At 42.7% G+C, this 72,089-nt stretch overlaps 3 protein-coding genes and 6 pseudogenes across 3 annotated transcripts; 5 read left to right on the top strand and 4 right to left on the bottom strand.

The window, feature by feature from the left end:
• The first annotated feature begins 27,852 nt into the window (after window positions 1-27,852).
• Window positions 27,853-28,504, top strand: LOC147004857 (ubiquitin-conjugating enzyme E2 E3-like; annotated as a pseudogene).
• A 3,188-nt stretch (window positions 28,505-31,692) lies between these two features.
• Window positions 31,693-32,250, bottom strand: LOC147004856 (putative ribosome biogenesis protein RLP24 pseudogene; annotated as a pseudogene).
• Window positions 32,251-33,605: 1,355 nt separating this feature from the next.
• Window positions 33,606-34,136, top strand: LOC147004855 (ferritin heavy polypeptide-like 17E). Its single transcript, XM_085837793.1, has one exon. It carries the CDS (start codon window positions 33,606-33,608, stop codon window positions 34,134-34,136), a length of 531 nt encoding a protein of 176 aa, XP_085693919.1.
• Window positions 34,137-37,230: 3,094 nt separating this feature from the next.
• On the bottom strand, window positions 37,231-38,580 carry LOC147004854 (zinc finger and BTB domain-containing protein 14 pseudogene; annotated as a pseudogene).
• A 3,073-nt stretch (window positions 38,581-41,653) lies between these two features.
• LOC147004853 (ubiquitin-conjugating enzyme E2 E3-like) lies at window positions 41,654-42,310 on the top strand (annotated as a pseudogene).
• A 2,821-nt stretch (window positions 42,311-45,131) lies between these two features.
• On the bottom strand, window positions 45,132-46,039 carry LOC147004852 (putative ribosome biogenesis protein RLP24 pseudogene; annotated as a pseudogene).
• A 1,010-nt stretch (window positions 46,040-47,049) lies between these two features.
• On the top strand, window positions 47,050-47,580 carry LOC147004851 (ferritin heavy polypeptide-like 17E). Its single transcript, XM_085837791.1, has one exon. The coding sequence runs from the start codon at window positions 47,050-47,052 to the stop codon at window positions 47,578-47,580; it is 531 nt and encodes a 176-aa protein (XP_085693917.1).
• Window positions 47,581-50,729: 3,149 nt separating this feature from the next.
• Window positions 50,730-52,087, bottom strand: LOC110287056 (zinc finger and BTB domain-containing protein 14 pseudogene; annotated as a pseudogene).
• An 11,850-nt stretch (window positions 52,088-63,937) lies between these two features.
• On the top strand, window positions 63,938-65,527 carry LOC110287302 (protein FAM47E-like). Its single transcript, XM_021153959.2, has one exon. It carries the CDS (start codon window positions 63,938-63,940, stop codon window positions 65,201-65,203), a length of 1,266 nt encoding a protein of 421 aa, XP_021009618.1. The 3' UTR covers window positions 65,204-65,527.
• Window positions 65,528-72,089: the final 6,562 nt, after the last annotated feature.

Below are 72,089 nucleotides of genomic sequence, written 5' to 3'. Positions count from 1 at the left end.
ACGGGGCAGTGCTTGCTTCTCAGTAAGCTCTACCTAGGAAAGAAAGTTCTGCTTAGTAAAAGTAGCATAATTTATTGGTGTCCTTGAATATCTCAGTCCACTTAGGGGCGTGGATATTTCTGTGCTTAACCAAGCAACATCAGACTTGCACAAGGATTCTCTCAAGCAGTTTGTAAACAGAGCTTAGATATTGCTTCAGCAGCAACACATTGCTTTTTGCAACTATGCCATTGTTTGGCGTTTGCGTCATATGTACTCGAGTTCTCCAAGGACGCCTCTTTGCCCCACTTCAGTTACTGATGCTCTTGCTGTGCCCTCCCATTCCGTTCTTATCATTCAGGCAGTGCTCTTGTGCAGCTGTGCTACAAATGTTAGGTCCAGGGTCTGTGACTTTGTACATCAGCTGCCACTTCTGATACAGTACATGTCTGTGACAGCCACCATTATACCATAGATTTCCCTGCTGTGCTGTACTGCTCAATGTGACTGGTAACAGTCACTCTCCACTCTGGAACCTGTGCATTGCTGGTCTCTGGCAAACAACTGCAGTGTAGTCCAAGTACTCTCGTGTGCTTTGTTGCAAATCTCATTTATATACCGCTGCAGTAGTAGCACATGAGCATGGGTAAACATGCCCTTGGTTGGCATTTTCATATCACATGCATGTGTTTTCCTAAAGTGTCATTGAGGGCTGCTTCAGGTATGGAAGTGAATCCTGTGCTCCTCTCTGCCATTCCTGTCCACCCAGTGTCCTGTTTTAGTGTTCCAATAATCTGCCTTTTAATGCTTTCCTGTCTATCCATCCCAACTCGTGGTATATATAGTACTTGTCCATTTTAACATCCACTGTTTAAGGAGGTTCATGCTGTTGTTAAAGTGCTTCCATTTTCACTGTGTTTCTCACAATCCCCTTCTGCTACAAACAAATTCTCTGCTATTCTGTAGCAAGCAACTTCAAAATTGTATGAGGAATCTGGTAAGGTTTGCAGTTATGGAGGTTAGATGTTGCCTCATAGTTGTGTGAGCAATCTCATGCACTTTGTTGTGGATGGCATTGAGATATCACTGTAGTAGTAGTACAGTGGTATATGCAAGTATGCACTTGTGTAGCCCTTTAAAAATCACATGGCTGTGATTCCCAATGGTGCCACTGTGCACTGCTTGAGACTTGGACACATATGCTGTGCTCTCCTATCCCTTTCTTGTTCAGTCAGCATCCTGCAGCAATGCTACAGGAGTGGTCTCTGCCTTTCTGCAAATCTATGCTGACTTGTGTGACGGGACTTCTCTGTTGTGAAGTCCATTGGTATAACAAAGCTCTTGCCGTTTTAAAAGTGCTTCCATTTTCACTGTTTTCTTACAATCCTGGTCTAGTGAGGAACACAGGTGCTGCTGTGCTGAAGCAAGCAACTTGGGAGTTCTAGGAGTTCGCTTGCATCCTTGTAAAGGGAGTTTATATACTACCGCAGTAGTAGTACCCAGGTATAGGCCAGTGTTTCCAAAATACCTGTGTGTGCAGCTTCAGCCATAGAAGCTCATGCTGTGCTCTCTTCTTCCCTTTTGATCAATCAGTGTCCTGGTGCAGTGATAAAACAATAATATGATCTCTGCATTTCTCTAGATCAAACTCCCTTTGTAACAGTATGCCTCGGTTGTAACAGTCATTGGTAAAACAAAGTCCTTGCTATTATAAACTTTCCTACCATTTTCTCTGTGCTCTTAACAATTTTATTGTACTTGGGAATGCACCTCTTCTGAAGCAAACAAATTCTGTTTTAGGAGCAATCCCACGTGCTTTCTTTTTCTTTTTTTGGTCTTTGTTTTTGTTTCTTGTTCTTGTTTTTCGAGACAGGGTTTCTCTGTGTAGCCCTGGCTGTCCTGGAACTCACTCTGTAGACCAGGCTGTCCTCGAACTCAGAAATCCACCTGCCTCTGCCTCCCAAGTGCTGGAAATAAAGGCCTCTGCCACCACGTGCTTTCTTATTACACAATATAAGTATAACTGCAGTACTAGTACATTGGGTTTTGCAAGTGCCCTGCTTTAGTTTTAGAGGGTATATATGCTGTGCTTTTCTTTTACGTTCTTGTGCAGTCATAGATGTATATGGGTCTAGATGATGATATCTGGTTCTGGCTCTGTTGGGTGAATGTTTTTTCCTTGGTTTGCTTCTTCCCTGGACTTTAGGAGAGTGTGGTGGCTGTGTGCTGTCTGATATGAAGTTTTTTGTGAACCTATTACCCTGGCCTGCACAGCCGGTATGTTCCCAGGGAACAGCCTGCTGGTGAGAGAGGCTGAGCCAAGGACTTCTCCTGGCATTCCTGCTGGTCCCTCCTGCTGACTAGTGCCGAGGCTGAGGCCTGGCTGTCTCTGCTAGGTACTGCCACCATTGCTGATTTCCTATCCCAACTCTATTCAACTTGACTGCTGGTATATCCGTGAAGTGGATTGAGATACTGCCGCTAACCTTTAAATTGAACTGTCGATTTCCCGACAACACAGATGGGATGCTCCTATGAACCTTTTCTAAACTGGTCCACTTCCCCTGTATCCTTTCTTTTCCACTACTTCTGGTGGGTGGTGGGCTAAAAGGGGGGGTTAACGTGTTTAAGGACCATCATTAAAAAATAAAGGTTAAAATAATTAAAGTTACACATGAGTATAAAAGTTTTTTTTTGTTGTTGTTGTTTTGTTTTGTTGTTGTTTCGGTTTTTTTTTTTTTTTTTTTTGAGACAGGGTTTCTCTGTATAGCTCTGGCTGTCCTGGAACTCACTTTGTAGACCAGGCTGGCCCCGATCTCAGAAATCCACCTGCCTCTGCCTCCCAAGTGCTGGGATTAAAGGCATGTGCCACCATTGCCCGACCCAAGAGTTTTGATAGCATATATGTATTTAAACCACATGCATCACTGGTGTCAGAAGAGGTCAAAGAGAGGTATTGGTTCCCCAGGAATGACAGTTAAGAATGATTGTAAGCCACTTAGTGGGTGAATGATTGTACATGTGGAACCATCTCTCCTGCTCCTCTCTCTGCCTTTTATTATCAATCTATGGTAACTTTGCTGTTCCTGTACTACTGTGTGAGAGACCAACCACTGAAGTGTGGCCTCGTGTATGATGTTTTTATTGTAGCTATCTCACACTATAATATCCTTTCCACTCACATTCCTCCTGACCCCTTTACATTTCCAATATAGTATAGCTTCAACGTTCTTGTCTTTTGGGTGTGTGGCGTCAAGCGGTGAGTTTAATTATAATTACTTAAAATAGCATGAGTAGAGGAGTTGTTTAACAGAAGAATGAGCACAATTCTGAAGTAAACCTCTCTTCTGACCCTAGGTAGAAGAGTGCGATCTCATGAAGTCCTTCTCCAGCAACAGTCAATGGCCTACAAGTCTTCATGGAGCGGAGGGGCCTCCTGAACTTCTAACCCTTCCTTGAAAGAATGGTCTGAAGCCAATTGTACATAGAATCATAATTACTAAGATTTCAGGATTGCAATTACTATACCACAATCTGAAGACTATGACCGTAGGAAGTTCTTCTTTCTCCAGCTTATACATTTTTATGTATACTCCCTCTTGAACGTTTCTTGACTCCTGGAGTATGCGATATATGTCCCATTTAATGCTGAACACTCACTAGTAACTTATTCTCAACACCTTGGCCAGTTCAGAGTCTCTGCACTAACTGTTGCTTAATGCAAAAAGATAAATTTCTAACCCAAACTGAAAGAAGCCTTATCTTATGAACATAAACATAAATGTTTAGAAGACAAGTGGACTACACTTAGTGACATATTCTTATTTCAGCAATGGGCTTACTTTTTATATGCAAGTTTTTCCTTTTAATGTATAACTCTTTTAGTACATTTTACTGAAAAGTCTACAGAAAATTGAACACAGAAACCATTTCACAAGACTTTTCACTACAGATTTTCCCTCTTTTATCAGTGAATGGTTAGTATTTTGATTCCCATTCAAAATGGTTATTCCTGCTCTCCTCTCTCAGGACATTTGGACTTTCTTGTCACAATTGGTGTGAGATATACTTACTGAATAGTGGGGATAGGGCTCAGTGACACTTCTAGACCTCCAATAGTGCCCAGAACAGCTCTCACTAAAAGAATGATCCACGTAACACCAGCCATTATTTATTAGAAGCAGATGCACAGTCAAATTTTTCACAATGCATAACTTAGTCAGAGTCCAGTGTGAGCAGATGTAGCAGAGCAAGGATAGTTTTAAATTTCACCTTTCAACAAATCCTCTACTAGCTCCAACTTTTGCTTTGTGTTTGGAAACACTCCAGGAGACTCTTGGCCTTCAGTCACCATCATTGCAAGACAAAATAATCTTGACACGATAAATTACATATCTTCTTAATGCTACTAAGCCCGTGAAGATAAGTGAAATTGAGATATCAAATCCAATCCCCTATCTCAAAAGATGTTTCTGGGGAAAGAGCTGGGCCAGACATTTTAAGAATAAGAGGAGGGGTGGAAATCATTTCAAATGAGCTGCTGAAAGTAGGAGAGCTAAGAACCCAATTGACCAGCATCCAGAGCTGAAACAATTCCTCTAGCATTGACCCTACCCTTCACTTCCACGTACCAGCAGCTTTTTCAACATATGCCACCTGAATTTTGAGCTGACGGCATAGAGTTGGCTTCTGAACCTATGGAAGAATGGATATATTAAGAGGATGGTTGTTTTGTACCCTATAAGAAAATCTTCACTCAGCTGGTTCATCAAGCACAGTACCCTTGAAGGCTGGCCCCCATGTTCCATATCTAAATGTCCTTTTAGGTGGATCTAGATCTACATAGTGCCTCCACATTGGAACATTCAGGTGTTAGTGTTCATCAAACCTCAAATAATTTGATATACAAATTCATGGTCCTCCTACCCAGAAGTTCCAATTGTCCTATTGGCCTTTGGATCAAGTAAGTCATACTAGTTGGGAAATCAGTGCATTTATTTGCCACTCAGCATGTTCAAGGCACTTGATATATATATCCTTTCAGGTACATATTGGGCCCTGGGTATCATTATTCCATTCTAAAGACTATAATGCAACCTGATTTAGGCAATATTTCTTGAAACATAGGTCATGGAGTCCTTCCAGGCAGCTTTTGATTAAACTGCTGTAACTGATGTAGCCTAGAATCTGTATATCCAGAGACAAACAGTTGGACCAAATGACCTGCTTGGGCACAGACACTAGAGGAATTGGATGCTATTGTCCAGTACTAATTGTGCTAGCTATTCATCCTTTCTGCATGCTCTGATGACGTAGCAGCTGTTACTAAGAAGATTCTGTGTTTTCTAATCCCCCATAGTCTGTCTTACCCTGTAGAAAAGATGGAAGGCACTGGGTTCAGTCCTGCTACCACAACTGCTATAAACTCTTACATGTCCCCATGTATTATTGGGAAAATTCTGTTTCTTTGGCATAATCCACTACCCTCTTTTCTCACCCTCTTCCTTAAATATCCTTGAAACTTGTTGGGGAAGGGGGACTAGGAACATGTGTGTCACATTAGGGACTAAGCATTACAAAATCTCTTATGCTCTCCACAATAAACAGCTAAGGATTTCCTTTAATTGCCATTCACTTCAGGTTTCTCTGAAGAAGGTCAAGAGATACTCTAATCTATGACTACATCAATAAGTTATTAGGAGTCACGTTAATGCTATGTTTGTTTAGCAGAATAATAGTAGTGGGTTGTCCCCTTGTGTCTACAGCTTATCAAGCTTAGCCCCTTTAACAGATCCAGATGTGTATGCAAAATCATGTAGTGAGCTGTCCTGGAACTCACTCTGTAGACCAGGCTAGCCTCAAACTCAGAAATCTGCCTGCCTCTGTCTCCCAAGTGCTAGTATCAAACGTGTGCGTCACCACTACTTGGCTGTGTAATGAGCTTTACAGCCAATCAGAGAGTAGTTGACTACTCTTGTAATATTACTGCCACTACTGATCCAGTGCACATATCATATCAGGCTAGGTATTGTAGTTTGGAGGATTCACAGTTAGTGAGACAAACGATTACATTTTCACTCTGGTACCATGCATGCATGGCACCATGAAAAGCTCACTTCAAGGTGGCTCCCATTTTAATGTCTCCATATTCTATGACACAATTTTATTTTTTTTAAATTCACAAATATGCTATTTTTTATTTCCCAATTCTAATTATCTAAAACACACATTGCAAACATACAAATATCTATTCTTTCCACATGTCAGCGCCCATTCATTGTTTTGGAAATGGGTAGAATAGATTCCCCTTAAATTGCAAGCCAGTGGGTGTTTCTTTACAGTTAAGTTTAGCAAAATTCATACAAAATAATAATTAGCAATGATCTTCTTGTTAACTCACAAGGAAACACCTTCAAAACTGCATTTTGTTAAAGTTTCTGTACTAAAATGTAGAAAAACTGTACTACACAAAATTTGAAAAGTTAAAAATTCCTTAATTTTTTATTCCTTGTACCATTACCACAATTTATAGGGCAATATACCTGATGTAATGAAAAGAAAAAGACAAAGCTACAACAGATAAAAGACCTCAGGAATGTACATCTAATTGACACTACATTGCATTAATCTATAGCTGCACTTTTTGCAAACTGTGGCTATGACAGTCCTGAACAAGAAGGGTTTCCTGTTTAAGCTGCAGTAACTTTTCTGACTATGGATCATCGTTCCTTCTGTGGCAGATTTTTACAGTTCCTCTAATGCATTTGGGACGACTGTCTCAAAGTAACCTGCAGCTTTCCTGACAACCCCTCTCTCTCTCTCCTGCTAAGAACTGTAGCCATTTCTGTTTTATTTTAAAACCTTCTGCTACCATATCCACCGCTTCTACCTCCAGATTCATAGCCACCACCATAGGGACTGCCTGAGCTTCTTCCACCAAAACTGCTCCCCCTTCATGGGTCCATAATGTGACTGTTACTGTCCACTATAATTTCCGAAGTCATTATAGTTTCCACCACCACCATAGTTACCTCCACCAAAATTTCCTCCTTCATCGTAACCATTATATCCTCCTCCTCCACCACCACATCCACCACCCTGGTTTCCATAGCCCGGTCCACCACCTCCATAACCTCCTCTACTGCTGTAACCAGGACCACCGCCATAGTTGCCACCATCACCTCCAAATCCATTATATCCACCATCACCACCTCTATAACTACCTCTGCTGCCACCACCTCCACCACCATTGCCACCTCTTCACCAAAGTTTCCTCCACGATCAAAGTTTCCTCCACCACCTCCAAAGTTTCCTCCACAACCCATAAAGTTGCCAGATCCACCTCCATGACCTCTCTGTGAACCAGGAAACTGCATCTCTTGTTTAGAAAGGGCCTTTTTCACTTCACAATTATGTACACTAATAGTTTGGTATTTCTGAACAACAATTTTATCAACTGTGTCATGATCATCAAAAGTTACAAAAGCAAATCCTTTTCAAGGTAGTCTCTCAGGTTATATTCTTCCGTATCCTCTTTAATATCACCAACAAAATTTTTCTTCACCATTAAATAGGCACCAGGCTTTACAGAATCCTCTCTAGAAACAGCTCTCTTTGGTTCCACCACACGCCCATCAACCTTGTGTGGCAGAGCACACATTGCAGCATACACCTCTTCAACACAAGAGTAGGTCACAAAACCAAAGCCTCTGGAACATTTTGTTTGGGGATCTCTCATTACCACACAGTCTGTAAGTGTGCCCCATTTCTCAAAATGTTCTCTTAAGCTATCATCTGTGGTTTCAAAGCTCAGACCACCAATAAACAGCTTCCTCAGCTGCTCTGCTTCCTTTGGATCATGGCCCTCCTACCTTCCTCCCCCCTCCCCCGGCCCCGGCCCCCCTGCGGCAGCAGCATCAGTGGCAGCAATGGCCAGAGACAGGCTGGGGGAGACCAGGCAGTGATTTTACCTCCATTTTGAGACCAGACTTGCCTCTTCCAACTCGAGTTCAATATGGGACCCCACAATTTTATTTTTAAGGGATATATATATATATATATATATATATATATATATATATATATATATCTTGGAGAGAAGAAAGGGAAGACAGGAAATGTTGTAATTAAATTATAATCTTTAAAAGTAAAATGGATGATTTCTAAGAAACTGGTGTTTTGTATAGCATATGCAGAGTCTCTTGGGTTTGATGGCTACAGAGATCAGGAAGTCTGTAATGTACAGGATGAGGCACAGACTAGCAGCTCAAGAAATAACAGATGGCAGCTAGGAGCAGAAGGTGTTTAGCTTATAGACCTAGGAAGAGCTGATGCTGTGAATGAGGTCTTCAGGGAATCTGTATGTTGACAACAGCTTCCATTTCCCTGCTTCAGATCAGATTCAACCTTGTAACTCTAAAACCAATAAGATAGCCTGTAGGTCAGAGAGCTAGGTAGATAATATGGTTTGGGGGGTGCTTGACACAGAGTCAGACCAGTAGGAACAGAGTGTTTGAAACATAGCATGAAAAGAAATGTTAACAGAATGCATGTCACTCCGTAAGAATAAAGCACACCACCTCACACCAGTCAGAATGGCTAAGATCAAAAATTCAGGTGACAGCAGATGCTGGCGAGGATGTGGAGAAAGAGGAACACTCCTCCATTGTTGGTGGGATTGCAAGCTTGTACAACCACTCTGGAAATCAGTCTGGCGGTTCCTCAGAAAATTGGACATAGTACTACCGGAGGATCCAGCAATACCTCTCCTGGGCATATATCCAGAAGATGTCCCAACCGGTAAAAAGGACACATGCTCCACTATGTTCATAGCAGCCCTATTTATAATAGCCAGAAGCTGGAAAGAACCCAGATGTCCCTCAACAGAGGAATGGATACAGAAATTATGGTACATTTACACAATGGAGTACTACTCAGCTATTAAAAAGAATGAATTTATGAAATTCCTAGCCAAATGGATGGACCTGGAGGGCATCATCTTGAGTGAAGTAACACAATCACAAAAGAACTCACACAATATGTATTCACTGATAAGTGGATATTAGCCCAAAACTTAGGATACCCAAGATATAAGATACAATTTGCTAAACGCATGAAACTCAAGAAGAATGAAGACCAAAGTGTGGACACTGTGCACCTTCTTAGAATTGGGAACAAAACACCCAGGGAAGGAGTTACAGAGACAAAGTTCGTAGCTGTGATGAAAGGATGGACCATTTAGAGACTGCCGTATCCAGGGATCCATCCCATAATCAGCTTCTAAACGCTGACACCATTGCATACACTAGCAAGATTTTGCTGAAAGGACCCAAATATAGCTGTCTCTTGTGAGACGATGCCGGGGCCTAGCAAACACAGGAGTGGATGTTCACAGTCAGCTATTGGATGTATCACAGGGCTCCCAATGGAGAAGCTAGAGAAAGTACCCAAGGAGCTAAAGGGATCTGCAACCCTATTGTTGGAACAACATTATGAACTAACCAGTACCCTGGAGCTCTTGTCTCTAGCTGCATATGTATCGAAAGATGACCTAGTCGGCCATCAGTGGAAAGAGAGGCCCATTGGACTTGCAAACTTTATATGCCCCAATACAGGGGAATGCCAGGGCCAAAAGAATGGGAATGGGTGGGTAGGGAAGGGGGGATATGGGGGACTTTTGGGATAGCATTGGAAATGTAATTGAGGAAAATATGTAATAAAAATATTAAAAATTAAAAAAAATTTTGTTCTTCTAACAAAAAAAAAAGAATAAAGCACATAGGAAGTGCTCCACATCTGGTGAGAACAATGCCTGCAATGTAGCACACAATGAGAACAATGGTAACACCATGTTTGCAACAAGAAAGAACAGCACTAACACATTTTTCACATTGTCAGAGCCAGGAGTGAAGAAGCTGCAGAGCTGTCTCAGCAGTGTAAAGTGCTTTCTGCTTTCCCAGAGGACCTATGTGGGGAACCCGTCATCCACATTAGACAGCTCACAACCAGCTGTAGCTCCATCATCTCCTAGGAATCCAGTGCTGTCTTTTGGCCTCTGTAGCCCCCACCCCCACTGCACATGCACTTACACAGTCCCTAAACATCCATGGGTCAACACACACATATCGGTAAAAGAAAATTGATAAGACTTAAGAAAACAGAGAAGAAGGTTTGGGAACACAGACACTGGGCCCTTCACTGTGAGAAATATTCATCTCACTTATTTGTAAGTTGATATTCAAGATTCTAGTGTATTGCCTGTGCTCCAGAGTGACTGCTATATTCTCATCATCAACTTTTCCTTCTGTCTGGGGCTGAGAAAGCGAGAGAAAGAAAAGAAATGTTAGTGAGTTCCCACCGCTGCTCACCCACCCAGCAACTCTTCCTGCTGGCCTGCAAGTACTTCTCATTCTCTTTCTACTCCATATCATAGGCAGCACCCTAAGCAAACCTTCTGCTCAGGCCACAGAGACAGCCTCATCTGGTTTCTATGCTGTCTGCACATTGAGAGCTGACCATAAGTTTGAGAGGCCAAAGCACTCTGGGTAAGGAAGGCCCTTAGTATCCAGAACATGAGTATAGAAAATCATGAGATATTTTATTGAGCCTCAATTCTGTACTTCAATGGATTTGAATAAGTCATTAATTTGGTGATTGAATAAGTTGATCACTATGACATAAGAAAAAGGTACATTTCTCTCTTTATTTTTTGTCTTTTTTCTTTATTAATTTATTTTTATACTCCATTTTTTATTCCCCCATCCACCCTATGACTACTCCACATCCCATACCTCCTCCCCACCCCCTGTCTCCACTTGGATGTCCCCACCCCAACTGACCTCTAAACTCCCTGGGACCTCCAGTCTCTTGAGGGTTATGCGCATCATCTCTGAATGAACACAGACCCGGAAGTCCTCTACTGTATGTGTGTTGGGGCCTCATATCAGCTAGTGTATGCTGCCTGTTTGGTGGTCCAGTGTTTGAGAGATCTCATGGGTCCAGATTAATTGAGACTGCCTGTCCTCCTACAGGATCACACTTCTCCTCAGCTTCTTTCAGCCTTCCCTAATTCAACAACAGGAATCAGCTGCTTCTGTCCATTGGTTGGGTGCAAATATCTGCATCTGACTCTTTCAGCTGCTTGGGTCTTTTGGAGGGCAGTTATGATAGGTCCCTTTTTGTGAGCACTCCATAGCCTCAGTAATAGTGTCAGGCCTTGGGACCTCCCCTTTAGCTGGATCCCACTTTGGGCCTGTCACTGGATCGTCTTTTCCTCAGGCTCCTCTCCATTTCCATCCCTGTAATTCTTTCAGACAGAAACAGTTATGAGTCAGAAGTGTGACTGTGGGATGGCAACTCCATCCCACACTTGATGTCCTGTCTTCCTGCTGCAAGTGAGCTCTACAAGTTCCCTCTCCCCACTATTGGACATTTAATCTAAGGTCCCTTCCTTTGAGTCCTGTGAGTCTCTCACCTTCTAGATCTCTGGTGCATTTTGGAGGGTCCCCCCGACCTCCTATTTCCCAAGGCTGCGTATGTTTTCTCTTAAGGGTTGCTGAGAGATGTTGAGGCTTCACTTACAGATTTAGTCATTTTCTTCAGGTTTTTTTTGCACCATTAAAATGTCAGGAGATGCTTTCTGTTTGCAGCCTGTGATTCTTGGTACTCTCATGTCTCTTCTTGATGCCTGGTTCAGGAAAGAAGTGTTAATCCCCATTTCATCAGAAAAGCAGGGAACTGGTTCCATACACGGGGCCATGGACCTTCTCCCTGCTCTAGTCTGATATATCTGGCTCAGAAAAGATTTTATAATAAAAGCAATAATGTTCCAAGCTCATTCACTCTATGAGCTTCTGGACCCTCCCAATGTCATATGCAGATTTCCCCTCTCTTCCCTCATTACATATTTCATTTAGCATGCCATTGTGAAGGTGATGCTGTATATAAGACACTTAGAAGAGCAAGCCATGTTCCAGGTTATCCTGGGGAACATAATTTTTGTGAGCAAATGTGTTCTGAGGCTCCTTGGATTTAATTATAAGCTTGTAAGAGTCTTTGAATAAACAAGTCTGTAACTACATCCCATGGACTAATGGTGAGAAGGCCAGAGTGTGTGAAAGACTTTTCCAGTGCCACATGGCTGTTAGATGGAGGACAAGTCAAGGTGTCATTGCAAACAGAGTGTGACTGTTTTAACCTCTGAGGTAGTGCTGTAGATCACCACTCCATTCGACCCTGCATTTGTGCAGAACCTGTGCCACATAGCCAGATCCCAACACAGAACAGACAGGGGAGCCAGGAGATGTTTACAAATTGATTTCTGGCATCTGATGCCTTCTTACTGTGTCTCTGAGATCCAAGTGCTCTCCATTGGGTGTGCTGACATCTCTGAGCCCTTCCTAAGTCAGGTGACTCTGTCACTGTCTTTAAGTTTTCTCTTCCCTATGCCGCTTCCTTCTGTGTCTTTTAAATATTACAGATTCATATCAGTTGTGTTTCTGCTTTCAAAGTTACAAGCATCTTCTCATGCATTTTCTTCTTCTAATGTTTTAAAGCATATATTGCTTATACTTAATATTGAGTTTTATTATAACAGTTTCACATAAGAATATAATTTGATGTCATTCAGTCCACATTATGCTTTGCTGACTGCCTCTCATCTCAGTCACTTCTACTTTCTACTTCTATGTTGGCTTCTTTGAAGGGGAACCAATGATTTTGATTAGGGTTTCTTAGCAGAGCCTAGGCAAAGGGTTATTTATATTGCATATTGGTTATTTATATTCATATATGCAGTTTATCAGTGGCTACAACATTAAAGAAAATCTTCCCCACTCCTTGGGTAAAAGCTCCCTAGGGAAGAATGGGACATCTTTTACACTTTGTCCAAGAAACTGTTAACTGTCTATTATTATCCTGTGAATGATAGAGCCTGGTGAGCCTCTCCCTTCAAGAGAAATTTAAAATGTTCCTTTTACAAAATGTATTCTTTAAATTAACTTCCTATAGTCAGCATCCAAAACGTGGGCTTTCACTATGATGTGTTTTGTAAGTGAGTATCATACTTTTCTAAAATTTCACCTGCTGTTATCCTTTGCTGTGCCGTCCTACCCATCTGGGTGCTCCACTGCACTTCCTCTACCATTGCTCCTTCTAAAGGCCTTCTGTTTTAGGGACATACTGTAGACAATTCATCACATGAGAGACAGTATCAGGCATTTATCCCCATTCTCATCACATTACAGTCACTGCTTCAGTCAACCCCTACCAAGCTTATTCTTTTTCAGTAAAATTTTAATATATTATATAAAAATTAATCAACACAACAAATTGCACATATTTCTGAGCACATTGAAGCTTCTAACCATGTGCATGCATCTGTAATTTTTTGCAATTTTGATTTTTTTTTCTGAAAAAAGAATGAGAAACGGGGATATCCTGGGCTAAAGGATTTTTTTGTGCCAGGTTATTAGATTACTTACATTACAGCATTGTGCTACATAGTCCCACTCCATGAGATGTGTGTGTGTGTGTGTGTGTGTGTGTGTGTTTCCATGCACTCCTGAGGTAAAAGGGTAGAACTGATTGTTGCAAGTTCAATGGGAGGCTGATGGCTCTCAGTTATCTGTCTCTATCATGAGGAAGAGAGGTAGATCTGCTAATTTGAATGGATTTCAAGGCTGCATCTTGACTGTTTTCAAAAGAACTGTGGCAAAGAGAGCTATGATCTCTGATACTACCAGACCATGTGTCATTCCATGCTGAAGGGTGTAGAGATGCCACTCAAAACTGAAGTGATTGGGTGAAGTTTTGGAGAATACACATTCTGGGGTATATCGGGACATGAAGATTGTAGCTTTATCCAAAAGTATGTGGCAAAGTTAATCCCTCAGACTGTAGACAATTCCGAGGCTATTTGACATTATCCTAGACTGAAGAACTCTCAAGACAAAGTACTTGGGTGGTCTACATAGGCTCCTTGGAGATCTAACTGCTCCATTTTAACTTGGTGTGTGTCTCAGAGAGAACCTACCTTAGACAAGAAGGGGTTGAGAAGTGTTTCTCCAGGAAGAGGCCAAGTGGCTTAATACAGCTGTCTCAGGAGGATCAAACAACTAGGGCAACAAGGGCCCTTGCACGCCCAAAGAAAGTGGGTGGGGCAAGCAAGGTAAGAATGAGATGCAGTGCTCTAGAGTTCCATTGCAGGGAATACTTTACAACAGAGATGTTGTCCTGAAAGAGAAAAAACTGAACTTTTCCTGAACTCTCTTACCCCTCCCATCCAGAGACTGTTCCCGGAGCACTCCTGAACTTTTTACCCCAAGGTACCCCCTCCCAATTGAAAATTGTTCCAGGAACATTTTTTAGATAAGGGTCTCCTGGAACAAAACCTAGTCCTACCCCTCCTAACTGAAGACTGTTCCAAGAACATTTTTGAGATAGGGGCCTCCTGGTACTACCCCAGAATGTTCCAATAGATCGAGTACATTGCCAAAATATAGGACACGACCCCTTGGTTATGTAAAGCCCCTTGGCAAGACCCCTTAGTGACGTAAATTTGTACTTTCTCCACCCTGTTCCCCCCTTGCCCTTTTCTTATAAAAGCCTGTGAAAATTTGGGCTGATGGCCGATTCTCCTCTGCACCATGCTGGGTGTATGAGATTCGACCCCAGAGCCTCTGGTATATGTGCTTTTTATGTGCTTGCTTTCTTGTCGTTGCTGTATTAAATCTTACTCTCTACATCTTAAGTTCGGTCTCAGTGTCTTCTTGGGTGCGCAGCTGTCCTGAGGCTTGAGTGAGTGTCTCCCTTTTGGGAGTCTTAGAGTCTTTCAGTCCTTGAATGTTTCTGCCTAAATTAGCATCTTTGATCTTCCTGGTACTCAGGATTTGCCCACCTGTTGAAATGAACATTCCAATGGATACTGGAAGCTTCCCTTATATCTAAACTGCATTATTCCAACCAGATGTGCAGTTCTTCATCTAAAGGGATAATCTTCATGCTGAAGCTCCCCACCTCAATCCTTCACCTCAGTATCTTTCTACCATGGGTGATCAATCTTACCATATCTATGCAGTAATAGAGCAAACTTTCAATAGTTTACAAAGGTAGTATTAGAGTTTAGAAACACAACTTTGTATGTCTTTTCCTCAAAGACCCCAGAACTTGAAGCACGTTTAATATTTGTTTTATGATAACCTTCTGATCAAGAGTCGGAAAGACCAGGCTTTTGATTAGAATTTGTGTGTTGTTCTCTACTTGGTTTCTAAGAAACAGTGGTAAGAGATGCTCTTCTACACTAGTTACCTGTGACAACAATGACCCTCCCTCCCAATGTCCCCTATGCTTTAGTTCCAGAGATCAGATCTCCCAACTTGGACCTCATCAGAGTTAAAATGTCCACTTTTCTGGCAGGGAAAGGGTCCATGACCCATCTGCCCCACAATTTCTCTCCTTTTGATTTTGCTCTGTTTTAAAAAGGGAATTGCTTGTTGAAATGACAGTTCTGAAATTCCTTACGATAGTCTTATATGCAACACATGTGTCTTTATGCTTGCATGTACATATGAGTGTGTAGGACTGAGCTATCCATTGTGGCTACATATGCACAGATAAAGTTATCATAGCAATGTCCTCTTACCTAGACTCTCTGCTTTATTTTTTCTCACTGAACCTGTAGTTCACAGGTTAGGCTACAATGTCTAAGTGCCAAGATTGGATGATCTGTGTGTCCCCTGCTCCCAGTTCTGGGATTACAAACATGTAGGGTCATGTCAGTCTTTTATAATCATAATGAATATACAAACATATTATCCATGCTAAGCCAGCAGGCACATTTCCCACTGCTTTGGTTGGTGTACTATTGCTGTGAAGAGACACTATCACCATGGCAACTCTTATAAAGAAAAACATTTAATTGGGACTAGTTTACAGCTCAGAGGTTTAGTCCATTATCATTGTGTCAGGAAGCGTGACATGCAGGCAGAGATTGTGCTGGGGAGGCAGCAGACAGCAGAGGGAGAGAGAGAGAGTTAGGAGGAGGAGACTGGGCCTGGCCTGAGCTTTTGAAACCCCACAAAGCCTACCCCTAATGACACACTTACTCCAACAAGACCACATTTACTCCAACAAGGCAGTATAATCTAATGCCACTCCCTAGGCATTTAAATATGAGTCTCTGGGGGCCATTCGTATTCAAACCACCACACCCACCGACCCATCTCTAAGGCCCCAAATGCTCTGTGTTCCTGAAAATTCTTCTATCAAGCTAAGTAGCTCAACATGCCAAAATCCAATCTCAGTCAGTATTTCAGTATAAACAGGATACACCTAGATTGTTTTCTACAGTGTTGTTCAAATATCATCTAACTCATTTCCTAATATTGTCCTTATTATCATCTGAAACCTCCTGAGCATGCCGTCCACTGCTCACATTCCCATCAGAATTCTGACCTTTAAAGTGCTCAACAGAGAACCCCACTAATCTGTACCTATAATAGTATATGATTTCTCTGGACAGTACTTCCAAATCCACAGCCATTCTTTACACAAATCAGTTGAAGGCTGAAGAACCTCACTGTTCAGTTTATCAGAGCAATGCCACTCCCCCACCCCTTCTGGATAAGAACTTTTTGTATGAACTTACTACATTGATTGTACAAAGACCTGAAAGAAGCACTTGAAGTGAGAATTTACTTACACTCATGGTTGAAGAGAACACAGTCTACCATAGCCTGGAAGCCTGGAAGCTATAGAGCTCTGTCTGCAGGGGTGACTCATTTACACCATGACGGTAGACCAGAGCACAGAGAGTATGGGCAGGAAAACTAGCTGGCCCTTATGTACCATTCCTATGCCCCCGTATCTCATAACAAGGTCTCATGTCCACAAGGTTCCAAAACATTCCACAGTAGCAGCCCTGATTGCAGCCTAAGGTGCCAGCACATGATTGTCTGAGTGAACACTTCACATTTAAACTGTAATGGACTCACGTTGTTTGGCTTTATTACTCAATTTCAACATGTGGGAATTCAACCTGTTCTTGTTTGGGATACGTATTTATTCTATATTTGAGCAGATTTGTCATGTTGCCAGTTCTAGCACACATTAATGTTAAAGTTTATAAGATGCACCATGGCTGCTGGGTTAGTGGTGTGAATCTGGTGCTGACCACTGCAGGCCCTGTGCTTTTTGCTTCGCTTTCTGTGAGCCCATATGAGCACCGCTTAGTTGATTCAGTGGGCCAGGTTCTCCTGTTGTCCTGCATCCCCTCTGACTCCTAAGTCTTTAATTTTCCTCTTCTGTGAGGTTCCCTGAACCCTGAGAGGAGGGACCCTAGGGAGACCTCCAATTTAGACTCTCTGCACAATGGCTGTGGGTGTCTGCACCTGCTTCCATCTGCTGTCGAACGAAGCATCTCTGATGACAGCTGGACTAGGTACCAATCAATGAGTATATCAGAATATCATTAGGAATCATTTCATTGATTTTTAGGGGTAGTTGTGTTTGGTTCTGCCTTAGGACTCTGGACTATCTAGTCTCTGATTCCTGGCCATCTAGACAGCAAGGGCTCCCTCTCATGGCATAGACCTCAAGTTAACCCTATTGTTAATTGGCTACTTCCACAAGTTCTGCATGACACTGTTCCAGAATATCTTGTAGGCAGGACAGATTGTAGGTCAAAGTTTTGTGGCTGGGTTGGGGTCCAGGCTTCTCTTTCTATAGCCTGCAGAGTACCTTCTCATGCCAAAGAGACTAGAACTTAGGGGTCAAGGCTCCATGCAGGCACCAACTCAACCTCTCTTTGTTCAATGAGCTATGGGTATGTTGTCCTTAGCAATGAGGCCCCAGTGTCAGTTTTAAGAGAGTGACCATTTGCCCTTGAATCAGTCTGGGTTATTAAGGATCTTCACAGAACCTCGTTGGCCAACAACTCAACTGAATGTAACCCAGTCCCATCACTGAAATCCTTGATGTAAAAAATGGCCAGTTCAGACTCTGTATCCTCCCCTACTAGAGTCACCTTCATATATTCCAGGAAGTTTTTGCTGCATCCTCCAGATAATCCCTCCTCCATTCCAGCTGCATCTCCCTGCATTCTTTACCTTCATCCCCTTATCTGATCTCTCCTGCTCCTGTCCCCACCCATTCCCAGTCCACCCACAACATTATTCTATCTCCTCTTCCCAGGGAGATCCACATGTTCCCCTCTAGTTTTCTCCTTTCAAATACTTTAGCTTGTGTCGACTTGACATAAAACTATCCAGCACATGAACATATGCACTGGTGCTCTGATGCAACTTCACAGATGTACAAGTAAACTTGTCAGCTTCTTTGGAAATGGAATTTAGATTTCACCTCGATGGTTATACATGGGTTTTTGCATTTATACCACTGTACTGTGTTTCAGTCACATCTCTTTGTGTTTTCCAAAGTTGCACTGTGTACTGTTTTGGTCGTATGTTTATGTTTCAGTAAAGAGGATATGCTGAAGAGCATGTGCTGTGCACTCCTATAGTATCATTCAATCAGTGTCCTGGTGATGTGCTAGAATAATAATATCATGTGCTCTGTTTTTCTGTAAATCAATGAGCACATCTATTACAGTACTCCTAGCAAGGCATTGGTATAACAAAACTCTACCTGTTGTAAAAGTGCTAGCATTGTAACTGCATGTTTAAAAATCCCTGGCCACTTAGGAACATATGTGCTGTTGTTCTCATGCAAACAACTTAGGAGTTCTACAATAAAACCTGTCCCCTTTGTTTAAATGGTGGTTAGATTTAACTGCAGCAGTAGTACAATGATATATGCGCATATGTTATTGTGTGGTATTTTAGTATATGTGAGTCTGACGTCTAAAGGTGGCACTGTGTAATACTTCAGTTAGAGATGTGTATGTTGTGCTCTCTGAGTCTACCAATGTCCTGGTGCAGTCCTACAATAATAATCTCATCTCTTTACTTGTCTGTATATCAGTACTTGTATGGTATTTTAATATTGCGTTTGTGTTTTTCTAAGATGCCACTTAGAACTGCTTCAATTTTAGACACAAATGTTATGCTCTGATATTCCATTGTTGTTCAATCCGTGCACTTGCGGCAGTGTGACAATGGGAAGCTCACTTTCTCTACTTTTCTGCAAATCAATCCTGATTTGCATTACAGTAATTCTCTCTTGTACCAATCATTGGTATAAGAGACTTCATGCTGTTAGAAAAGTGCAACAATTTTCACTGTGTTCTTAACAGTTCAACAATACCTAGCAATGTCTGCGCTTCAGTTCTGTTGTAAACAACTTCAAAGTAACGATATGAGTGTCCTGATTCAGTGCCACAATTAGAGTCTCAGGTCCTCCATTTTCCTTTAAATCAATCATCTCTTATATTATAGTACATCTCTGTGAGTTGCATTGCTATATCCAAGTTCTTGAAGTTGTAAAAGTACTAAAACTTCTACTGTATTCTTTTTGTTTTGTTTCTTTGAAACAGGATGTCTCTGTACAGCCCTGGCTTCCCTAGAATTAGCTCTGTAGACCAGGCTGGCTTGAACTCAGAAATCTGCCTGCCTCTGCTGATCAAGTGCTGGGATTAAAGGTGTGCATCACCACTACCCAGATTCCACTGTATTGTTTTTTTTTTAATTTATTTAACGTATGAGTGTTCTGTCACATATACACCTGCATGCCAAGAGAGGGCATTGGATCTCCTTATAGATGGTTGTCACCCACCATGTGGTTGTTGGGATTTGAACTCAGGTCCTCTGGAAGAGCATCCAGTGCTCTTAACCACTGAGCCAACTCTCCTGCCTCCTCCACTGTGTTCTTAATAATTCTGATGTGAGGATTGTATTTGTTGTTGTTCTAATGGAAACAACTTCAGAATCATGTGAGCAAAACAGTTTGCCTACTAGCAAACAGAATTTAGATTTTATTGCATCTGAAGGGAGTTGGTTTTGGAGCCATTTAAGTCACACGGCCGTGTGTTTTCAGAGAAGCCACAGTGAACTGCTTCATCTATCGATGTGTAAATAGTACTTTACAGTTCTTACAGTGTGAAAACTGTAAGAACTCCACTCAAGTTCAGCCACTGACCACGTACGCTTGCACATCTATAAAGGCAATATCACCTGTTATCTTTCCCAGTACATCAATCAGCCCTTCTGCTACACTTCAGAACTGTATTTGTTGCATTGGTATTGGAAAGTTCTTGCTCTTGCAATATACAACTACTGCCCTTTTTCAAGGTATTCCTCCCTACTCCACATATTTAAATCTATGTACAGCTGTCATGATGCAAACCACTTCAGAGATGTATAAGTTAACAGGTATTCATTGTTGTGAATGCAATTTTGATTTCTCCATAGTAGAATTGCACCTGTTTTTCAAAACACCTTGTGAGTCACATACACTTGTGTTTTCTAAAGGGGCCATTGTGATCTATGTCAGTTACGGACATGTATTCCATGCTTTCCTGTAACATTCTTACTCAATTACTGTCCTGGTGCAGTCCTACAATAACAATCTATCTCATGTATTTGCTTTCCTGTATATCACTGCTTCTGTGACTGTGATGGCTGGGGTTGCCATCCACAGTCAAAAGCTCTGACCCAGAATTGTCCCTGTCTGAGGGAACTGCGGAGGTCCAGTGACAGGTCAAAATTGGTATTCAGCTCAAGGGGAGGCCCCAAGGCCTGATACTGTTACTGACACTGTGGCGTACTTGCAGTCAGGCGGCTAGCACAGCTGTCCTCCAAGAGGCCTAACAAGCAGCTGAAAGAGTCAGATGAACATACTTAACACCAAACCAATGGACAGAAGCCAGGGACCCCTGTGGTTGAATTGGGGAAAAGCTGCAAGAAGCTGAGGAGGAGGACAGCCCCATGGTAATAAATGGTCTCAACTGACCTGGACCCCCGAGATCTCTCATACACTGAGCCACTAACCAGGCAGCATATATCAGCTGATATGAGGCGTCTGACACATATAGAGCAGCCTGGTCTGGACTCAGTCAGAGAAGATGCACCTAACCCTTGAGAGACTGGAGGCTGCCAAGAGTTTAGAAGTAGGTGGGTTGGGGATTGGGGGAATCAACATGGAGGCTGGGGTGGGGAAGAAGTGTGGGGTATGGGGCAGTTGGAGAGTGGATTGGGGGAGAGAGTGGGGAATAGAATGTGGATTGTAAAAAACTTAATTTAATAAAAAATATAATAGAATAAAATAAAATTTCTTCTAACATCCAAATAATGGTGGTGGTGATGATGATGACAATGATAATAATGATGATAATAATGGCACATCCTCTACTTTCCTTTAAGGCCAACAGTATTTTGTCAGCTGCATTGGTTTAAGAACAGTCTTGCTGTTGTAAAAGTGCAATCATTTCCCCTGTGTTCTTGGTAAACCTGCTCCACTTCACAACATATGTGTTGGTGTTCTTTTTGTTGATGTTAACAAGATAAAATATAGTGACTTAAACAAAGCCCATCACATTGGAGTTGCACAAGGCAAACCAACATAAGGAAAAGAGCCTCAAAAGAAGGCACAAGTATCTGACCCACATGTTCATATACACAGGAGACCCACCCATAAAAATACTAAACTGGGGCTGGACAGGTGGATCATCAGTTAAGAGAACTGACTACTCTTCCAGAGGTCCTGAGTTCAATTCCTAGCAACCACATGGTGGGTCACAGCCATCTGTAATGAGACTCGGTGCACTCTTCTGATATGTCTGAAGACAGTGAGAGTGTACTCATATAAATAAGAAATACAAAAATTTTAAGCAAAAAATACTAAACTGAAAGTACACCAAGTAGGCCATAAGCAGAACCATACAACCCTTACTGCTCCTGAGATCTAATCCCCCACTCTCAAACCCAAATTGGGAGCAGAAAACCTGATGTGGTCTCTTACATCTCCAACCCCAAACCTGACTGATCACAAAGACTATTTCTCTCAACTTTCCTCCCCTCAACTCATCTCATTATCCCTGACTCTAACACCAGAAGGCAATTCCATGGGAACATACCAGCTGTGCAGGCCAGGGTAACAGGTTCACAAAAAGCTTCATATCAGACAGCACACAGCCACCACACTCTCCTAAAGTCCAGGGAAGAAGCAGAAACCAAGGAACAAAACATTCACCCAACAGAGCCAGAACCAGATATCATCATCTAGACCCATATACATCTATGACTGCACAAGAACGTAAAAGAAAAGCACAGCATATATACCCTCTAAAACTAAAGCAGGGCACTTGCAAAACCCAATGTACTAGTACTGCAGTTATACTTACATTGTGTAATAAGAAAGCACGTGGTGGCAGAGGCCTTTATTTCCAGCACTTGGGAGGCAGAGGCAGGTGGATTTCTGAGTTCGAGGACAGCCTGGTCTACAGAGTGAGTTCCAGGACAGCCAGGGCTACACAGAGAACCCTGTCTCGAAAAACAAGAACAAGAAACAAAAACAAAGACCAAAAAAAGAAAAAGAAAGCACGTGGGATTGCTCCTAAAACAGAATTTGTTTGCTTCAGAAGAGGTGCATTCCCAAGTACAATAAAATTGTTAAGAGCACAGAGAAAATGGTAGGAAAGTTTATAATAGCAAGGACTTTGTTTTACCAATGACTGTTACAACCGAGGCATACTGTTACAAAGGGAGTTTGATCTAGAGAAATGCAGAGATCATATTATTGTTTTATCACTGCACCAGGACACTGATTGATCAAAAGGGAAGAAGAGAGCACAGCATGAGATTCTATGGCTGAAGCTGCACACACAGGTATTTTGGAAACACTGGCCTATACCTGGGTACTACTACTGCGGTAGTATATAAACTCCCTTTACAAGGATGCAAGCGAACTCCTAGAACTCCCAAGTTTCTTGCTTCAGCACAGCAGCACTTCTGTTCCTCACTAGACCAGGATTGTAAGAAAACAGTGAAAATGGAAGCACTTTTAAAACGGCAAGAGCTTTATAATACCGATGGACTTCACAACAGAGAAGTCCCGTCACACAAGTCAGCATAGATTTGCAGAAAGGCAGAGACCACTCCTGTAGCATTGCTGCAGGATGCCGACTGAACAAGAAAGGGATAGGAGAGCACAGCATATGTGTCCAAGTCTCAAGCAGTGCACAGTGGCACCATTGGGAATCACAGCCATGTGATTTTTAAAGGGCTACACAAGTGCATACTTGCTTATACCACTGTACTACTACTACAGTGATATCTCAATGCCATCCACAACAAAGTGCATGAGATTGTCACACAACTATGAGGCTATATACTTCAAAGAAGCACGGCACACATTCCTAAGTGGATTGGGTTTGCGAAGAACTTAGTGATCTATTTTTGTAGACCATTATAATTTAGTTTTACCCTAGGAATCTAGGCCATCCAGTCTCTGGAAGTAACAATAATATGGCCCCTACTGATAGTCTGCTATATTCATAGATCAGTGTCTTATTCAGCCATACCCAGAGAAGCTTCCTCCTGTATCAGACAGGAACAATATGCAGAGACTCATAACCAGACGTTTCACACACACACACAAACACTCCACACACACATTCAGAGAGCGAGAGAGAAACAGACAGACAGACATGTACCTTGAAACACAGAGGTCTAAATGAGAGGTTTCCATCAAATCCCTGCCCCCAGAGTGCAGGGAAGACTGCAGAAGAGGGGGCAGAGAGAGTATAAGAGACAGAGGGGTTGGAAGACACAAAGATGGAGGGCAAAATTACCTCTAAGTCAGCATAATCAAAGCTCACAGGAACCACAGAGACTGAAGCAGCAAGCACATTGCCTACATTACTCTGCACCAGGTCCTTCGCATCTATACTATAATTGTCAGGTAATATACTTTTAAGGGAATCCTGAATGTGTGAGCAAGTGGGTCTCTGATTCTTTGGCTTGCTATTGGCGTTCTCTTATTTTTCTGTTGGCTGTTGTGTCCAAATTTGATATGATACATTTCTTTAAACTTATCATATTTTATTTTGTTGTTATCTCTTAGGAGCTGGTTCTTTTCTAAAGAGAGACAGAAAGGGAGTGAATGTAGATGGGAGAGGCAGTGGGAAGGACCTGAGGGGAGTAGAGGGAGGCAAAACTGTATTCTGGGTATCTTGTATGAGAAAAGAACCCATGTTTGATAAAAACAAAAAAATAATAAGCAACAAATAACCTAGAAAGTCTACAAATGAGGAAACATAAAATCATGCAAGCTCTGCTGTGAACACACATCATAACTAAGTCTAGTCTTATAAAAGACAACATATATCTAGGGTTTGCTTACAAATGCAAAAGTTCAGTCCATTATCATCAAGGTGGAACATGGCAGCATTTAGGCAGGCATAGTGCAGAAGGGCCTGAGAGTTCAACACCTTCATTTGAAGGCTTCTTGTGGAAGACTGACTTCCAGGCAGTTAGGATGAGGGTCTCAAAGCCCACACCCACAGTGGCACACCAACTCCAACAGGGCCACACCCTCTAATAGTGCCACACCCTGGGCTCGGCATATACAAACCATCACACCATTCTCACAAATGGAAGAAAGAAAGAGAGAAAGAGAGAAAGAAAGAGAGAAAGAAAGGAAGAAAGAAAGAAAGAAAGAAAGAAAGAAAGAAAGAAAGAAAGAAAGAGGAAAGGAAGGAAGGAAGGAAGGAAGGAAGGAAGGAAGGAAGGAAGGAAGGAAGGAAAGAAGGAAGGAAGGAAGACTATTGCACGACATGCCCAACAGCAAGAGCTTTGTAATATCAATGAGTTTTACAACAGAGAAGTGCTGTATCACAAATGGGGAAAATGATTTACAGAAAAGCAGAGGAGATGAGGTTTTTTTGTTTTTTAAAGCACTATGCCTGGAAGCTGATTGGACAGGAATGGAATAAAAGACATGAAACGATACATGCATATAACTGAAACAGTACAGTGGAATCCTTTCAAAGCATGCACACACAACAAAACACCTCAGAATTCCATACTTCCATACCAGTATGTTGATGAACTTGGCAGCAACATCTAACCTCCATAACTGCAAACCTTACCAGATTCCTCATACAATTTTGAAGTTGCTTGCTACAGAATAGCAGAGAATTTGTTTGTAGCAGAAGGGGATTGTGAGAAACACAGTGAAAATGGAAGCACTTTAACAACAGCATGAACCTCCTTAAACAGTGGATGTTAAAATGGACAAGTACTATATATACCACGAGTTGGGATGGATAGACAGGAAAGCATTAAAAGGCAGATTATTGGAGCACTAAAACAGGACACTGGGTGGACAGGAATGGCAGAGAGGAGCACAGGATTCACTTCCATACCTGAAGCAGCCCTCAATGACACTTTAGGAAAACACATGCATGTGATATGAAAATGCCAACCAAGGGCATGTTTACCCATGCTCATGTGCTACTACTGCAGCGGTATATAAATGAGATTTGCAACAAAGCACACGAGAGTACTTGGACTACACTGCAGTTGTTTGCCAGAGACCAGCAATGCACAGGTTCCAGAGTGGAGAGTGACTGTTACCAGTCACATTGAGCAGTACAGCACAGCAGGGAAATCTATGGTATAATGGTGGCTGTCACAGACATGTACTGTATCAGAAGTGGCAGCTGATGTACAAAGTCACAGACCCTGGACCTAACAGTTGTACCACAGCTGCACAAGAGCACTGCCTGAATGATAAGAACGGAATGGGAGAGCACAGCAAGAGCATCAGTAACTGAAGTGGGGCAAAGAGGCGTCCTTGGAGAACTCGAGTACATATGACTCAAACGCCCAACAATGGCATAGTTGCAAAAAGCAATGTGTTGCTGCTGAAGCAATATCTAAGCTCTGTTTACAAACTGCTTGAGAGAATCCTTGTGCAAGTCTGATGTTGCTTGGTTAAGCACAGAAATATCCACGCCCCTAAGTGGACTGAGATATTCAAGGACACCAATAAATTATGCTACTTTTACTAAGCAGAACTTTCTTTCCTAGGTAGAGCTTACTGAGAAGCAAGCACTGCCCCGTAAGTGATGATAATAGAAAAGAAAGCAGAAGAACAGAGATGTTACCAAACCCTGACTGAACAGGAATGGATAGGAGATCACACCATAGGCTGAGGAAGTACACAGTGGCATCCCTGTAACACACATTCACATGTGACTAAAAGACCTCACAGTGGCATATTTGCAGAAACCTATGCACTACTACAGCAGTGATGATTAACCTAACTCTATTTGCCATGAAGCACAGGAGACTAAGTGTATGAATCTAAAGGTGCTTGCTTCAGTACTGCAGCAACAAGTCCTTGATTGGATCAGGATTGTTAAATTCACAGTTAAAGAGGAAACTAGGTAGGCTGACTTCGAATCTTCTCCTGTTTCTCCAGGTCCAAACTTTCCAGTCTCTTTCCCAGCTCTGTATTTGGTAGAATATTTGTGACAGCCTTCACTGCCCACCTCATTCCTTGTTCTCATTTCCTATGGTGTCCACAGATCTTCCCATCCCAACCCGCTTCGTCCTTGCTTTTTCCCAGCCTCCAAACCCAGCAGGCAACCCCTCCTAGCCTAAGGACCACTCCTGCCTGGGAAAGAAATTGGCTGAAGGCTGAAGGCTGAAAGCAGAAAGCCGAAGGCTGAAGGCTGAAAGCTGAAGGCTGAAGCCCTATTCATACCTCTGAGTCTGTAACTCCAGATCCAATGCACCTCCCCACCCCCAATTTTATCCTCAGCTGTGTAGCAGGAACCCTCCTGCAGTCTCTTTCCTCTCTGAGCTCATCCTCTACAGATTACAAAAGTCTATCTCCCAACCTACCTTCACCCAACTCCTCTCATTATCCCTGCCTGCAACCTCAGCAGGCTTTCACTGGGAACAAAGCAGCTGAGCTGGCCAGGGAAACAGATGCAAAGAAGACATCCCAACCAGGAACACAGGGCTGTACACTTTCCTAAATTCCAGGGAGGAAGCAGAAACAAAAGAACAGCTAACTCACCAAGCAAATGAAAGACCAGATTTCATCACCCGGAACTGTAAATGACTAGATGCCAGCATGAACACACAATACCTCACAGCCTGGATAATATGAATCCACTGTAGTCCATCTATCCTCACAGAGCAGGCCCGGATTATTCTGAGAGAGGTAGAGTCCCAGAAAAAGACCATGAAACAGCTGATATGAAAGTGATAGAGGGCCATAAAGCAGAAATGATAGCCACTAGTTCCAACACTTGAGAGGCAGAGGCAGGCAGATCTCTCTTGTGTCAGATAGACAAACTTAAGCAGAAGGAACAATTTAGAGGGTTCTATAAGGGAGAGGACTTTAAGTAAGGCCAGGTATATGCACTCTAGCAAGAGTGGGCCATATTTACATTAGGTTCATTACTCACTTTTGCTTCCCTCTGTGTGACTTTATCCTGGCCTCCTGGGCACTCCATGCACACGGCCCCTCAGACACATATTCAGCTACACACTCATACACATAATATTGAAAAAATAAATAAAGTACTTTTTAAATGTTCCTAAAATGGGGAAGTCCTACTTATACAATTTAAATATACACTATCATCGGGCCCTCATGTAGTTTCAGGGACTTTTAGGAATTCATGGAGAATATCTTAAAATAAAGCTTGTGCTTTTTGGAGTGTGCAGAGGCTCTGGTGACACTGTGCCTCAGTAGGAGGCCCTCTCCGCCATGGCTCTAGGAGGGCAGATATTGGCATACTCCAGCTACAGCAAGGCATTGCACAGCCCGTCGTGAAGCCCCCCGTTCCAATTTTTCAAGAAAGGTTCCTCAGTGCTCTCCCTCTCGACAGCATAGCAGCACACGAGCAGTCTGTGTAGGCAGCTGAGAAATTTTCCCAGAGATAACTTCACCAGGATACGCAGTGAAAGACAAATGTGGGATGATGAGAGCCACAGCCCTAGCAGTGGCAGTTCAGATGCAGAGGAACGAGACCCTGCTGCTCCAGAGCCTGAGGAACAGGAAGAAAGAAAACCTTCTGCCACCCAGCAGAAGAAAAACACCAAACTCTCTATCAAAAGGACTGCTGCTGGGCAGTGGTGGCACATGCCTTTAATCCCAGCACTTGAGTGGCAAAGGCAGGTGGATTTTGAAGTTAGAAGCCAGTCTCGACTACAGACTGAGTTCCAGGACAGCCAGGGCTACACAGAGACACCCTGGTTCAAAAAACCTAAAGAAAAAAAAAAAGACTGCCAAGTAATCCATTAGTGGTAAAACATTTCAGAAGGAGCTGGCTGAGATCATGCTCGATCCTCCTCCTAACCGCGGTGCTGGGCCTAAAGGAGATAAGTTTTATGAATGGAGGTCCACTATACTTGGTCTACCAGGTTCTGTATATGAAGGTGCTGGTTTTTTTCTGGATATCTCATTTTCTTCAGATTACCCATTTAAGCCACCAAAGGTTAGTTCTGGACCAGAATCCATCAGTGCACCACCAACGGTCTGGGAGTTATCTTATTCTGAAAGACAACTGGATCTTGCTTTGACTATTTCCAAGGTTTGGCTCTCTATTTGACAGATTGCAACGCTGCCTTTTGTAGCCCAGAGAGCACTGATGTATCATCTCAAACACAACAAACATGCTCCTAAAGGAAAAACAAAACAAAACAAAAAGTAAAAGAAAAAGAAAAAGAAAAACACTTCTACTTTTCAAGTCTTAATGTTACTGCCTGCCACCAGGGGATCTGGTAAAAAATCAGTTTGTGATACTGTGGATTTTGGACTGGAGCCTGGGAATCTATATTTAGAGCATGGCAATACTTCTGGACCGTGGACAGCTTGAGGAACAGTTACACCTGAGATCTCAGATGTTTCAAGTGACTCTTTGACAGGGACCATGGACAGGAAAAGACTGAAGACTCTGATGTCTGTTTTAGATTCAGCCATCAACCTTGTTTTGTCTGAGAAGATATCGAGTGGTAGGCAACAGGGCTGATATGTTTAGTTGCAGGATGCTTTCTCTTTTAGGAGTTGCTGTGGTCATGGTGTCTCTTCACAGCAGTAGAGCACTGACTAAGACAGTAGTTGGCACCAGGGAGAAGAGTATTGCTCTGACTAGTCTAACCATGCTGCTTCTTTGCAAAATGTGGACTTTGGTCTGGGAAAGCCGTCCAAACACATTAAGTGGAGCACAATGGGCCATGCCACAGGAGCACAGGAGACAGTGTTGAGAGACATTTGATTGTGGGGATCCAGTTCAAGGGGTTTCAGGTGAGAAAAGTAAGGAAGTGACCTAGAGGTTGTTGTGATATTTTGGTGCATAATGTGGCTGCCTTCTGCACTTGTTTAAGAAAATCTGCCAGAAGATACACTGAAAAGTTTAGCATTAATGACATTAGCAGAGGAAATTTCAACACAGCCTAGTATCAACTCTGTCATTTGGCTGTAAGTGGGCACTCTTACTCAGATCTGTAATGAAAAGGGGTACTTTGAGAAAGGAAAGATACAAAATGGACAGTTTGAGGAGACAGGGGGCACCAGGATGTGTAATGGAGCTAAATGTGGTGCCCAAGGAGATAAAAGTTGAAACTAAATCCGGAGGCTAAATGGAAGAAAGGGAGCAGTGACCTCAGAACAAGCCCTTATGCGGGTGAGCTTCGCACCTGTAAAGAGAAATCAAAGACAACTTTAGGCCAATGTGTGGTGACATGTGCCTTTAAAACAGCACTTGGGAGGCAGAGGCAGGTGAATCTCTGAGTTCAGGCCAACCTGGTCTAAAGAGTGAGTTGTAGCCCAGCCATGCTTAGGCAGCAAAAACAAGAAAGGTGGTGAAAATGTGTTTGAATGAGGAGACTGTATTCCAGCACCGCCATGCAGAAACTCTTGGCAATATAGGCAATATGATTCTGGCTTCAGAGGCCAGGACTAAGAAAGGAGGACTGTGGGATCTCCCTCTTCAGTCAAGGAGAACTGATGAGGCCAGACATGTGTCAGGATAGTGTCCCTGCAAGGAGACCCAGAGAGGCTTTTGGACTAAGCTGAGAAGGTTAAGCTTGGATCGCCTTGGAGACTCTGAGAATTAGAGATGCCAAAGCTACTGTACACTCTCTGTTGGGGAGAGCTGCTAACATTGTATGGAACCAGCCCAAGAGAGAGAAATGTGTTTCAATCGACTAAGCTGAAAGGAGTTGGAGCTCTGAAGAGCCCTTTGATATCAAATGGATATAGAGTTGGCAGTTTGACCTGCTAGCTTTTGGTCATGCTTTGGTGCAGTATTTCCTCACAATGCTTGCTCCCTTTCCTCCCTTTTGAAATGGTAATATAAAGGAAGGGATAGGTGGAGTCAAGATCAGGGGGTGGGGGGGACTGGAGAGATCCAAAGCAAGCAGCAGAATGCTGAGAGAAGTACCATTGTGGAGATATTCACAGAAACTTATAAAGAATTCAAAGGATGGAGTCCAAAGCCTTGGATTCAATGTATTAATGGAGTCTATTAAAAACCTACGGTGTAGATCAGTAAGTGCCCTGTATACCCCAACTCACCCGAAATCAAAACTTCTGACCTGCCCCCTCCAATCGCCCTGACACTGCAGTGATGCCATCCTTGTGCACCAACACTCCTATCAGTTGCTGCTCCCCCTTCTGACATAATCTCTGGGGTTGAAATGATGTCATGATTGGGCGCCAGCACTCATTGTGGCTGATGCCCTGCAGCCATTAGCCTTGGGGCTGAAATGTCCTGATTGGGCTTCAACATTCATTTCCATTACTACCGGCCCCCTCCACATTTCTTTTTTCTTTTTTCTTTTTTTTTTTTACTTTAGAAAGGACTTTATTTATGTACAAATAACAGTTATCATTCTATCCATGAATTCTATTTTCCTAAAGCAAGAGTTTCTTTTTGGTTGTCTTTTTAAGGTTTAAAAAAAAAAAAATACTGGGTACGATGGTGCATGCCTTTAATCCCGTAATTCAGGAGGCAAGGGATCTCTGTGAGTGCCACGGAGACTGACCTACAGAGTGAGTTTCAAGATAGCCAGAACTACACAAAGAAATCATGTCTCAAAAAATAAAATAAAAGAAAAGAAAAGAAAAGAAAGGAGGAAAAGAGGAAAAGGAAAAGAAAAAGAAAAAAAGGAAGAGAGGGAGAGGAAGAGGGCGAAATCAAAACCACACCCTAATCTTTGAAAGGCACCAAGATTCTTCTTCTGCTTCTAGATCAGTGCTGGGCAGGAAGGAAAGGAGAATCTTTCGGGACAGATGTCACAACTGGACATTCAGGCAAAGTTTAACAACCCAGCCCACCTCCAACATCGCAGCTGCAGGCTGAATGGCTGAAGCAGGTCAGACAGCCCAACAAAACTCAGCTGTGCTGTGTGCTGCCATTAGCAACTATCAAAAATTACTAAACATACTAGACCAAAACAAAAAAAGACTCAAGTAGACATGAGAAGAGTCAGTTCCTTGCATGACCTCCATCTCAATAACCCTAATAAATAGACTATCCCAATGCACGGAAAATAGTACATCATTTCAAATTTCACACAGGAAGAAAATTGGCTCAACCATTTTATGCCCACAGTTCATGTCTTCATCTACACACAAACTTTCCTGTTTGCCTGCGCATAACACAATGAGGCAGAGCTGAGACCTAACACCCACAGGAGATGCTTTTACAGGCTGCAACGTTGAAGGGGGAAGCACATTGAATCACCCTTGTCTGAAGAACCTTGTGGAACCAATGAATAACTTAGGGGCCGAAAGTCTCCACTACACTCCAGTGTGCTTAGGGCTGGCTGCGGGCAGCACCGTTAGGAAGCTTCCTCCATGTCCACATCCTCCTGTAACTGCTGGACCATTTTTTCCTCCAGCTGCTTTCCTTTGCCGGCGAGAGGAGCCCGGATAAGACGGATGTTCTGCTTGACCTCCTTGATGTCCTGCACCTTCTGGAGCTCTTTGTTCTTCTTCAACCTGTTCATTATAAATTTGGCCTGGCGCTTCTGTTTGATCTCTTCAACTCTCTTCATGGCATCAATAGTTTTATTCCATAGCTCACGCTGGTATTTCACAGGTTCATTTCTACGTTTTTCAAATTCAAATGAGTAGTCCACCGTGAGCTCCTTGTTGGCTGCTTTCCGGAAGCTTTAGTCCACCTGACCTTGCGTGGGTTCCTCTTCTTCTTAAAGTTTTTATGACACTTGGATTTGCAGAATCGGAACACCTTGCCGTCATTGTGGACGAACATCATGCCGTGGCCAGGGTAGATCTGCCCGGAGCAGAAATAACACTTTTCGATCCTCATGTTGACCCCGCGTGGGACCCACCTTCCAGACGCGGAGCTGGAGAGGCCCCTCTACATTTCCACTGATGCCCCGCACCTCCCTTCATCCCTGGGGCTGAAAGTCATGATTGCGAGACAACCCTCATTTTGGCTGATGGCCTGCTTCTCCCATTATCCCTGGGGCTGAATGCCTGTCATGATTGGGCTCTGAAACTCCTCTCTACTGATGCCCCTGCCCTTCCCATTAGCCCTGGGGCTAAATCCCTGGCATGATTGGGCACCAACCCGCATTTCTGCTGATACCCCGCCTCTCTCGTTAGCCCTGAGGCTGAAACCGTGTCATGATTGGGCCCCAATCCTCATATCTGCTGATGTCCTGCCTCTCTCATTAGACCTGAGGCTGAATCCGTGTCCTGATTGGGCACCAACCCTCATTTCCACTGATGCCCCGCCCCTCCCATTGGACCGCCTGCTGAGACCATGTCATGATTGGCCTCGATTTCTCATTTCTGCTGATGCCCACCCCTCTCATTAGCCCTAAGGCTGAATCCCTGTCATGATTGGGCCCCAACCCTCATTTCCACTGATACCCGCCTCTCTCTTAATCCCTCCTGCTGAGACCATGTCATGATGGGCCTCCATCCCTCATTTCCGCTGATGCCCACCCCTCTCATTAGCCCTGAGGCTGAATCCATGTCATGATTGGGCACCAACCCTCCTTTTCACTGAATCCCGCCTCTCCCTTAAGTCCTCCTGCTGAGACCATGCCATGATTGGCCTCCATCCCTCATTTCCGCTGATGCCCACCCCTCTCATTAGCCCTGAGGCTGAATCCATGTCATGATTGGGCACCAACCCTCATTTTCACTGAATCCTGCCTCTCCCTTAAGCCCTCCTGCTGAGACCATGCCATGATTGGCCTCCATCCCTCATTTCCGCTGATGCCCACCCATCTCATTAGCCCTGAGGCTGAATCCATGTCATGATTGGGCACCAACCCTCATTTTCACTGAATCCGCCCCTCCCTTAAGCCCTCCTGCTGAGACCATGTCATGATTGGACTCCAACCCTAGTTTCCGCTGATGCTTGCCCCTCCCATTTGCCTGGGACTTAAATCCTGTTATGATTGGGTGTCAACCCTCATTTCCGGTGATGCCCCGCCTCTTCCTAGAAACCCTGGCGCTCAAATACTGTGGTCCTTGGGCAAGAACAGCCATTTGGGTCTCTGCCTGCAGCCTAGCTGCTGAGCTGCTCCGGAGATCATCTGTTCTGAGGTACTTTGGGACTGTGGGACTGTGGGAGTGTGGGACTGTGTTCTTTGCACCCCTGTGAGCGGGTGGGGAACCGCTGAGCCTGTGGTGGCTGAGCCTGTGGTGGTACAGCTCAAGCTCCCGCCATGGCTGAAGCGCCCTCTCGAATGAGGCAAAACTATGACTGGCAGTGCGAGGATGCTGTCAACACACACATCCAACTGCACCTCCATGCCTCCTATGTGTACATGTCGATGGCAGTCTACTTTGACCGTGATGACGTGGCCCAGGAGAACTTGAAGTGTTTCTTCTTGACCAAGTCACACAACTGCCAGACCAGTGCAGAGATGTTCATGCACCTGCAGAATAAGCGTGGAGGCTGCGTCTCCCTTCAGGGCATCGCGAGACCAGAACGCGACAGCTGGCACGGGGGATTTCAAGCCATGGAATGTGCCTTCCACATGGAGATGCTCATCAACCAGAGCCTACTGAAAATGCACGAAGTGGCCAAAGAGAAAGGCGACCCCCACCTCTGCCATTTCCTGGAGCAAAACTGCCTAGATCAGCAGGCCGACATTCTGAAGGAGATGAGCGGCTACCTGACCAACCTGCGCCAGATGGGGGCCGTGGAGCACAACTTGGCTGAGTACCTCTTTGACAAGCTCAGCCTGTCCTAAAGCTTCAAGTGCACTGAACTGGGATGTCCCCACTGCCGTGGGGTCTTTCTCTGGTCATTACACCTGATGTTCATGTTGGTTTTGAAGCAAAGTTCACTCGTTTTCCGTTTCTGTTGGACTGTTGCTTTAAATAAATTTTGTGTGTTTGTTTGCAGCAAAATTGAAGTATCAAGTTGATATTTAAATTCTTAACTTTGGGGGCTGTGGGTGTAGCTCACTTGTTACAGTGCTTACCTGGTATTCAGGAAACCATGGACTGCATCCCAACCATGGCCATAAACAAGGATATGGTGGTCCAACCCTGAAACCACAGCACTGTGGAGATAGAGGCAGGAATATCAAGTGTTACAGCAATGTTAGACCCTCCTAAGCTATAAGAGCCGGGTCCATAAAATTACACCATCAAAAATCCCTTTCACCGTGAAAAAAAAAATGAAGCTGTGTCTCCACGGGGGTTTTAAAATCCATGGTCAGGAGTATATCTTCATATTCATTCCCATTATTTGGAAGCTTTGAATATCCAGAAGTTTGGATGGGAAAGGGAAGTGGGAGGAGAGTGTGTATGAAGGGGTGTCTGAGAGGGGGCAGGAATCCGGAGGTAAAGTGAGTAAATAATTTAAATCTTATAGAAGAAGGGGTTGGGCGTCTAGGCAATTTCCTGACTTAGTTATGTGGGATGAACAAGCGTGGATTTCTAGGAAAAGCAGAGACCAACACATGAGAGAAGCCACAGCATCAGGCCCCAGGAAGTCAAATTAATGGGAAGAATGTGGAAGCCCCAAACCCTGAGACAACAGAGAGAGAAAATGATAAACATCAGAACTTACAAAGGGCCCCCATCAAGTGGATTGCAGGACCCCCAGAGCTAGGAGTTCCCTAAGGGCCTCACAGTCAGGTGCTTAACAGTCTTCCAGGGCATGCCACCTATCAGGATCCCTACCTATCTTCCTGAGGCTTACCATTTCTGCCAGCTTTTAGCAATCTGTAAGACTTGGTATGTCCTGAGGGAGGGTGACACAAGCCTGGAGGCTGCTCTTAAAGCAATCATCCCTGGTTTCCTAATGGATCAGTTTAAGATTGCCTGAGCCTCCTCCAACACTCAGTCTCAGAAATCAACACAGACTGTCAGTAGGTTTTAATGTGATGATTGCTGTGCCTGCCTACCATTTTGGGTATGTTTTTAGGGTGTCAATGAGAAACAGACCTTCAGGGCTGGGCCATTGGGCCCTACCCAGAGAGCTGCTGTGGACCTCAGTTGGCCATGTAGATCTAGTGCCCGGAGCAGATAATTGATGATCAAGTACTAACATACAAATGGTAAAATCATGAGAATAACTATAACCTCTACTGAAAACATGATAAATAGAATAGTTGGGTGACATTGTTCTCATTGCAGGAGAATGCAGGGAGATGGGTAAAGAAATCATCTAAAAGATCAAAAAAGATCAAACCAACTCTCCAGCCTTTGCCATAAGTGTCAGGAAGGCTGGTGAGTCCCTTGCTGCCTTTTTCTTTTTTTCTTTTTTCTTTTTGTAATGAAATTACTTTAATGCATTTTTTAAAGAAAACCTTAAGAACCAAACATGAACTTTTAAAGATGGCACCTTCTACAACTGTACACATCCTAAAACACTGTCTACACTTTCCTACAGAACATAATTCAAACTCTGTGGGCATTTCAATCTATCCTCAAGGAAATAGTCAAAGGAGCGCTTAGTACACCCAATCTGAAACAAAGTTCATAATTCCGATTTATGATCTTGTCAGGGCAATCGGCTTCTATTGAAAACTGCAACCAGTGATAAGACATATTTGGAAAACATTTGGTCTGACAGTCTTTAATATCGGTAAAATGGGTCTGAATTTTGTAGCCAATGAAAGGTACTTTAATCCACTGTGTAGAAAAAAAGGGAAAGAAAAGATGCAGCTGTCCCTTTTCTGGAAATACGTAAGACCAACACTACTATTTACACACTTACAGGATTTCAGACTTATTTAAGTAAGCATCTCCTCCATGGGAAACTGAGTGCTGCAGAGATGCAGAGACCCCCAAGCCTGACGATCTGTCAACTACAAAAACGCATTTGAAGAAACATTTCTGTTGCTTGTCCTAATTTTGATCTTAAATACAAAACCATTTCTGAAGTCAGTCACAATTTGAAGACCTAGGAAACCTTAGGTGTTTTTTGTATCTGTGAAAACTTTGTCTCAGACTCTTCTCCTCCTGTTGATACTGGTCCACAGCACAGACACACACACAGACAGAATGGCCACACTGGAGGAAAGGGAAACTGAATCTCAACACAACTAGCATCCCGGTGGTCTCACTCAGTCTGAGGTATACAGGACCTGCAGCATTTGGGGTGCGTACAGTGGCTATTGCAATGAATGAAGGAACACTTCAGGAAAGCATCCATTATATGTTCACAGGAACACTGAGAAAGAATTATATGTATATATATATATATATATATATATATATATATATATATACAGAGAGAGATTAAATTCACAAACCAAATATAAACCTAATACCATCCCATTTTTACAAATTTGGTTTAGAACTTCTGCAGTGTTCTGGGTCAGCACTTGCCAGCATTTTCTGCATTCATATAATGGTCTTGTATCCAGTTATAAAAACTACTGTTTTGACATAAGTCACATATACTGGGACTAGGAAATCAATTTATTCAATGACTCCGTGCAGTGTACTCACCAGCTTGGCAAGAGTTGAGGGATTTAGAATGAAACAGAAGCCACTCATTTTAAACCAGACAAAGGAGTTTTCAAATTAAAACCATAAAGAAGGGTAAGGAGCTTACTGCGAATATGAATACTAGACATCACACACACACACACACACACACACACACACACACACACACACACTAAAAAATAAAAAACCAAACTGTTTGGTCAGAACATAGGAGCATAAGTGCCTTGAGAAATTTGAGAATCACCTAACCAGAGTGCACAGTCTCTTAGGTCCAGCCAGCACAATGCTGTAGATTGCCACAAAGCGGTCAAAGGTGTTCACTGAAGACAGCCAATGCAACCTTTGCATCCACCTCCCAGGCCCAGTGTTCCTAACCCATCACCTCCAGCTACAGGCAATTGTCTCCAGCTGCTGCTCGGCCTCAGCGGCCATCGCTGCAGCCTGCAACTGTTCTGTGTCGCTCTGGATGGCACTGGGGGTGACCTGTTTCCTCTCACTGTGCATATTGTTCTCATGCCTCTTCAGGTCTGAGGCCTTGGCGAAGGCCTTGGTGCAGGAGCCACCCACAAAAGGCTTTTCCCCTCTGTGTCTTCTCTCGTGGTCCTTGAGGTGAGACTTGTGTTTGAGGGCTTTGTCACATATGTGACACGCGAATGGTCTTTTGTTGCGGTGAACCCCCTCGTACCTCTTTAGGTCTGGGGCACAGATGAACAATTTTCCGCACACCTCACAGCTGTAGGGTTTGTACCCTGTATGGATTTTTAGGAGTTCTTTCAAGTGGGCCTGGGTGGTGAAACCTTTTGTGCACATCTCACAGACAAACAGCCTGTCAGCTGTGTGGAGCTTCTCATGCTTCCTCAGCTGGCCTTCATTGGATAAAGTCCTCCCACATGCTTGGCAGGCGATCTGCTCCCGATGGTGACCATAGAGCAAGTACTCGAACTTCATGTCGCTGGCCGCCGTGGCCCAGCCCGGAGTCTGTTCATCTTTACTACTTAGCTCATCCCGTCATTAAAGGTTAAGGCCTGAGGGGTCTGAGACCCCAGATCTTTGGACTCGGGAGTCTCCATGGACTCCACTTCCTGGCCGTAGCAGTTCACTTCCCGAACTTCCTCACTCCCCAGCTCTTTCAAAATTGCTTCCTGAACCCTGAGAGCGGTTGTGGGAGACTTGCTGTCCTCTTGACTTGGGGGAGTGGCTTCTACCGTGTCCTCAGAAGGGCTGGCATCTTGGTCCAGGATTTCTTCCACATCATCGTCCTGAGCATCAGCAGCGTCTCCAATGGTGCAGTTTATTTTGAGGCAATACTTACTCTTCAACTGGCCTTTTCTTCCATCTGGACCAGACACATCGTGCTTCTGGGAACACAGTTTATCCAAATACTGGATACAGAAAATCTGCCCGGACTACATTACATCATCAAGTTGATGTCCTCCTTTTTCACGGAAATCTTTGTGGTGTACATGTAGTTCAGCACCTCTTCAAATATGTCGGAGCGGAGGAGATCTATCTCTATGACGGACGAGCTGTCCACTTCCAGCTTCGTGAAAAGCTTCTTAAAGTACGTGCTGCAGGTGGCGAGGACACACTGGTGGGCTCGGAACTTTACATCTCAACCACTATGGTGATGTTGCAGAATTCTCCCTCCAGGTGCTGTTCGTTCAGTGATTTCAGAAACAGAGTTTTTTGATCATCGTCATTATATTTTATGGTTTCAGACATACTGATGAAAAAAATCCATGAACAATTCAGGCTATGTTCTTAATGCCATAAAAACCAAATGCTTCAGATCAGACTCAGGCTGATCAGGATCAAGCCAGATCTGCAGCCTGGCACCACTACAGAAGCTCGCTGTTGCTGTGGGCTCCCTCGCTTAGCAGAGCACAAGCCAGGGACAGAATTCATGCAGGAGCACAGTGTATGGCAGTGTTTTGGATTTTTTAAAAAAAAATTTTGAGTTTGGGGAGGGGTGGGGTGGGATGGGGTAATTATGCACGTCCCTGGTGGTGGCAGCCCTCCTCCTACAGGATCACACACTATCCAACCCGCCCCGAACACTCCCATCCCCCACCCACTCCCCATCTGGTTGCCCTTTTCTATTGTAAGGTGCACACACTGGAGAAGACCACTGGTGTATTAAGTAATTTTCTATTTCTATTATACAATACCATGTCAAAGGCAACTTCCCCGAGAAAGTTTGGGATCATGTGTGCAGCACTTTTGAGTCCATTAAGGTAGAGTAAGGCATGACAGTGGAATTGGAAACTGGGGGCTCATATCTTAAACTACAAATAGAAAGCAGAGCACAAACTTGAAATGGTGGGTCTACAAACTCTCAAAGAGTTCCTCCAGTGTCATATGTCCTCTAACTCCCAAGCCTCCTAGAATAGTGCGACCATGTAGGACCAAGTATTTAAATGCCTGATATTATGTTGGGGCATCCCATTGAAACCACCTCAACCCACTCCCTGGCACCAATAGTCTTGTGACCATATATGCTGTATTTCAAAATGCATGTAGTATAAATTTAGAAGTCCCTATAGTTTTTCCACAATTACAACATTGCTTAGGAAGCGACAAGCCTCGCAAAGACTTAAAGTGACAGGGTAGGAGAATGGCCAGAGAGCCCTCGTCCACTTAGAAAAGAATGGAAGGTGTACTGGCTATTTTTGTGTCAACTTGACACAGCTGAGTTATCACAGAGAAAGGAGCTTGAGTTGAGGAAATGCCTCCATGAGATCCAACTGTAAGGCATTTTCTCAATTAGTGATCAAGGGGGAAAGGCCCCTGTTGGTGGGACCATCCCTGGGCTGGTATTCTTGGGTTCTATAAGAGAGTAGGCTGAGCAAGCCAGGGGAGGCAAGCCAGTAAAGAACATCCCTCCATGGCCTCTGCATCAGCTCCTGCTTCCTGACCTGCTTGAGTTCCAGTCCTGACTTCCTTTGGTGATGCACAGAAGTATGGAAGTGTAAGGCAAATAAACCCTTTCCTCCCCAACTTGCTTCTTGGTCATGATGTTTGTGCAGGAATAGAAACCCTGACTAAGACAGAAGGGATGGCAGAAGTATTATGGTAGGTGGTGAAGGGAGTCGGGCAGTGAGAGGGATGTAAACTGAACAAGTAAAAAATAAATTATAAAAACCTCAGAACTCTACTGAGACTCTAGGCAGCCTATTAGTTGTCACTCCTTGAAAAATAAAAAAAGTGAATGGCATATTTGTGACATATAACGGCACAGAATATACACTACTCTTTCAAAAGGGATGAATGTGGACATAGGAAAATTTGAGCAAAGCAATGCTGAAATCCAGCAGGGCAAATGCCAAACTCTGTACCTCCATGTTCAGTATCAAAGGCCTTACATGGCTCTACCATTTGAGCTTTTCATCACCAGGAACTGTGAATGACTAGATGCCAGCATGAACACAAAATCCCTCACAGCCTGGATAATATGAATCCACTGGAGTCCATCTATCCTCACACAGCAGGCCCTTAATATTCTGACAGAGGGGAAGTCCCAGAAAAAGACCATGAAACAGCTGGTATGAAAGTGATAAGAGGGTCATAAAGGGGAAATGATAGCCACTCAAAAAATTCAGGCAAAGATGAACATCGCAAAGAAATGAATAAAATTTTTCAAATCCTGAACATGGAAGTAGAATCAGTGAAGAAAACCTGTAATGGGTAAATTCTGGAAAGGAAAAAAATCAGTCTATCAACAGAAACTAAAGAGGCAAGTTTCACCAATAGAACACAAGCAAAGGAAGAAAGACTCTTGGGTGTTGAAGACACAATAGAAGAAAGGGATATAGCAATCTAAAATATTACATTTAAAAACGACTTACAGAAGACACACAGGAAAACTGGAAGAAAATGAAAAGACCAAATCTAAAAACAATAGAGGAAAGAGAAGAAGTCCATCTCTAAAGCCCAGTAAATCTTTTTAACAAAATCATAAAAGAAAATGTTATTAACCATAACAATGGGGATGCCTATGAAGGTATATGAAGCATACAAATCAGCAAATAGACTGGACTGGAAAAGAAAGTCCCCTGACACATGATAATTTAAATACTAAATGTACAAAACCAATACATCTTTTAAAAAAGAAAAGTTGATGGGTGTGGTAGTCATACCACTAGTTCCAACACTTGAGAGGCAGAGGCAGGCAGATCTCTCTTGTGTCAGATAGACAAACTTAAGCAGAAGGAACAATTTAGAGGGTTCTATAAGGGAGAGGACTTTAAGTAAGGCCAGGTATATGCACTCTAGCAAGAGTGGGCCATATTTACATTAGGTTCATTACTCACTTTTGCTTCCCTCTGTGTGAGTTTATCCTGGCCTCCTGGGCACTCCATGCACATGGAACATCAGACACATATTCAGCTACACATTCATACACATAATATTGAAAAAATAAATAAAGTACTTTTTAAATGTTCCTAAAATGAGGAAATCCTACTTATGCAATTTAAATATACACTATCATCGGGCACTCACGTAGTTTCAGGGACTTTTAGGAATTCATGGAGAATATCTTAAAATAAAGCTTGTGCTTTTTGGAGTGTGCAGAGGCTCTGGTGACACTGTGCCTCAGTAGGAGGCCCTCTCCGCCATGGCTCCAGGAGGGCAGATATTGGCATACTCCAGCTACAGCAAGGCATTGCACAGCCCGTTGTGAAGCCCCCCCTTCCAATTTTTCAAGAAAGGTTCCTCAGTGCTCTCCCTCTCGACAGCATAGCAGCACACGAGCAGTCTGTGTGGGCAGCTGAGAAATTTTCCCAGAGATAATTTCACCAGGATGTGCAGTGAAAGGCAAATGTCGGATGATGAGAGCCACAGCCCTAGCAGTGGCAGTTCAGATGCAGAGGAACGAGACCCTGCGACTCCGAGCCTGAGAAACAGGAAGAAAGAAAACCTTCTGCCACCCAGCAGAAGAAAAACACCAAACTCTCTAGCAAAAGGACTGCTGCTGGGCAGTGGTGGCACATGCCTTTAATCCCAGCACTTGTGAGGCAAAGGCAGGTGGATTTTGAAGTTAGAAGCCAGTCTCGACTACAGACTGAGTTCCAGGACAGCCAGGGCTACACAGAGACACCCTGGCTCAAAAAACCTAAAGAAAAAAAAAAAGACTGCCAAGTAATCCATTAGTGGTAAAACATTTCAGAAGGAGCTGGCTGAGATCATGCTCGATCCTCCTCCTAACCGCGGTGCTGGGCCTAAAGGAGATAAGTTTTATGAATGGAGGTCCACTATACTTGGTCTACCAGGTTCTGTATATGAAGGTGCTGTTTTTTTTCTGGATATCTCATTTTCTTCAGATTACCCATTTAAGCCACCAAAGGTTAGTTCTGGACCAGAATCCATCAGTGCACCACCAACGGTCTGGGAGTTATCTTATTCTGAAAGACAACTGGATCTTGCTTTGACTATTTCCAAGGTTTGGCTCTCTATTTGACAGATTGCAACGCTGCCTTTTGAAGCCCAGAGAGCACTGATGTATCATCTCAAACACAACAAACATGCTCCTGAAGGAAAAACAAAACAAAACAAAAACAAAAACAAAAACACCTGTGCTTTTCAAGTCTTAATGTTACTGCCTGTCACCAGGGGATCTTGTAAAAAATCAGTTTGTGATACTGTGGATTTTGGACTGGAGCCTGGGAATCTATATTTAGAGCATGGCAATACTTCTGGACCGTGGACAGCTTGAGGAACAGTTACACCTGAGATCTCAGATGTTTCAAGTGACTCTTTGACAGGGACCATGGACAGGAAAAGACTGAAGACTCTGATGTCTGTTTTAGATTCAGCCATCAACCTTGTTTTGTCTGAGAAGATATTGAGTGGTAGGCAACAGGGCTGATATGTTTACTTGCAGGATGCTTTCTCTTTTAGGAGTTGCTGTGGTCATGGTGTCTCTTCACAGCAGTAGAGCACTGACTAAGACAGTAGTTGGCACCAGGGAGAAGAGTATTGCTCTGACTAGTCTAACCATGCTGCTTCTTTGCAAAATGTGGACTTTGGTCTGGGAAAGCCGTCCAAACACATTAAGTGGAGCACAATGGGCCATGCCACAGGAGCACAGGAGACAGTGTTGAGAGACATTTGATTGTGGGGATCCAGTTCAAGGGGTTTCAGGTGAGAAAAGTAAGGAAGTGACCTAGAGGTTGTTGTGATATTTTGGTGCATAATGTGGCTGCCTTCTGCACTTGTTTAAGAAAATCTGCCAGAAGATACACTGAAAAGTTTAGCATTAATGACATTAGCAGAGGAAATTTCAACACAGCCTAGTATCAACTCTGTCATTTGGCTGTAAGTGGGCACTCTTACTCAGATCTGTAATGAAAAGGGGTACTTTGAGAAAGGAAAGATACAAAATGGACAGTTTGAGGAGACAGGGGGCACCAGGATGTGTAATGGAGCTAAATGTGGTGCCCAAGGAGATAAAAGTTGAAACTAAATCCGGAGGCTAAATGGAAGAAAGGGAGCAGTGACCTCAGAACAAGCCCTTATGCGGGTGAGCTTCGCACCTGTAAAGAGAAATCAAAGACAACTTTAGGCCAATGTGTGGTGACATGTGCCTTTAAAACAGCACTTGGGAGGCAGAGGCAGGTGAATCTCTGAGTTCAGGCCAACCTGGTCTAAAGAGTGAGCTGTAGGCCAGCCATGCTTAGGCAGCAAAACCAAGAAAGGTGGTGAAAATGTGTTTGAATGAGGAGACTGTATTCCAGCACCGCCATGCAGAAACTCTTGGCAATATAGGCAATATGATTCTGGCTTCAGAGACCAGGACTAAGAAAGGAGGACTGTGGGATCTCCCTCTTCAGTCAAGGAGAACTGATGAGGCCAGACATGTGTCAGGATAGTGTCCCTGCAAGGAGACCCAGAGAGGCTTTTGGACTAAGCTGAGAAGGTTAAGCTTGGATCGCCTTGGAGACTCTGAGAATTGGAGATGCCAAAGCTACTGTACATCTCTCTGTTGGGGAGAGCTGCTAACATTGTATGGAACCAGCCCAAGAGAGAGAAATGTGTTTCAATCGACTAAGCTGAAAGGAGTTGGAGCTCTGAAGAGCCCTTTGATATCAAATGGATATAGAGTTGGCAGTTTGACCTGCTAGCTTTTGGTCATGCTTTGGTGCAGTATTTCCTCACAATGCTTGCTCCCTTTCCTCCCTTTTGAAATGGTAATATAAAGGAAGGGATAGGTGGAGTCAAGATCAGGGGGTGGGGGGGACTGGAGAGATCCAAAGCAAGCAGCAGAATGCTGAGAGAAGTACCATTGTGGAGATATTCACAGAAACTTATAAAGAATTCAAAGGATGGAGTCCAAAGCCTTGGATTCAATGTATTAATGGAGTCTATTAAAAACCTACGGTGTAGATCAGTAAGTGCCCTGTATACCCCAACTCACCCGAAATCAAAACTTCTGACCTGCCCCCTCCAATCGCCCTGACACTGCAGTGATGCCATCCTTGTGCACCAACACTCCTATCAGTTGCTGCTCCCCCTTCTGACATAATCTCTGGGGTTGAAATGATGTCATGATTGGGCGCCAGCACTCATTGTGGCTGATGCCCTGCAGCCATTAGCCTTGGGGCTGAAATGTCCTGATTGGGCTTCAACATTCATTTCCATTACTACCGGCCCCCTCAACATTTCTTTCTTTTTTTTTTTTTTTCTTTAGAAAGGACTTTATTTATGTACAAATAACAGTTATCATTCTATCCATGAATTCTATTTTCCTAAAGCAAGAGTTTCTTTTTTGTTGTCTATTTAAGGTTTAAAAAAAAAATACTGGGTACGATGGTGCATGCCTTTAATCCCGTAATTCAGGAGGCAAGGGATCTCTGTGAGTGCCACGGAGACTGACCTACAGAGTGAGTTTCAAGATAGCCAGAACTACACAAAGAGATCATGTCTCAAAAAAAAAAAAAAAGAAAAAGAAAAGAAAAGAAAAGAAAAGAAAGGAGGAAAAGAGGAAAAGGAAAAGAAAAAGAAAAAAAGGAAGAGAGGGAGAGGAAGAGGGCGAAATCAAAACCACACCCTAATCTTTGAAAGGCACCAAGATTCTTCTTCTGCTTCTAGATCAGTGCTGGGCAGGAAGGAAAGGAGAATTTTTCGGGACAGATGTCACAACTGGACATTCAGGCAAGTTTAACAACCCAGCCCACCTCCAACATTGCAGCTGCAGGCTGAATGGCTGAAGCAGGTCAGACAGCCCAACAAAACTCAGCTGTGCTGTGTGCTGCCATTATGCAACTGTCAGCAATTACTAAACATACTAGACCAAAACAAAAAAGACTCAAGTAGACATGAGAACAGTCAGTTCCTTGCATGACCTCCATCTCAATAACCCTAATAAACAGACTATCCCAATGCACGGAAAATAGTACATCATTTCAAATTTCACACAGGAAGACAATTGGCTCAACCATTTTATGCCCACAGTTCATGTCTTCATCTACACACAAACTTTCCTGTTTGCCTGCGCATAACACAATGAGGCAGAGTGCTGAGCTGAGACCTAACACCCACAGGGGATGCTTTTACAGGCTGCAACGTTGAAGGGGGAAGCACACTGAATCACCCTTATCTGAAGAACCTTATGGAACCAATGAATAACTTAGGGGCCGAAAGTCTCCACTACACTCCAGTGTGCTTGGGGCTGGCTGCGGGCAGCACCTTTAGGAAGCTTCCTCCATGTCCACATCCTCCTGTAACTGCTGGACCATTTTTTCCTCCAGCTGCTTTCCTTTGCCGGCGAGAGGAGCCCGGATAAGATGGATGTTCTGCTTGACCTCCTTGATGTCCTGCACCTTCTGGAGCTCTTTGTTCTTCTTCAACCTGTTCATTATAAATTTGGCCTGGCGCTTCTGTTTGATCTCTTCAACTCTCTTCATGGCATCAATAGTTTTATTCCACAGCTCACGCTGGTATTTCACAGGTTCATTTCTACGTTTTTCAAATTCAAATGAGTAGTCCACCGTGAGCTCCTTGCTGGCTGCTTTCCGGAAGGCTTTAGTCCACCTGACCTTGCGTGGGTTCCTCTTCTTCTTAAAGTTTTTATGACACTTGGATTTGCAGAATCCGAACACCTTGCCGTCATTGCGGACAAACATCATGCCGTGGCCAGGGTAGATCGGCCCGGAGCAGAAATAACACTTTTCGATCCTCATGTTGACCCAGCGTGGGACCCACCTTCCGGACGCGGAGCTGGAGAGGCCCCTCTACATTTCCACTGATGCCCCGCACCTCCCTTCATCCCTGGGGCTGAAAGTCATGATTGCAAGACAACCCTCATTTTGGCTGATGGCCTGCTTCTCCCATTATCCCTGGGGCTGAATGCCTGTCATGATTGGGCTCTGAAACTCCTCTCTACTGATGCCCCTGCCCTTCCCATTATCCCTGGGGCTAAATCCCTGGCATGATTGGGCACCAACCCGCATTTCTGCTGATACCCCGCCTCTCTCGTTAGCCCTGAGGCTGAATCCATGTCATGATTGGGCACCAACCCTCCTTTTCACTGAATCCCGCCTCTCCCTTAAGTCCTCCTGCTGAGACCATGCCATGATTGGCCTCCATCCCTCATTTCCGCCGATGCCCACCCCTCTCATTAGCCCTGAGGCTGAATCCATGTCATGATTGGGCACCAACCCTCATTTTCACTGAATCCTGCCTCTCCCTTAAGCCCTCCTGCTGAGACCATGCCATGATTGGCCTCCATCCCTCATTTCCGCTGATGCCCACCCATCTCATTAGCCCTGAGGCTGAATCCATGTCATGATTGGGCACCAACCCTCATTTTCACTGAATCCGCCCCTCCCTTAAGCCCTCCTGCTGAGACCATGTCATGATTGGACTCCAACCCTAGTTTCCGCTGATGCTTGCCCCTCCCATTTGCCTGGGACTTAAATCCTGTTATGATTGGGTGTCAACCCTCATTTCCGGTGATGCCCCGCCTCTTCCTAGAAACCCTGGCGCTCAAATACTGTGGTCCTTGGGCAAGAACAGCCATTTGGGTCTCTGCCTGCAGCCTAGCTGCTGAGCTGCTCCGGAGATCATCTGTTCTGAGGTACTTTGGGACTGTGGGACTGTGGGAGTGTGGGACTGTGTTCTTTGCACCCCTGTGAGCGGGTGGGGAACCGCTGAGCCTGTGGTGGCTGAGCCTGTGGTGGTACAGCTCAAGCTCCCGCCATGGCTGAAGCGCCCTCTCGAATGAGGCAGAACTATGACTGGCAGTGCGAGGATGCTGTCAACACACACATCCAACTGCACCTCCATGCCTCCTATGTGTACATGTCGATGGCAGTCTACTTTGACCGTGATGACGTGGCCCAGGAGAACTTGAAGCGTTTCTTCTTGACCAAGTCACACAACTGCCAGACCAGTGCAGAGATGTTCATGCACCTGCAGAATAAGCGTGGAGGCTGCGTCTCCCTTCAGGGCATCGCGAGACCAGAACGCGACAGCTGGCACGGGGGATTTCAAGCCATGGAATGTGCCTTCCACATGGAGATGCTCATCAACCAGAGCCTGCTGAAAATGCACGACGTGGCCAAAGAGAAAGGCGACCCCCACCTCTGCCATTTCCTGGAGCAAAACTGCCTAGATCAGCAGGCCGACATTCTGAAGGAGATGAGCGGCTACCTGACTAACCTGCGCCAGATGGGGGCCGTGGAGCACAACTTGGCTGAGTACCTCTTTGACAAGCTCAGCCTGTCCTAAAGCTTCAAGTGGACTGAAATGGGATGTCCCCACTGCCGTGGGGTCTTTCTCTGGTCATTACACCTGATGTTCATGTTGGTTTTGAAGCAAAGTTCACTCGTTTTCCGTTTCTGTTGGACTGTTGCTTTAAATAAATTTTGTGTGTTTGTTTGCAGCAAAATTGAAGTATCAAGTTGATGTTTAAATTCTTAACTTTGGGGGCTGTGGGTGTAGCTCACTTGTTACAGTGCTTACCTGGTATTCAGGAAACCATGGACTGCATCCCAACCATGGCCATAAACAAGGATATGGTGGTCCAACCCTGAAACCACAGCACTGTGGAGATAGAGGCAGGAATATCAAGTGTTACAGCAAGGTTAGACCCTCCTAAGCTATAAGAGCCGGGTCCATAAAATTACACCATCAAAAATCCCTTTCACCGTGAAAAAAAAAATGAAGCTGGGTCTCCACGGGGGTTTTAAAATCCATGGTCAGGAGTATATCTTCATATTCATTCCCATTATTTGGAAGCTTTGAATATCCAGAAGTTTGGAGGGGAAAGGGAAGTGGGAGGAGAGTGTGTATGAAGGGGTGTCTGAGAGGGGGCAGGAATCCGGAGGTAAAGTGAGTAAATAATTTAAATCTTATAGAAGAAGGGGTTGGGCGTCTAGGCAATTTCCTGACTTAGTTATGTGGGATGAACAAGCGTGGATTTCTAGGAAAAGCAGAGACCAACACATGAGAGAAGCCACAGCATCAGGCCCCAGGAAGTTAAATTAATGGGAAGAATGTGGAAGCCCCAAACCCTGAGACAACAGTGAGAGAAAATGATAAACATCAGAACTTACAAAGGGCCTCCATCAAGTGGATTGAAGGACCCCCAGATCTAGGAGTTCCCTAAGGGCCTCACAGTCAGGTGCTTAACAGTCTTCCAGGGCATGCCACCTTTCAGGATCCCTACCTATCTTCCTGAGGCTTACCATTTCTGCCAGCTTTTAGCAATCTGTAAGACTTGGTATGTCCTGAGGGAGGGTGACACAAGCCTGGAGGCTTCTCTTAAAGGAGTCATCCCTGGTTTCCTAATGGATCAGTTTAAGATTGCCTGAGCCTCCTCCAACACTCAGTCTCAGAAATCAACACAGACTGTCAGTAGGTTTTAATGTGATGATTGCTGTGCCTGCCTACCATTTTGGGTATGTTTTTAGGGTGTCAATGAGAAACAGACCTCCAGGACTGGGCCATTGGGCCCTACCCAGAGAGCTGCTGTGGACCTCAGTTGGCCATGTAGATCTAGTGCCCGGGGCAGATACTTGATGATCATGTACTAACATACAAATGGTAAAATCATGAGAATAACTATAACCTCTACTGAAAACATGATAAATAGAATAGTTGGGCGACATTGTTCTCATTGCAGGAGAATGCAGGGGGATGGGTAAAGAAATCATCTAAAAGATCAAAAAAGATCAAACAAACTCTCCAGCCTTTGCCATAACTGTCAGGAAGGCTGGTGAGTCCCTTGCTGCCTTTTTCTTTTTCTTTTTTCTTTTTTCTTTTTGTAATGAAATTACTTTAATGCATTTTTAAAGAAAACCTTAAGAACCAAACATGAACTTTTAAAGATGGCACCTTCTACAACTGTACACATCCTAAAACAACTGTCTACACTTTCCTACAGAACATAATTCAAACTCTGTGGGCATTTCAATCTATCCTCAAGGAAATAGTCAAAGGAGCGCTTAGTACACCCAATCTGAAACAAAGTTCATAATTCCGATTTATGATCTTGTCAGGGCAATCGGCTTCTATTGAAAACTGCAACCAGTGATAAGACAGACATATTTGGAAAACATTTGGTCTGACAGTCTTTAATATCGGTAAAATGGGTCTGAATTTTTTAGCCAATGAAAAGTTCTTTAATCCACTGTGTAGAAAAAAAGGGAAAGAAAAAAATGCAGCTGTCCCTTTTCTCGAAATATGTAAGACCAACACTACTATTTACACACTTAAAGGATTTCAGACTTATTTAAGTAAGCATCTCCTCCATGGGAAACTGAGTGCTGCAGAGATGCAGAGACCCCCAAGCCTGACGATCTGTCAACTACAAAAACGCATTTGAAGAAACATTTCTGTTGCTTGTCCTAATTTTGATCTTAAATACAAAACCATTTCTGAAATCAGTCACAATTTGAAGACCTAGGAAACCTTAGGTGTTTTTTGTATCTGTGAAAACTTTGTCTCAGACGCTTCTCCTCCTGTTGATACTGGTCCACGGCACAGACACACACACAGACAGAATGGCCACACTGGAGGAAAGGGAAACTGAATCTCAACACAACTAGCATCCCGGTGGTCTCACTCAGTCTGAGGTATACAGGACCTGCAGAATTTGGGGTGCGTACAGGGGCTATTACAATGGATGAAGGAACACTTCAGCAAAGCATCCATTATTTGTTCACAGAAACACTGAGAAAGAATTATATGTATATATACAGAGAGAGAGAGAGAGATACAGAGAGAGATAGAGAGAGAGAGAGAGAGAGAGAGAGAGAGAGAGAGAGAGAGAGAGAGAGAGAGAGATTAAATTCACAAACCAAATATAAACCTAATATCATTCCATTTTTACAAATTTGGTTTAGAACTTCTGCAGTGTTCTGGGTCAGCACTTGCCAGCATTTTCTGCATTTTTATAATGGTCTTGTATCCAGTTATAAAAACTACTGTTTTGACATAAGTCACATATACTGGGACTAGGAAATCAATTTATTCAATGACTCCGTGCAGTGTACTCACCAGCTTGGCAAGAGCTGAGGGATTTAGAATGAAACAGAAGCCACTCATTTTAAACCAGACAAAGGAGATTTCAAATTAAAACCATAAAGAAGGGTAGGGAGCTTACTGGGAATATGAATACTAGACATAACACACACACACACACACACACACACACACACACACACACACTAAAAAATAAAAAAACCAAACTGTTTGTTCACAACATAGGAGCATAAGTGCCTTGAGAAATTTGAGAATCACCTAACCAGAGTGCACAGTCTCTTAGGTCCAGCCAGCACAATGCTGTAGATTGCCACAAAGCGGTCAAAGGTGTTCACTGAAGACAGCCAATGCAACCTTTGCATCCACCTCCCAGGCCCAGTGTTCCTAACCCATCACCTCCAGCTACAGGCAATTGTCTCCAGCTGCTGCTCGGCCTCAGCGGCCATGGCTGCGGCCTGCAACTGTTCTGTGTAGCTCTGGATGGCACTGGGGGTGACCTGTTTCCTCTCACTGTGCATATTGTTCTCATGCCTCTTCAGGTCTGAGGCCTTGGCGAAGGCCTTGGTGCAGGAGCCACCCACAAAAGGCTTTTCCCCTCTGTGTCTTCTCTCGTGGTCCTTGAGGTGAGACTTGTGTTTGAGGGCTTTGTCACATATGTGACACGCGAATGGTCTTTTGCTGTGGAGAACCCTTTGGTACCTCTTTAGGTCTGGGGCACGGATGAACAATTTTCCGCACACCTCACAGCTGTAGGGTTTGTACCCTGTATGGATTTTTAGGAGTTCTTTCAAGTGGGCCTGGTGAACCTTTTGTGCACATCTCACAGACAAACAGCCTGTCAGCGGTGTGGAGGTTCTCATGCTTCCTCGGGCGGCCTTCATTGGATAACGTCCTCCCACATGCTTGGCAGGCGATCTGCTCTCGATGGTGACCATAGAGCAAGTACTCGAACTTCATGTCGCTGGCCGCCATGGCCCAGCCCGGAGTCTGTTCATCTTTACTACTTAGCTCATCCTGTCATTAAAGGTTAATGCCTGAGGGTCTGATACCCCAGATCTTTGGACTCGGGAGTCTCCATGGACTCCACTTCCTGGCCGTAGCAGTTCACTTTCCGAACTTCCTCACTCCCCAGCTCTTTCAAAATTGCTTCCTGAACCCTGAGAGTGGTTGTGGGAGACTTGCGGTCCTCTTGACTGGGGCGACTGGCTTCTACCGTGTCATCAGATGGGCTGGCATCTTGGTCCCCGATTTCTTCCACATCATCGTCCTGAGCATCAGCAGCGTCTCCAATGGGGCAGTTTAATTTGAGGCAATACTTACTCTTCGACTGGCGGTTAGTTCCACCTGCACTAGACACATTGCGCTTCTGAGAACACAGTTTATCCAAAAACCTGTTTCTGAAAAATCTACCGGGACTACATTACATCATCAAATTGACATCCTCCTTTTTCATGGAAATCTTTGTGGTGTACATGTAGTTCAGCACCTCTTCAAATATGTCGGCGCAGAGGAAATCTGTCTCTATGATGGACAAGCTGTCCACTTCCAGCTTCGTGAAAAGCTTCTTAAAGTCTGTGCTGCAGGCGGCGAGGACACATTGGTGAACTTGGAACTTTACATCTTCAACCACTATGGTGATGTTGCAGAATTCTCCCTCCAGGCGCTGTTCGTTCAGTGTTTTCTGAAACATCGTTTTATGATTATGGTCATTATATTTTATGGTTTCAGACATTCTGATGAAAAACTCCATGCACAATTCAGGCTATGTCATATGTATCAAAAGATGGGCCTAGTCGGCCATCACTGGAAAGAGAGGCCCATTAGACAAGCAAACTTTATATGCCCTAGTACAGGGGAATGCCAGGGCCAAAAAATGGGAATGGGTGGGTAGGGAAATGGGGGAGGTATGGGGGACTTTTGGGATAACATTGGAAATGTAATTGAGGAAAATACGTAATAAAAATATTCAAAAAACAAAACAAAACAAAATCTTCAGATCAGGGGCAAGCCAGATCTGCAGCTAGGCACCACTACAGATGCTCGCTGTTGCTGTGGGCTCCCTAGCTCAGCAGTGCACAAGCCAGGGACCGGATGGACGCTGGGGCACAGTGTGTGGCAGTGTTTTTGATTTTTAAAATTTTTTTGAGTTTGGGGAGGGGTGAGGTGGGGTGGGGTAATCGTGCATGTCCCTGGTGGTTGCAACCCTCCTCCTACAGGAGCACACACTAGCCAACCCGCCACAAACACCTCTACCACACCCACCACCACCACCCTCCCCATCGGGTTGCCCTTTTCTATTGTAAGGTGCACACACTGGAGAAGACCACTTGTGTATTAAGTAATTTTTCTATTTCTATTATACAATACCATGTCAAAGGCAACTTCCCCGAGAAAGTTTGGGATCATGTGTGCAGCACTTTTGAGTCCATTAAGGTAGAGTAAGGCATGACAGTGGAATTGGAAACTGGGGGCTCATATCTTAAACTACAAATAGAAAGCAGAGCACAAACTTGAAATGGTGGGTCTACAAACTCTAAAAGAGTTCCTCCAGTGTCATATGTCCTCTAACTCCCAAGCCTCCTAGAATAGTGCGACCACGTGGGACCAAGAATTTAAATGCTATGTTGGGGCATCCCATTGAAACCACCTCAATCCACTCCCTGGCACCAATAGTCTTGTGACCATATATGCTGTATTTCAAAATGCATGTAGTCTAAATTTAGAAGTCCCTATAGTTTTTCCACAACTACAACATTGCTTAGGAAGTGACAAGCCTGGCAAAGACTTAAAGTGACAGGGTAGGAGAATGGCCAGAGATCCCTCGTCCACTTAGAAAAGAATGGAAGGGATGGCAGAAGTATTATGGTAGGTGGTGAAGGGAGTCGGGCAGTGAGAGGGATGTAAACTGAACATGTAAAAAATAAATTATAAAAAAAACCTCAGGACTCTACTGAGACTCTAGGCAGCCTATTAGTTGTCACTCCTTGAAAAATAAAAAAGTGAATGGCACATTTGTGACATATAATGGCACAGAATATACACTACTCTTTCAAAAGGGATGAATGTGGACATAGGAAAATTTGAGCAAAGCAATGCTGAAATCCAGCAGGGCAAATGCCAAACTCTGTACCTCCATGTTCTATATCAAAGACCTTACATGGCTCTACCATTTGAGCTTTTCTGCCTTTAGCACACTTTCTATCTCTTGGGCTGGTCCCATCCTCTGTATTCAGTGCACAGTACTGGCATCTTCAACACCTTGGGGTCTCCAAGTCAACTGAGGCTTCATTGTCAGAGCTGCATGGAAAAGCTTCTTAGGGCCTCTTGTCTCACAGGCCCTTTAAAAATGAACCACTCTGCCGCACACTGCCCAGCCCCAGAGGCTCTCTGAAGCTGTGAAGGAACATTCCATGACCCCTTTACTCACACAGCTGTAGGTGACTTTATATGACTGTCTGTGACTTTGCAGACTGTGACTTCAAAGCCATCATGACAACAGTGCCAAGTTCAGCGGTAGGCCTGGCATAACCTTGGCTCCCATGAGCCAATTTAACACCTTTATCTGTTGTTGCTTTATAGCATCACTGATGTCCTTAGGCACTTTTCTTTCACAATGCAGAAGCGCTGGGTGGGGTCTTGCCTCAGGGTACCACACTCTTACTTCTGTGTATCTCAGGTGTTTCCAGGACATAGATTTCTCCAACAATGACAGCTTCAAGCACAAGTTTTAACAGTAACACTAACCTTGTCAGTCTCCCCGGCTTGTGCATTTTGTATTTCAATATGCCTTTCTCCCCCTCATTTTCATTGTAAACATGTATAAGAATGATTACTAACAACCTGTCAATAGTAACCTGACTTAGCTCTTCCAAAAAGAAAAAAAGAAGAAGAAGAAGGGGGGGGGGATATCATTTCTTTTAAATTTAGCCTCGGGTAATTTTTTAGTACATTGACAGAAAGCAGCTACATTTGTTGTCAAAATAGTATACTAATGGTCTTTAGCCCAGTTGCAATCATTGTTGTTCCTGAAGCCTCTTGAAATGAGTAGCCAGAGTCGCCATGGCTCTTGGCAGTACTGACTTCCAAGCTCCTACTAGGACTCTGCTTACATCCCAAAGTCCTAAGGGAGTGTTGCTGGTGGTACTCTTATAAGTAAATGAGTCCTGCACTTGTGGACAACCTCCTGTTAGAGACATAGCTTGTCCATATTGCTCTCTGGGCTGAATGAACTTTGTCTCATTATCTTACACCTTTAACCCTTCATTTCAGAATATTTTTCTGAGCCCAGAGCTGTCTCCTCCTGATAGTGAGGAGAATAGAAACAAAGTAAGAGGAGTAACAGCAGAGCTCTGAATTAGGAAACAGGCCATCCATCACTTGCTTTCGTGATTCTAACATGCCCTAAGACCGCCCAATATTATACAGCCATATAGACAATGTTCTCTTTGTCTCCATTTTCCTCTTGGCTGATGCAATTTAGTGGTTACTGTGAGGCATCTTTCCCACATGGGTACAATAGAACCCTAAAGCAAGGACCCATATTACCCCAAGTAGCAGAACAAGTTGGCAGGTCTGATTCTTCTTCAGACCTTGTTATGGGGTCTAGGGTCACTCAGAGATTCAACATGACTATGAATACATTTTACTAAGAAGAGGTTTTATTAAATGATGCTACCAGATACTCATGGCACCAGGACTGCAATCCAGAGCTTTCCCACCATGCAACCCAAGGCTTCTACAGTCAAAAATTACAAGATTACATGCATTTTGTGTATGGGTAGGCAGGTTCTAATTTCAACATATGTATTGTGAGGTTATCCTAGTCATTAAACAGAGTAAGCAGGTTTGGTTACAAAAGCAGAAATAGAGTTAGTCTTATGAACTATGATCTTTTAAGAACAACAAAGTTTACAAGATCAGTCAGTTTTAAGAATAGTCATAGGTCTGCAGCCTGGAGCTGACCCTGTACCACAGCTCTCCATACCCAAATCCTGCTGGAAGAGAGATGGTCTCCCAGGAGTGCTGACACACCTGAGATCACAGGTGAGACCACCACTTCTGCTCAAATTCCTGGCCCAAGAAGGACCAACCCAGAGTAATCAGGAAACAGGAACAGAGGAGCAGCCTGAGACAGGATCCTTCCTGTTTCCATCTGTGCCTGGAGTTTACCCTGTGCCACAGCTATCTGTACTCAAATCCTTCTAGGAGAGAGCTGATATCCCAGTTGTGCTGACACACAGGTTCACAGGAGGAGCAAGCCACAACCAGAGACAGCAAGACCAGCTAAAACCAGAGATAACCAGATGGCAAGAGTCAAAGGTAAGAGCATAAGCAACAGAAACCAAGGCTACTAGGCATCATCAGAACCCAGTTCTTCCACCACAGTAAGCCCTGGATACCTCAAAACACTGGAAAATCAAGACACTGATTTAAAATCATATCTCATGATGATGATAGAGGAATTTAAGAAGGACATAAATAACTCCTTTAAAGGAATACAGCGCAACACAGGTAAACAGGTAGAAGCCCTTAAAGAGTAAACACAAAAATCCCTTAAAGAATTACAGGAAAACACAACCAAACAGGCAAAGGAATTGAACAAAACTATCCAGAATCTAAAAATGGAAATAAAAACAATAAAGAAATCACAAAGGGAGACAACCCTGGAGATATAAAACCTAGGAAAGAGATCGAATGTCATAGATGTAAGCATCAGCAACAGAATACAAGAGATGGAAGAGAGAATCTCAGGTGCAGAAGATTCCATAGAAAACACTAACACAGCAGTCAAGGAAAATGTGAAAAGCAAAAAGCTTCTAACTCAAAACATCCAGAAAATCCAGGACACAATGAGAAGACCAAACCTAAGGATAACAGGTTGAGAAGAGAGCAAAGATTTCCAACTTAAAGGGCCAGTAAATAGCTTCAACACAATTATAGAAGAAAACTTCCCTAGCCTAAAGAAAGAGATACCCATGAACATACAAGAAGCCTACAGAACTCCAAATAGACTGGACCAGAAAAGAAATTCCTCCTGACACATAATAATCAGAACAACAAACACACTAAACAAAGAAAGAATATTAAAAGCAGCAAGGGAAAAAGGTCAAGTAACATATAAAGGCAGGCGTATTAGAATTATACCAGATTTCTTACCAGAGATTTTGAAAGCCAGAAGATCCTGGACAGATGTTATACAGACACTAAGAGAACACAAATGCCAGCCCAGGCTACTATACCCAGCAAAACTCTCAATTACCATAGATGGAGAAACCAAAGTATTCCATGAGAAAACCAACTTCACACAATATCTTTCCATGAATCCAGACCTTCAAAAGATAATAAATGGAAAACACCAACACAACAATGGAAACTACACCCTAGAAAAAGCAAGAAAGTAATCCTTCAACAAAACTAAAAGAAGACAGCCTCAAGAACAGAATCCCAACTTTAACAACAAAAATAACAGGAAGCAACAATTACTTTTGTTTATTTTCTCTTAACATCAATGGACTCAGTTCCCCATTAAAAAGATATAGACCTAATAGACTGGCTACACAAACAGTGCTCAACATTTTGCTGCTTACAGGAAACCCACCTCAGGGAAAAAGACAGACACTACCTCAGAGTTAAAGGCTGAAAAAAAAAATTCCAAGCAAATTGTCTGAAGAAACAAGCTGGAGTATCCATTCCAATATGGAATAAAATTAAGTTCCAACCCAAAGTTATCAAAAAAGATAAGGTGGGGCATTTCATACCCATCAAAGATAAAATCTACCAAGATGAACTCTCACTTGTGAATATCTATACTCCAAATGCAAGAGCAGCCACATTCAGCAAAGAAACTTTAGTAAAGCTCAAAGCACACATTGCATCTCACACAATAATAGTGGGAGGCTTCAACACCCCACTCTCACCAATTTACAGATCCTGAAACAGAAACTAAACAGAGACACACAGACACTAACAGAAGTTATGAAACAAATGGATGAAATAGGTATCTACAGAACATTTTATCCTAAAACGAAAGGATATACCTTCTTCTCAGCACCACATGGTACCTCCTCCAAAATTGACCATATAATCGGTCAAAAAAGAGGCCTCAACACTTACAAAAATATTGAAAGTATCCCATGAATCCTATCAGATCAACACGGACTAAGGCTGATCTTCAATAACAGCATAAATAACAGAAAGGCAACATTCACGTGGAAACTGAACAAAACTCTACTCAATGATATCTTGGTCAAGGAAGAAATAAAGAAATAAATTAAAGACTTTTTAGAGTTTAATGAAAACGAAGCCACAACATACCCAAACTTATGGGACACAATGAAGGCAGTCTTAAGAGGAAAACTCATAGCCTTGAGTGCCTCCAAAAAGAAACTAGAGAGAGCATACACTAGCAGCCTGACAGCACACATAGATGCTCTAGAACTAAAGGAAACAAAATTCACCCAAGAGGAGTAGACAGCAGGAAATAATCAAACTGAGGGCTGAAATCAACCAAGTGGAAACAAAAAGGACTATTCAAAGAATCAACCAAACCAGGATTTGGTTCTTTGAGAAAATCTACAAGGTAGATATACTCTTAGCTAGACTAACTAGAGGGCACAGGGACAGTATTCTAATTAACAAAATCAGAAATGAAAAAGACATAACAACGAAACCTGAGGAAATCTTAAACATCATCAGATCCTACTAAAAAAGCCTATACTCAACAAAACTGGAAAACCTGGATGAAATGGACAACTTCCTAGACAGATATCAGGTACCAAAGTTAAATAAGGATCAGATTAACTATCTAAACAGTCCCATTTCCCCTAAAGAAATAGAAGTAGTCATCAATAGTCTCCCAATCAAAAAATCCCCAGGACCAGTTGGGTTTAGTGCAGAGTTCTATCAAACCTTCAAAGAAGACCTAATTCCAACTCTCCTCAAATTATTCCATAAAATAGAAACAGAAGGTACTCTACCCAATTCATTCTATGAAGCCACAATTACTCTGATAACTAAACCACACAAAGATCCAACAAAGAAAGAGAACTTCATACCAATTTCCCTTATGAATATTGATGGAAAGATACTCAATAAAATCCTCGCAAACCAAATCCAAGAACACATCAATATATCCATCATGACCAAGTAGGCTTCATTCCAGGGATGCAGGGATGGTTAAATATATGGAAATCCATCAACATAATCCACTATATAAACAAACTCAAAGACAAAAACCACATGATCAACTCGTTAGATGCTGAGAAAGCATTTGACAAAATCCAAAACCCATTCATGATAAAAGCCTTACAAAGATCAGGAATTCAAAGCCCATACCTAAACATAATAAAAGCAATATACAGCAAACCAGTAGCCAACATCAAACCAAATGGAGAGAAACTCGAAACAGTCCCACTAAAATCAGGGACTAGACAAGGCTGTCCACTGCCTACCTATTCAATATAGTAGTTGAAGTCCTAGCCAGAGCAATTCGACAACAAAAGGAGATCAAGGGGATACAAATTGGAAAGTAAGAAGTCAAAATATCACTATTTGCAGATGATATGATAGTATATATAAGTGACCCTAAAAATTCCACCAGAGAACTCCTAAACCTGATAAACGGCTTCAGTGCAGTAGCTGGATATAATATTAACTCAAACAAATCAATGGCCTTTCTCTACACAAAGGATAAATGGACTGAGAAAGAAATTAGGGAAACAACACCCTTCTCAATAGTCACAAATAATATAAAATATCTTGGCGTGACTCTAACTAAGGAAGTGAAAGATCTATATAATAAAAACTTCAAGTCTCTGAAGAAAGAAATTAAAGAAGATCTCAGAAGATGGAAAGATCTCCCATGCTCATGGATTGGCAGGATCAACATTGTAAAAATGGCTATCTTGCCAAAAGCAATCTACAGATTCATTGCAATCCCCATCAAAATTCCAAATCAATTCTTCAACGAATTAGAAAGTGCAATCTGCAAATTCATCTGGAATAACAAAAAACCTAGGATAGCAAAAACTCTTCTCAAGGATAAAAGAACCTCTGGTGGAATCACCATGCCTGACCTAAAGCTCTACTACAGAGCAATTGTGATAAAAACTGCATGGTACTGGTATAGCGACAGACAAATAAACCACTGGAATAGAATTGAAGTCCCAGAAATGAACCCACACACCTATGGTCACTTGATCTTTGACAAGGGAGCTAAATCCATCCAGTGGAAAAAAGACAGCATTTTCAAGAAATGGTGCTGGCACAAATGGTGGTTATCATGTAGAAGAATGTGAATGATGTATTCTTATCTCCTCATACAAAGCTCAAGTCTAAATGGATCAAAGAACTCCACAGAAAACAAGAGACACTGAAACTTATAGAGGAGAAAGTGGGGAAAAGCCTCGAAGATATTGGCACAGGGGAAAATTTCCTTAACAGAACAGCAATGGCTTGTGCTGTAAGATCAAGAATTGACAAATGGGACCTCATAAAATTGCAAAGCTTCTGTAAAGCAAAAGACACTGTCAGTAAGATAAAAAGGCCACCAACAGATTGCAAATGAGTTTTTCCAATCCTAAATCAGATAGGGGACTAATATCCAATATATACAAAGAGCTCAAGAAGCTGGACTCCAGAAATTCAAATAGCCCCATTAAAAATGGGGTACAGAGCTAAACAACGAATTCTCAACTTAGGAATACAGATTGCCTGAGAAGCACATGAAAAAAATGTTCAACATCCTTAATCATCAGGGAAATGTAAATCAAAACAATCTTGAGATTCCACCTCACACCAGTCAGAATGGCTGAGATCAAAAATTCAGGTGACAGCAGATGCTGGCGAGGATGTGGAGAAAGAGGAACACTATTCCATTGCTGGTGGGATTGCAAGCTTGTACAACTACTCTGGAATACCTCTCCTGGGCATATTCCCAGAAGATGTTCCAACTGGTAATAAGGACACATGCTCCACTATGTTCACAGCAGCCTTATTTATAATAGCTAGAAGCAGGAAAGAACCCAGATGTCCCTCAACAGAGGAATGGATACAGAAAATGTGGTACATTTACACAATGGAGTACTACTCAGCTATTAAAAAGAATGAATTTATGAAATTCTTGGGCAAATGGATGGATCTGGAGGATATCATCCTTAGTGAAGTGCCCCAGACCCTTTTTGGTCCCTGTCTGTGTAGATCCAGTCTCTGGTTGCAGGTGGACAAGGAGTCGGTGAATGAATGACAAACAGAACCAACAGGAGAGATTGTATAGAATCTGAATGTAATTTTTCAAGTCGAGCATCAAACTTTTTATACTGAAGAGTAACAAGAAACTAGGCAAGATACATCAGCCGAGTTACAGTGAAACAATACAAAAGGAATATATACATCAAAAGAAGGCAGGGACCAGGCCACTGCCACTAAGTAGGGAGCCAAGTGTAATGCTAGTCTTTTGTTAAGCCCACCACCAGGGGTTGTAGTAAATGCCTGATTATGCTGTTTCTTTGTGCCTAGTGAAGAAACCTGTCTCAGGGAGATTCCCTAACTCTTTCATGGTAAACCCACCTATTCCATAGGCCATTGTGAATTCTCTTGTCTGGGTAAGACTGGCTATTGTCCCAAGTAAACACTCTGCAGACCAGCCCTGAGCTATCAGGCTCCATTCTTTGTAATGCCTAATTAGTTTCATTGTTTGTACTAGAAGTAAATTTGAATGTTACTGAATAGATAACCTTCTTACTGAATTCCTACTGAATTCCAAGTTCATTGGCTTCAAGCATTTTCCAGGACGTTGGAACACTGTTCAGGCTTAATTATGTCAGAATTCAATCTTTAAAGGCACTTATAATAAAATAATACTAAAAGAGAGCACGTGGATCCATACACCAGACTAATGCAGGGATAGGGTATGAGTGTACTGGTTATGAGAATGCTTGGTTCCAGGAGGTTGAGTTTCCTTGAAACTCCCTGCCCCGTGAGTGCTTCCAGGCCTCTTGGCCTGCCAAGTAGACTTCACTGGAGTGTGCATAGCATTCTCCTCCTTTCATTTTTATTTTTCAGCCGAAGTTCCAGAATGTCCTGCTTTGTCATAGCTACAGATCTTAGAAGTACTCTAAAGATGAGTGGAAACACAAGGATTACTAATAAAATAATGCCAATAATAATAGCAAGTAGGTTTATATATTGAACCCAATTCAGGGGATTCAATGCACTTAGGTTATTATTATTTTTTTAATCTCTGGCCAATTCATCAATGTTCCAAGTGTCCAAGTGATTTTTGCTAATATCTGAAATTTCTGGCTTTAACTGTTCCAAGTCATGAGAAATATCAGTATCTCTCCATACTCCCTGCAAATAAGCTTTAGTCCTTACCCAGTCAATGGTTGTGTTATAAGGTAATGGCGTGACACAAATATATTGGAATGAAGCATGAGATTTAGTAGCTAACCTAACCTTAATATTTGCAGTATCTTGCCCTATTGCCAGCACTACTTCTTCTAGGGCGTTAACCTTTGCCTCCATTTTTTTATCTATAATATGCAGCTCTGACAAAGCTACAGAAATATTCCTATGCTTATCATTAACAAAATGAGCAGTATGCAGCTGCTGAACTAAGGCTGTGGTAGATAACTTTTCAAAGTTTGCTTTCCAGTGACAGGCTTTATCACACTCAGGGATAGACAAAATCTTCAGGCAGAGACTACAGAATATCTGCTCACCTAACACCAGGGAAGGGTAAAACAAATTCCATGGGCAGCTGCATGCAATATGTTTGTTTGTTTGGGTTTTTTTTTTAGGTAAATTAGAACTTTATTGTCACATAATCATCTACGGATTAATGGAAGTGACATCTAATTGTGAGAAATAGTTGAGCCCTCCGGCAAGGCTAAGAGAAAATATGAATTAGAACATTCTTTGCAATAATTCTGTAAATGTTTTGCTTTCCATAGCTTTTCTCAACAGAATCTATACTTCAAAAGGTCAACATACTCATTGTATGACCTGACAACCAAGTGCTCCAAAAATTCACAGTCTTTTATAATAATAATAAAAAAAAACCTTCACAGTGCACACTAATGTCTTTGGAAAAATCCCTTGGCCCAACAAAAAACCATGAAATGGATCAGTTCCTTAGGTTGTGGCCCAGTTATGGATAGCAGACAATTCCCTCAAGACTTTTGCAGTGCACCTTTTTTCCCCCTACCAGGTGTTTCTCTGTAAGGATACCTGGAAGACCACTTCATGAAACTGTAAGGGCAAAGCCTAAGTTGCAATTAAGATACAAAACCTAACATTTTGCATTGGACAATCAATGGTAGGGATCATTCCTAGGAGATGTGATTTCTCCTTTCCCTAGCAGACATTCATTGCCTATAGTTTCCTGTGAATTTTTTCCCTTCAATGGGAACATGTCCATGGTATTACCATTGTCCTGAACTTGTTTATGCAGTCGTTTCTAGGAGAGACCATTTCATAGCAGACTCCCTGGTATTCTGGCTATCACAATCTTTCTGCTCCCTCTTCTTTGACCTTCCCTGAACCATAGACACAGGAGCTGTGATGTAGATAAAGGCACTGGGGCTGAGCTCCTTATCATCTGTTGATATCTATGTTGTGTCCAGTTGTGTTTTTCTGTGATTGTCTCCACTTGCTAGAAAGAGGGGTTTCTTTGGTAAAGGATGGTAGCTACATTTATCTGCATATAAAGACAAGATTTAGAATATTGTAAGGAACTATGTAAGACTTGCAAAGTGGAGTTAGTAGATTCTGTTCTAAAGCTTGTGACTTTACTATCCCTGGGAAGCTGGTTAAATTTCCAGTACCTATTCACTGCCACAGAAGGGTGAGTGCCATTCATTGTCACTTTAGACTTCTCTTGCCATGCTGGTAATTGTGGTTAATGGGTGTTGCAGCTGGATGGAGGCTGTCTTAATTGCTTCTTCCTCTTGGCGCCTTGCATTATATTTTCTGGAACTATGGAAGCTAGACTGCAGAAAAGATGCTTTCTGGTTAGATCCAGGTCAGATCTTAAGTTGTTTATCCTAAGTGTGTCATCACAATAGCAATAGGGGCCCATCGATAATCTATATTGTTTGGAGAATCACTTGGACTTAACTGGACAACCATTCAAAAGGAGGTTTCTATTGCCTACTTCTGGCAATCTATCATTCTTTTGGAAAGCATTGCCAGCCCAGTTGACTTCACACACACACACACACACACACACACACACACACACACACACACACACACATATGCACACACACAGTGTGTTATTTTCATTAAATATAAGATGATATTTAATACACATTTCCATAGAAACATTCTTTTAAACATAGTTCAAGACAGAAACGATCTGAAACCATCAAAAAAGACTGTAATAAATAAAGGACTTTTTGTGGTCCATATTATGGCGAACAGAATGGAGGAGACTGCTGGTAGGGCACTCCCTTGCTTGTCATAGTAGAATCCAAGGTATTCAAGCAAGATCTCCTAGCAACTGAGTGGCCCCAATGAAACAAATTCCTGAGGCTGCGGCAGAGGCAGAGACCGCGGCAAAGGCAGAGGCAGCGGCCGTGGCTCCACAGCCAGAAATACTATGGGAGACCACAAGCTTCCAGGGAGCCAGGCCCGTCGGTCACTTAAGACAGCATCCCAGGGCACTACTGCCAAGTCTATATGGAAAGACTCTTCCAAGTGTTTTTCAAAGCACAAGAGAGAGCAGCTGAAGTTGCCCACCTCCGTGGAGAAGCAACACCGACACCATGGTAAGGAACGATCAGGGTCAGATGACTTCAGAAAAGCAATGGAATTGACTGAAGAGCAGACCCCAAACAGTGTAGAGAGTCCCCTTTTCCCAACAATTTCTCACGGAGTATGTAGTCCCACCGCCAACAAGAATCAGCAGAAGCTAGCTGATGATTCAGGACTGTTATACCCCCTTTTGACAGTCCAGCCACCACGTAGAACCACCTGGGGCAACACAGGTACCCGACACAATCAACAGCTGCTTGCTCCATGGCCTAGAGGAGAAGATAATTCTGCAGACATACTAATTAAAATGCTGGAAACACCAAGCTCTAACCGGATGCTGGAAAATAAGTGGCTGTATTGGGAAGATCACAGGGAAGCAACCAAGCAGCCCACCACCTCTGCCAAACAGTCTCAAGGAAAATCCGATCTGGAACATCATAAGCTTCCCTGGTTATGTGAAGGCACTTGGCTCCATGACAGCAAACACAGAGGACAGGATATGCTTAGCTCTATTTATTATAAATATATATACAAAGGAGGGAATGACGAATGGGCTGGAAAATATAGAGATTCCATGCAGCATATTGACACAGGATATGAAAACCAATCAAGCTATGAAGAGTCACCTGTAAGGAGAACTAATATGTGTAATTTTGACATCAAGTATGGTAAGAAAATGAGCAAAGGGAAGGACATGCCATTATCTAAACAGGAATCCAGCTTTGTTATAAAACTCCAAACCTCACCAGATCTTTACAGAGCCAACAAATACAGGAAGTATGAGTCACTATTCCTGGAAAACGGCCAGATGAGAACACTAGGAACTGAAGAAACTGATCCCAATGAACTTGAACTTCAAGGTGCAAATACCCGTAAACCAGAGCAGGCCTATCAACCAACTGACTGGAAGTACTTTATAAGCAAGGATGACACTACACCGACCACCCTTGAGCAGATGTTTATGAAGAAGGGATGGGGTTATAAATGTTCTTCTCCATCATCAAAAATGTTTAGAGATTATTATTGGATCATGGATTCAGATGATGATGACACCGACAATGAAGAAGAAGAGGAGGAGAAATTGAAAGAACAGCAGACAGAAAATAAGTAGATGACTTTCTAATTATAACTCATTTGGCTATATCCAGTTCTCATTTTACACATCAATCAAGGTATACATCATGAAATAATTCTCATTGAGCTTCTGCCTCGCCTTCACATAATACATTACGGTATCAACTGTAGGATGAATATTCACATGTACTTTTTCAACATCTTTGTTGCATTGAAGATATTACATCATTACATTAAACAATAATAAGAATGCATAAAACTATAAATAAAAACAGCTAGTATTAGGAAGATCCTGGGATGACACTAATAATGTGAGAAGAATATCAAAACACTGAAATTGCAAGAATAAAAGAGACTTTCACAGCTCTCTGTGGCTGAAAACTTAATGAACTAACTAGCAATTGTTTTGTCAACTGTAACTTGAAATCAATAGCCAAATAAATGTGAATTCATCTTCTGTAACAGTTACTTTGATTTCAATTTCAAATTCATTTTGGTGTTTACAACATTAATTTCCATTTGTCCATCCAGAACATTCACTAGACAATGGTTATTTTAATTTATTCTTTTTGTGTATGTTCAGTGCAAACAGTTAGGATTTAATATTTTCACAATTAGGTCCTTATCACACATGGGACTTGCAAATATTGCCATCTCGTAGTGCCTTTTATCATTTTGTTTCTTTTCCCTGCAGAAAGTATCATGTTGGAATTTCTCACCTTTCTTTCTTTTGCATTCAGGCTGTTTTTAATATCACATCCCAAAAGTTAATTCTCATGCAAATATCTAAAGTCTGTTAGGTTCTCAGCAACTAGAATGTGCAGAGGACAAGATGGACACTCAAGTAGTTGGTATAAGAATTGAGAAACAGAGAAAAAATTTTAAAATATAAGATTTATTTTTATTCTAGAACATTCCCCTCACATATTAAAAAGTCACACATTTCTGTGGTCCTCTTCACCTTTCACAAATGTTGTGAAGTTGTTCCTGCCACTGGTGACTTCTCTTTTCCCCCCAAAGTCCCTTTTCTGGTTGAATATAGTAGACAGTTCTATTGCATGCCTGTGTCACTTTTTCATTACCACATATGCCTTGGAGAGTCTATATGATGTAGGTCATCCAGTGTGCCAGCCTTCCTCTTTTCCCCATGGCATCTTGATACATACCACTTCATTTTTAACATAAGCAATGAAATATTTGAATACAAACTTGAGGGAAATTATCTTGGATGTAAAATTTCATTAAGTCTAGCAGTAATTAGAAATATGTCAATATTCCATGGTTCATTGGAGGTTCAAAAGGTGGCAAAGGTGATTTAAGTCTCTGACCTCCTGAACACATAAACAAAATGTCAGTTTGTCTCTGGTTGGAAAACTTTATTCAGCGTTACATGCATCATCAAAAAGCACTATATTTTGTGTCAAAAACAAATTTGTAATTCACTCATTTTTCACTTAAGCTTTGTGACCGTGTGCTTCATGGAGTCAGTTTCCTCATATATGCAAAGGAAATCAAGCTGTTAAACTTAAAGACAGTTTGATGAGACTCATGGAACGATTTTCTATAATTGCTTATGGTCACAGGTAGCACATAGTTGATACTAAATATGTATTCATAAAAGAGGAGTGTATTCATAAAAGGCAGATGGGCATTGCAGTGATCCAAAAATAAAAGGAAGGTTTTCATGACATGACCCATTGTGAGACTCTTATATTCAATCATACTCAATGTTAACTATTGCTGAAAGTTAAGAAAAAATTATATGGGGCTGGAAAGATGGTTTCATGGTTAAGAGCATCAGCTGTTCTTCCAGAGAACCTGAGTTCAGTTTTCAGAGCCTACATGGCAGCTCACAACTGTCTATAACTTCAGCTCCCTGGGCTTCAACACCCTCACACTCCCAATCCACTTTTCCTGACAGTTTGTTTCTTGGCCACTACCATTTGTAGGCAGCAGCTGACAACATTTTCATTCCTAGAAAAACTACAGAGGCATGTCATGACTACACCCCCTATAGGTCTCATCCTCTTTGAAAAGCCCCTGGGGAAAAAAGCCAAACAAAAAGCCAGGCATCGGCAAGTCCCCCTTGTGACCCTCCTGTTGGGCAGTTCTGATGACTTTATTTACGTCACAGCACCTTTGCAATACTCTAAGGAGTTTAATTTCTCCTTCCCCCACTATTAAAAAAATATCCTTCTGGCTTTTGCACTCCTGTCATTGTTGTGGACTTCATTGTTCAGACTTATGAAATAAGAAATTGGAAGCCGGGTGTGGTGGCGCATGCCTTTAGTCCCAGCACTCGGGAGGCAGAGGCAGGCGGATTTCTGAGTTCGAGGCCAGCCTGGTCTACAAAGTGAGTTCCAGGACAGCCAGGGCTATACAGAGAAACCCTGTCTCGAAAAAATCAAAACAAAACAAAACAAAAAAACCAACCAAACAAACAAAAAACCAAGAAACTGGTGTTGTCTTATGGTGTTGGGAGCTCTGGTGACAGTCAGTGTACCTTTGCATCAATACCAACTCCTCCTGAGTTTGCTGACCAGACTCTGCAGTACTCAAGGAGAGCACCTGAACCTCATTCTGGTAGTGAATTTTGAACTGCACATATTTAATCATCTACCGGCTGTCAGGAGAGCACAAAGGAACAGCAATGACTCTCATAACTCTTGGAGATGTTTCTGCCAGTATTGCACGTCACTCTGTTGATGGCCAGTTAATGAAGAAGGATGCTGGGTTTACGTGCTGTACCATCCCACGTTCACTATCACATTCACAAGTGAGATCAGGAAGTTTTGGGCTACATTTCTACGAGTACTATTAAGTCAGGAATTAGATATATCCAGTAAGCAGTTGTTTGAGTATTTTTTTGATTCTTCATAATCAAGAAAAGAAGAAAAAAACTTATTGTCATGAACTCTTTCAATACAGCTAGAAAAAATGCACACAAATAGTAAATGTTTGTTAGTTTAATTTCTCGTGGCATGATATCTTTGGAGAAAGGATAAATTATTATCTAAGATTGCAAGCTTGTACAACCACTCTGGAAATCAGTCTGGCGGTTCCTCAGAAAATTGAACATAGTACTACCGGAGGATCCAGCAATACCTCTCCTGGGCATATATCCAGAAGATGTCCCAACCGGTAAAAAGGACACATGCTCCACTATGTTCATAGCAGCCCTATTTATAATAGCCAGAAGCTGGAAAGAACCCAGATGTCCCTCAACAGAGGAATGGATACAGAAATTATGGTACATTTACACAATGGAGTACTACTCAGCTATTAAAAAGAATGAATTTATGAAATTCCTAGCCAAATGGATGGACCTGGAGGGCATCATCTTGAGTGAAGTAACACAATCACAAAAGAACTCATACAATATGTATTCACTGATAAGTGGATATTAGCCCAAAACTTAGGATACCCAAGATATAAGATACAATTTGCTAAACGCATGAAACTCAAGAAGAATGAAGACCAAAGTGTGGACACTGTGCCCCTTCTTAGAATTGGGAACAAAACACCCAGGGAAGGAGTTACAGAGACAAAGTTTGGAGCTGTGATGAAAGGATGGACCATTTAGAGACTGCCGTATCCAGGGATCCATCCCATAATCAGCTTCTAAGTGCTGACACCATTGCATACACTAGCAAGATTTTGCTGAAAGGACCCAAATATAGCTGTCTCTTGTGAGACGATGCCGGGGCCTAGCAAACACAGGAGTGGATGTTCACAGTCAGCTATTGGATATATCACAGGGCTCCCAATGGAGAAGCTAGAGAAAGTACCCAAGGAGCTAAAGGGATCTGCAACCCTATTGTTGGAACAACATGATGTACTAACCAGAACCCCGGAGCTCTTGTCTCTAGCTGCATATGTATCGAAAGATGGCCTAGTCGGCCATCAATGGAAAGAGAGGCCCATTGGACTTGCAAACTTTATATGCCCCAATATAGGGGAATGCCAGGGCCAAAAGAATGGGAATGGGTGGGTAGGGAAGTGGGGGGCGCTATGGGGGGACTTTTGGGATAGCATTGGAAATGTAATTGAGGAAAACATGTAATAAAAATATTAAAAATTAAAAAAAAAGAATTAGTTCTAGTCTATCAGGAAAAAATTGAAAACTTTGTTCTAAGATGAAAATGAGCTATTGATTCTTCCCACAAAAGACATTTTCCTAGCTCTTCTTCTTATCTTCCAGATTTTAAAATAATCTCTATAACTCATCTCCTCTGAGACATCCAGAGTCTTTAATCTAATCATATCCAAAAACTCTATTGTCAAATAAGGTAATGCATTCATAAATCCCAAGGTTTACGACCATTTTTCAGGTGGGAAGAATTATTATGTCTTAGAAATGCCACTTTTTTCTCTTAATTGTATATATGTATTTATGTTTGTATGTATGCATGCATGTATTTATGCATTCGTGCATGTATGTATATATGTGCATGTGCCCTCAGAAGGCAGAAGCAGACATTAGACTTCCTGGAGCTGGAGATACAGATGTTTGTGCGACACACAATGTGTGTGCTAGTATTTGAAGTCAGTTCCTATGCAAGAGAAGTTTGTACTCTTAACCAATGAACCACCATCTTCATAGCACTATAAATCTTACTTTATTAAAAGACCAAAACCAATTGAACAAAACCCCTAAATTCACATATTATGCAAGGAATAAAAGATAAATAACCTAAACCTATGATGAATTTTTCCTTTACATTACTTTAAGAAACATAAACATCATGTTGTATGTAGAAATTAATTTTTACGGCAATTGAACCTGTAAAACTACATATAGAGTTTTTCTTTTTGGCAAAGTTTTGGTAAAATATTCAGTAAAGTGTATTGCAACACCAAAGCAACTTTTCGAGCTGCCAATTTGCTATTAATTTATAGCCATTATATGATCATCAATGAAAGTAACTTAATTCTGGCCATCATTGCATATAAAAAAATCACTTCAATAATAACATAATTATGATTAACTTTGTCTTTTACAAAGTTACCTTTCTCCAAATTTATAAATCTCCAAGATGACACTTATACAACTGCCAGGCTTAGTTATAGATTGAGTTGGGTTAGGGTTGAGTAGAGGTTTTCTCTTTCCATTATTGTGACACATGTACTACAAACATGTCTTTTAAATAACATATCTGAAAACATATGAGAGGCAAGGGCCAACCACATAAACACATTTCAGCTTCTGTTACAAATGTTACAAACCTTCAAACTCTTCAGCATAAAAGAAAATACATGGCACATCTAAACTCATGGGAAAGGACAATGTTTACTTCCTGATGCCATGACTAGAACTGGGAAAGAAGAAAAATACAGACAAATAATACACTCTATAACCAAAGGACAATGAGTACAGCAAAGTTCCTGGAGGGGCTTGAGTCTCGCTCTGATGGAGTGCTCCTCTATGGATACTGCCAAGTTTGTTCTGGGGAACCAACAGAAGAAAATCATACATCCTGGGAAGGAGACCCATGCAAAGAATGCAGCAGGCTGGAAGGAGGCAACAGCCCCAACACTGGAGAAAGTGAAAGAGACAAGAAAGGATGCAGGTGTAAAATATGACAGTTGTCACTGCCTCATTGTGATTGACAGTTGGAGGTCCTCAGGGTCAGGGTCATAGTGAAGATGCACCTTTTAATAGGAGAAACATTTAGCAAACTTTATTAGGACATAAAAGTCCCAGAGGTGAGAATCTGCCTGAGGACTCTGGGTTGTACTTTTTTATAGGCTCTGGGACCCCTCCATCTTCAGGTCTCCTTTTTCTCCCTGGTTTGTCCCACCTAGGGTATTCTGACTTGGATGGGTTCCATTCCACCCACAGGTGGTTAGCAGTTGTTAGTTGGTATCAGTTGCAATGAGATTAGCAGTTGGTTAACAGTTGCAATGTTGGTTAGCAGTTGGTTAACAGTTGCAATGTTGGTTAGCAGTTGGTGTCAGTTAAAATGACCTGAGACCTTAGGGAGGGTGAGCCCAGAAGCAAGAATCAGCTCCTCTTAAAGGGGCAGGTCCATATATTCTCAATCAGTCTACGTCCCCCTGACCCTCTTTCAGAATGATTGCAATGATTGACAGCATGCCAACAAATGACTCATGGCAATTGGGAGGCAGAGGCAGGTGGATTTCTGAGTTCAAGGCCAGTCTGGTCTACAGAGTGAGTTCCAGGACAGCCAGAGCTACACAGAGAAACCCTATCTTGGGAAAAAAAAAGAAAGAAAAATAAAGAAAAAGAAAAAAAAGAGGTTTTAAAATCTAAAGATAATTTTTGTCTGTAGTGCATATGTAGTTTGAGTAAATTCAGGATTCTTTTTTAACTTATGAAGTCAAAGTCAAAGCTCCCTTAAGATCAGGAGCTAGGATAAAGAAGAAAGAATGGTAAGTCAATAAAACACATTTATAGGACATTAGTGACTATAGAGTTTACTTAATCAGGCTCCCTTTTCTCTAAGGAACAAAAACAATATTTTTCTGAATGTTTTCTTTCTCTGTACCTTCATTATGAGTGATAGATAACAAGCCATCATTGACATGTAAATTATCTTCCCTCATTATTGCTCAGTAGAGAAGACAGGAAACCTTCATGATTAACAATCCACATACTTACTAGGCTTCATTTCATCTCTATTGCATAGCTGGGCCTTTGGTTCACATACTGTTTGACGTTGAATTTATTTTTAGCTGCTATATGAGGAGAGAAAGCTCATACATTAGTGTGACATTTAGATATGTGTATGCATTAGATGATGTTTAACTTGGGTTAAGTGTGTTTATAGATCACCAAGTAACTTTTTGTTTTTGTTTTTGTTTTGTTTTGTTTTGAGGCAGGGTTTCTCTGTGTAGCCCTGGTTGTCCTGGAACTCCTTCTGTAGACCAGGCTGGCCTCGAACTCAGAAATCCACCTGCCT

Source organism: Mus caroli, unplaced genomic scaffold, assembly GCF_978045245.1.
Source record: "Mus caroli unplaced genomic scaffold, Mus_caroli_1 scaffold_5, whole genome shotgun sequence".
NCBI lineage: Eukaryota > Metazoa > Chordata > Mammalia > Rodentia > Muridae > Mus > Mus caroli.
The sequence above is the reverse complement of the archived record's forward strand: the minus strand, read 5'-3'. Positions and strand labels throughout refer to the sequence as shown.

Coding starts and splice junctions, on each gene's coding strand:
- LOC147004855 (XM_085837793.1), top strand. CDS start 33,606: ATGGCTGAAGCGCCCTCTCGAATGAGGCAAAACTATGACTGGCAGTGC.
- LOC147004851 (XM_085837791.1), top strand. CDS start 47,050: ATGGCTGAAGCGCCCTCTCGAATGAGGCAGAACTATGACTGGCAGTGC.
- LOC110287302 (XM_021153959.2), top strand. CDS start 63,938: ATGGGAGACCACAAGCTTCCAGGGAGCCAGGCCCGTCGGTCACTTAAG.